Below are 61,999 nucleotides of genomic sequence, written 5' to 3' on the forward strand. Positions count from 1 at the left end.
GGGAAAGGCACTTCAGACAAATTGCTTCAGTAAATATTTAACTGTATAAATGGATAACATTTAAAATTGAAAGCCATGTAATTTTCTCTAGATTAGCTGTGCTAAGCAAATATAGTATTACTTTCATTATTGTGTAAACATCTGCACAAAGCCAATTGTGAATGCAAATGTCATTCATACATACATAGAAGTTTCATCGATTAAAAAGAGCTGCACCAGCAGTCTTGTGAGTTAAAAATTTCAGCTTCAAGAAAAACGAAAGAAAGAAGAATCTGTTTTTGGATGAAGTCAAACTAAATTGTCTTCAGCATGCAAGAAGACATTCACTCACTGGACCCCCTCAACAAGCAGTTTTTTAAGAAAATCAGACTGGGACTTGGATTCAGTACAATTCTTCACATCTGAGATAACTTCACTTATAAACCAACACTGGACTGCTGCTCTCACTGTTTGCCTTACAGTGCCTTTACAGTGTTGCAAAGAAAGACGGGAATCAACATTTGTAGCAGGCAGTTGAAGACGGGTGACCATTTGGTTTTATATTGGGTGCATTTGGTGGGGGGAGGAGGAGGGTGAGGAGGATGATGGTGGAGGCTGAGGAAGGCCTCTAGTCTGTGGCCCCCACGGTGAGCTCGGTGGCCTGTCGGAGGCAGTTGGCTGCCTCCAAGGGCACGCTGCTGCGGGTCAGGTTGTTCCCGTCCAGGCGAAGGTGCCTAAGCTTGGAGTAGTTGACGGGGCCGATGACCTTGCAGAAACTTCCAATGTCAAACTCTGGAAGAAACACGCAGAACAACAAAAAAAAGGTCTGATGGCTGCTCTGATCGCCTGATAAAATTCAACACTTCTCCAGAGCTCTGTTTGGCTGATCGCGTTTTCATACTCTTCCAGAGCTCTGATTGGTTGATCAAATTTTCACACTTTTCCAGAGCTCTGATTGGCTGATCACATTTTCTCACTGTTCCAGGGCTCTGATTGGTTGATCAAATTTTCACACTAATCGAAGGCTCTGAAATGGCTGATCATGTTTTCATTTTTTTAACAAAACACTTGAATATTTGAACAAAGGTTTGACTGAATATCAATATAGGAATCAATATAGAAAGCATTTACAAGCTGCTGATTTGTGTTTTGTTCATATACAGAGCATAGTAAATTTGAAGTAAATTTTATTTTTAATCAATAGAAATAAATTTATAAATTTTGATTTGCAGATGAAAGCTACTTTTCTCTGAGTTGAAATCCTCGAATGTGGTAAACAAACTGATATTTATTGAAGTCTGTGTTAAAGATCTGCAACCTCCTGAGAGGTTAATATGCACCTGATGGCAAATGGACTGTGTTAAAGAAATGTGAGAGCAATGGGCCAGAACAACTCACTGCTGATCTGGTTGACCTGCAGGTAGAGGTTCTCCAGGTTCTCGTGGACCTCTGGGATGGTCTGGAGGTTGTTGAAGGAGAGGTCCAGCTCGATGAGGGACGACACGTTGAAGACCCCCTCAGGAACGCCGGAGTCGGCCAGCTTGTTGTGGGAGATCCGCAGGTACTGCAGCGAGGGGAGCTGTTGCAGGTAGTCCTTGGGCACGCTGGAAATATCGTTGTGGTCAGCGTAGAGCATCTCCACGGAGCTGGGCACACCGGCGGGCAGCAACCCCAGCCTGTTCTGGCTGACGTCCAGGTAGACCAGGGAGCTGAGCCCCTTGAAGGCCCCGGAGATGCCCTCGGATGTCAGCTCGTTCTCCTGCAGGTGGACGGAGGTCAGGTTCGCCAGCCCAGAGAGCGAGCCCAGGGGCAGCTTGGACAGCTTGTTCCCGATCATCTTCAGCTCGTTCAGGGTCTTGGCCAGCGGGCTCACGGGCTCCGTCAGGTCGTTGTAGCTGAAGAAGAGCTTCTCCAGGGAGACCAGCTTCTCGAAGGCACCCTCCTCCACGGCACTGGTGGCGATGCGGTTGTGGTCAAGGATGAGCCAGCGGAGGTCGGTGGCATTGACGAAAGCGCCGGCCTTGATCTCATGGATCTGGTTGTTCTGCAGGTAGAGGTACTTGATGCCAGGGGGGATGGAGGGGATGGATTTGAGGCGGCGGCCATCGCAGTACATGGCGCTGGGGAAGTTGACGGGGCAGTCACACTCTGGGGCGCAGTTGGGCCCCGACGGGCCCAGCATGTGGGAGGGCCCATAATAGCTGTCATAGTCTTCATACTGACACAGGGCACAGCCAATCAGAATGGCCAGCAGAGCAGCGTGTGGGAGGAGCCGACTCATTTCTCTACCAGCAAAATAAGCTTATCTATGGTGAACAGAAAGCTAAAAAGGAAATAACAGAGAGCAAAAAATAGTAGATATGTCACATTTATAAAGGCAGATGTATCAGTCCAGTCATATGTTCTGTAAATTTTACTGATAAGGACATATGATTATATGACTTCTCAAAATAAATGACATGGATACATTCTGTTTTTTATTTTTACTCCAAGAATAAACATCAGCAGTATCATTGTTTTCTTTATACATCCCTGTCACAGTGAGTATCACAAAGTATGAATCAACGCAGACAGACATGAAGCACCGAGGTGGATGAAGATACAACATTTCTCCTGTTAACCAACAATGAGGCAAAAGGCAGCAGGAATTCTGCTTCTCTCCTGTGTGGAGCCATTAGCTGCTTTCCCCCTGACCCACCCTCACTGAAGGCTGTTGGTTAGCTATGCTTGAGCCAAAATGGAGGTATTTCTGCTGTAGATAGACCCAGGCTGATATTATGGTTGCCAGTCCTATATACTGCTGTATACTACTGCAGGTTTGCCTTGAGCCCAGGCAAGTCACGGCAAAGTAGGTGTGTTCAGCCTGTGTAAAACACCCTATCCAGGAACTGACTTCAACAATATTAACTCCAAACAAGGATGCACTGTCTTGATCATATATCATGGATACTTCAGTCAAGAGAAATATTAGAATCACATATAATCACCATAATTTGCTGCTTTCCTCTTTGATCTGCAAAATAGTCTTTCTTTATCATAAGCTGATGAGCAGATGCATGGATTTGTCCAGCTATCTTGTGTGCTCTGATTTTCAAACACAATACACCAACAGATGTTCTGGGGTCAGCAGCCATTGAGCAGCTGGGTGAGACCTCATCACTGGAACGCCAAGCAACCATATTGGGCCGCATCAGGTCGGCACACACACATGCCCAAAGAGGGTCAGCAGAAGCCAGGTAACAGTAACTGTCACACCTCTGCACAGAAAATGGAGAATTCTGCAGCCTCAAATGAATGGCACATCCTGTCTCCTCCCAAGCCAACAGAACCTTCAGACGCCCTGCACAGCATCTGCTCAGCTGTTCTCAGTTTCAATTAAGGAGGCCTGCACTGGACTGAACATCTGGCAGCCCCGTTCGAACAGTATCAGCACAAACCACTGTATTATCATTTGTCCTGATTACAAATAAATCAAACCACTTTTCTTTTTTTGTTGATGCAACAGGTTTTTTTTTCTTGATGGGGTTCGCCAAACAGTATGAGAAAAAAGTAGCACTTGTACTAATTTGTAAGTCAAAGTGAAGTACACATGACTGACTGATGATTGACTCCAGGAGAGAGCATGGTTTCCATTGATTGCAACCCAGTGTACTTTTAAGTGTACTGTGATGAATTAAGGACTTGGTGAGCCTTTTTCTGCAACTTATAAAAATTGAGCACACATGAATTGAACATATTTGCGGTCTTAATACACAAATTACAAAAAATAAGGACCATGGATGGCAATGTTCTAAATGCTGGTAAATAAAAAACAAACTCAAAAATCTTTCATCTGACAGCAACACAGGAAAAGACCAGTAATGAAATTCAGGAAAAAAAGAGTATTAATTTCCAGAAAACTGTGCCTGGCCAGGCAATAGGGATTTAGGGGCAGCTGTCTATCATTAGTAGCTCATCTGTAAGCACCATCAATATGAAGGAAAATATTTGGGTTATTGCAATGAAAATGTACATACATAACTTGAACTGATGTTTTAAAATGATCTCACACAACGTAGCCAGGGATAATTAACTAGCCAATTAAGTGCAAGGATCCAAAATCCAGGTTGTCACATCATACATGCAGTACAATTTGCACACATCTTACAATACCTTCCAAGACCAGGGCAACGCAGGTCCTTGCTATAGAGACATGCTGAATCCAAAGTAGTGCTGTATAACCGTGCCAAATACCACCATCTGCCACACAGCATTGGTAAATCTGCATTTCCACAGTCTAAGCCCTTTCTATAAAAAATGCTCCCAAAACCATTCACATCTGTGTTCTGTATTACATAGTCCAGGCTATAGCATTCATACTGAATACAAACTTCAGCTGGGAGAGAAGCGAAGAAGGGATGAGAATTCAAAGCAGCTCGCCCAGGAGAACTGCAGGCTCTCACACATGCGTGAACGCGCTTACCTTTCTCTCTCTCTCCGTCAGGACAGCGAGCGCTCTCTCCGCGACCTCGGCGACAGGTAACAAGGTGTGGAGAGGACAGGAGCAGGTCTGGAAAGCAAGAGGGAGGGAAATAGAGAGAGAGAGGGAGAGAGGGCGAGCGGGAGGTTTTGCCAGACCCTCTGCTGGTCCCGGAGTGACGGAGAGGCAGAAACCAGGCTGGACTCGAACTGCACTTGAGAGGGGCTATGTCATCAATGCGCACTCTGCCGCCCCGGCATCCGTGAAAATATGGTCCCCCCCTAACGAGGTGCAGGTGCGCCCGCGCAGCACGGAACATCTGTTGCCTGGATGCGACGGCGGGGTTTTCACACACAAGGGCGTCACACCATGCTGCACATTACCTGCCTGGCTTACCATTTCACCTGTGTTTTTTTTTTTCCCACAACCCCCTTCACCTCATGTCACCCTCACCATTATCACCCTTATTTTTTATCACCCCTCCAAAAAAGCAGCCTCCTGTGCAATCAATCAAATGCATCAAATCAGGAAAAAACTGCTCTATTGTTAAACAACAGTAGTCAAATGACAGATTGCTAAAAAAAAAAAAAAAAAAGAAATTTGGACAATAACGGTTTTTGAAAGTTTCATTTCACTGGGAACCAGATGCTTGTGACTAATAAGGATTATACTTTTGTAACAGCCTGTAGTTATAAGTGAATTTGCGGTGTAAAAAGGCAGAGATGATAGAATGTGGCAGATAGAACTGACATATAGTCATTTCCATCAGTCATTCTTCCCTCCCCTTCCTGTTTTGAAGATGTAGCGCCCTCCCAAGGGAGACATGGTACCATCCATGTCAAATTCCTAGCATATGTAGGGTATAAATCACCCAGTCAGACAGGGAACCCGTTTCATCTTCAGTCACATGAAAAGCCGCCCTGGCCCATATTAACAAGTGAGCAAATGCGGCATGCTAATGATCAGAGGGCAAGAATCCCTCATTTTATCTCTGAAGAGGGCTCAAGACATCATTGCCCACATCCTCCATCTTCCACATCTACTAGTTCCCCCTGCTAAAGTCTGGAATGGATTGAGCCTGCTCTTATGTCTGTCTTTGCCAACCAATAAAGCAAGTTTGCATGCTCATTCTCATACAAATGCTATCCTCTCTAGCGCTGGTTTGAGTGGCATATAGAAATCAAGCAAATTATGATATATTTTTAATATATACATATGATTCAAGTCTCCAAGAGTTAGGACAGACTGTCCCAAATTGCAGATTGTCACTTTACATTACTTTACGTTATTGTCATGTAGCAGACACTCTTACCCAGTGCAGATTACAATTTTATCCATTTCTACAGCTAGATACTTAATGAGGCAATTGTGCTGTTGTGCCCAAGGATACAACAGCAGTGCCCCTGCAGGGAATCGAACCAGAAACTTATTGGTCACATGCTCTGCTCCTTACCACTACAACACACTGCTGCCCCTCAGGCAATTTTGAATCTCTCTTTAACTGAACATTTTAGACCTTAGGGAAATGTTGCAGTTTTGAGGTACTTTGTGTATCACTTAATAAGTTGAATAATATGCTATATGAAATTTTACCTTAATGACTAAGAACAATGCTTTCAAATTGCAGCTAGCCTTGAGCAGAACCAGCTCTGGAGTACTGATTACGTGCCTAGAACTAAGGCAGCTCTTAAGACTACTCTGAGCTGCTGCTGTGAGTCAATGAAGGAAGTCGCTATAGTAGTATGGTGTCAGAATAGTAAAATACATACTCGACACACACCATAAACATTTACACAAAGAGTACATCTACGGCCTGTTTGTTATGTTTAAGCCTTTCAGGTTCATTTTTAGAAATTTCCAAAAATCGAGTCCCCAGCAGACAGAAGGGCAGTGTAGTGCTTACTTCTCAAACAGGACAGGGCCACCCGATTTTGGTTTGGCCTACTTTTTGTAAATTAGAATATTCAAGACTCAGCTTTGGGGTGTTGCTCATCCATGATTCACACTTCAATCACAACAGATACATTTCCTTTTTATTTGTTTTGCTCAGTTGACCACTTATTTTACTGAGACTGGGAGAGTTCAGTAAATGTTTCCTCTCATTTGCAGAAAACTCAAAACTAAGGCATGAATCCACAAACCTTTTCTGTCCTTCTCCGCCCTGGACTGGAGGTGTGTGCTGCTGAGAGGACAGGAGCCAATCAGACACCTTGTGTAAAACTTGAGCAGAAAGCGCAGGAACGCTAATAAACGTGACTCTCTCCAGATGATAGGTGTCCTGACAGGACTAGCTATCGGTGGAGGAGGAGCCTCTTGGCCCCATATTCTTTCAGGAACAGCATAAGGTTCCTCTCTCCATGGAGGAATGCAATTGACAGTTAAAATGCATTCCACTGTGTCAACGGCGCCTTCTACATTGCACTATTGTCCCCACACAACATATTTCATTCTGATTGGTGGCCCAGCTTGGTGGTCATTTTGATTTTGCTGCTAGGTGATTTTCTACCCAACAAGGTTAGAACACAAACAAACAAAAAAAAAACCTAACAAAAAAAAACTGCCACAAAACTGCCTCCAGAGCCATAACCCACAACACCCTGCCTTCCACCACAGTACTCACAACAAGCATCGCTGAATGTCTTTATTGCTCCTGAGTATTTTGAGGTGTTGCTTAAGAAGATGTTATAGAGCAGCACTGGTTCGGCTTCTCAAATCTCCCAGGGTGCAAAAATAAAAAGGAACAGAACTACTGCTGAAGTTATGCAAGGAACCAAAAGGAAGATTTCTGCTACTCTTGGAGATTAAATGAAAACCACTTTTATCCTTAAAAAACACCACAATGTTTCACCACAGCCCTCTTCAAATTGGATTCATTTCTTCTCCAAGGGCCACAGAATTCTGCTTCATTCATTCAGAATCTTTGGATGGAAAAGTGCACAGTGACAGCAATCTCATGATACAGCCATTTTGAAAGTCAGGTAAGTGAAAGTCTCATTATTTCAAGCCAAGCCAAAAACTATATGTTATTGTTTAAGACTTACACTTTTACCTCAGTCTGAAACAGTTAAATGCAAAACATGGGTTTCATCTGGAAAATAGTCTTTCATAGGACCAGCAGAAACACAGTGGGGTTTCTTAACATGGTTTCCATGTCCATTCTATTGGGGTCAACATCTTCAGCTACATCTATGGAGAGTTTATTTGGTTTAATGTTGTATGTTTTTCAGCCTCCCCATGCTGTTTTGGCTTCTCCTCTTTTAGTCCCTGTGTGTTTATCCTTAAAGGCTAAAAGTTGCGGAAACCTCTTTGTTTCCCTGTTTGCAATTTAAGAAATAAATCAGCAGCTATGATTAAATGGCACAATCTCACAGCATTTCTGTGATTATTTTTATGTTCCTGATGAATGTTTGCATTGCTTTCTGCTTCAGTTATTGCCAGTGCTGATCTGTTCCATAACATATTTTCATAATATAAAACAGTTTTTTGTGTGCTGCCTGCAGTGTCTATTTTTTCAGTTTTATTAATCTTTCTCTAAACATTCAAGTAAAAGGTTTAGCCTATTTTTGACAAAGAATCAGAAAAGGGATGTGATGTGATATCCCAGTACAGTATATCCCTTTTTTGTTATCAGTACATTAATTATAACTGTAGATGCTAGCAAATGCTACCTCCCCACCACTGAGACCTCCAGCCAATAAGGTATTTTTTTAAACAAATATTATCATACTGCTGTTGTAAGTAACATGAAAACATTGGCATATTTTAGTGTAAAAATTGTTTAATGTGTTTAAATGAACTTTAAAGTAGCCCTTCCTAAATTGTTTTGCCATTACTGCCAGTAATAAGCAGTGTGGAACTGAATTGGTCAAAGAATTGGTCAAATCATGCTTTATTCTGCCAACACAGCTTAAATGCAAGTATTAGGTTTTATTGCAAAGGGGTAGCTTACACATTTGTTCTGCTGTGTGGTCACTGGTAGACCAAATACACTGCATTTTTATGTGGGGTAATGGTGCAATTTGGGAAATGGAAAGTTTAAGAATGGACGGCTGCATTTTTCCACAGTGCTGTCAAAGCTTACAGTAAGAAATCTATGTTCATGCTACTGTACACAGTGTGCTAAAGCACAAGTGCTGAGACTCAAATCAGATGGCACTTCATTATTCTGTCTGATCTGAGTCTCAGCAGGAATATTTAGGCCTTCTCTTGCTGAGAAGTTGAATGTGACCAGAGTCAATAATGAAATGGAGTGAAAATGACCCAAAGATCCCCGCTCTAAACTCTGTCTAGACCCCTTCTCACTGTTGTAGATGTGGCAGCTCTCAAGACCGTGGCTAGTAATTTCCATGTTTTGCTTTTCCATCCTGGTAATCCGCTGCCTTGTGGTGAGACTCGCCCCCCCTTCCTCTCCACCACAACCACCAACCTTTCCACCCCCTCCCTACACTCCCCTCCTCTTCTCTCTCCTCTGGGTCATTTGCTCTTGTGCTATTAGTCAGGGCTGTGTGTCCCATTTGATGCCTGTGAGCCAACCAACAGTCCACTTCTGCGATCCAAACCAGCACCACATGAGAGGAAGAGAGAGAGGGAGAGGGTGGGAGAAAGGGAGATGGAGATACTGAAAGAAAGCAAGATGGAGTAGAAAGGGAGAAGGAGTGAGGGAGCAAGAGATCACAGAGACCATAGTTCAGAATGTCTTGTCCTCTACACTCTGAAATATGCAAAAGACTTGACTTCTCAGGTAAAATATTTGAGGAGGCCCACCAATACTTTGATAAAAGCACATCAGTCACCACTGTTAAATCATGCTATTCATCACAAATAATCCTTAGTCTGCCTATAACTTACTAGTTGACACTGTGAAATCTGCTAAAGGTGTTCTCTTTTCCTGTTGGTTAGGCTGAAAGCAGTTCCTTCCACATGGGAGGACTGAGTCACGCAGAACACCCATGACCAGACTTAGCCAATCACCACGAACAGCAAAGAGACCTGGCCTACCGTTTGATCCCTTATCCCCAGATGACCCATTCACAGCTCTGAGGACACCCACCACCCAGTCATTACTCTATGGCACACTGACTTTCACACCCTTATGACATAACAGTTTAAATATCTGTAAAATATTTTCTATATACTGTTATTCCAGGAGAATCTCTAGTTTGTCTCTGTCCCTTTTGCAAGAGGACAGGGAATAAATGTAAACATCTTAACATTTAGTCTCACTTTGGCTTCTATTGATGTTTTTTTACTATTATTGTTCCCTCTGGAAATAGAGCCCTGTAAAAAACCCCTGTGAAAACTTTATTGTAATAGGTCAAATAAAAAAGATGCGTGTAATTTTGTTATTTTGCTTCAAGTGACAGGACTGTTCCAGCTTTTGTCAAGAAAAGCCTGTCTTCGCGTAGACGTCCTCAGGACCACACCATTTTCTGTGGGAGCGACCTCATTCATATTCTCAGGTGTGCACATTGTAGTGGTCACTATAACAACCAGGGAAACCAAGTTTTTAGAAGGAGCCATTTGGATAGTCACTGAACAACAAGATAGACCGCACCTTGTTCATGAAGCTGTAGAGAAACTAGGCCCACTTTAGGTTCAAAGGAGCAATCTGAGTCATTCCCTCATAAAAACAGAAGTTAATGAGTTAGATGAAGCAACACACTATGTGTCATTGTTCTTGCCAGTAAACAGGGTGTGTTTACTCCCAGTTTATTCACTTCTTAAATTTTGGTAAAGTGTGGTGTAGTGGTTGAAGGAGCAGGGCACATAACCCAAAGTTTACCAATCTGAATCCCAGATGGGCAACAAGGAATCAAAACAGGACTTAATCAGAATTGTCTTCATAGATATCTAGCTATAAATAGCTATAAATAGATAACTGTAAAATCTAAACTGGATAGTGTGTAAAAGAATCTGCTAAGTGAAATGTCACCAAATGAAATCTTAGAACTAAATAAAGTACTCTTCAGAAGAAAAAGGTGGTCAACGGCATGAACAGACTAATCCTTGTGAGTGGTCATTCAGAGGTTTGACTAATTCCAATGTTCCTATATAGACATTAGAACGGACACATCATGTGAACATATGAATGGGGTTGCAGATTGTGAAATATTCAGGCAGACTGGCTTTGTTGTCCCTGATTCCTCAGTGAGAAGTTGCAGGACTGTAGGATAGGAGGAACACACTGGCCTGGTCCTGGAGGGTTGCAGCGTGGCAAAGGATTATGGGACTTTATGTATGGTGCATTGAGGAGGGAGGAGCGGTGGCATCATAATTAAATATGCTAGGCTTGTTCATAATGATAATCTGGATTCAAATGTGTGAGCTCTTTTGACAATGCTGTCAGCAGCATGCAATCCAGTTCCCTGCATTCACACCCAATCACTTACATTCACATCCTGCAGTCTCTCCCATTCACATCCATTCATGCCCTGCATTCTCACCCATTCACATCCATTTATACCCTGCATTCCTACCCATTTACACTTTATACTGAGAATATTTTCTCTGCCTGCAGCTGAACTATTTCATGAAAGATGATGTAAACTGAACATAATATCTCAGAATACAATATTTCACAGCCACAAATCTGTTCTGATGCAGGCTATAAAAAAAAACTATGTCATGTCTATGCACTGGCTCTTTATATTACCACCATCCCTAGTTAAATATTACCATCAATATTGTGAGATAGGCCATTGCAAGCAAATCTGTCCATGTAAGCATATTTGAAATTCTACCATTTAAATCACAAAGGAAAGCATTAATACCTCTTGTGGTCAATACAAAAAATAAAAACAATACTTCCTCCAATGTCGTATGTTGTTGAAAGCTCGAGTTTAGTAGAGGGGGGCACAGAGGAAGGCAGTGCCCCTCGGAACGGGCGCCGTTTCTGCAGTCTCATCCTCCGGAGGAAATGAGTCCGAGATTAAGCGCAGACCCTCTCCTCCTCTGCGGGACATATGGATGACATGTGCCGGATGACGGACAGCAAGGATATGGCATCTGTTTGCCCAAGGCGGCATTTCACAGACGGGTTTTTTCGCCAACTATACGTGCGTGTCTCCGTCTGCTCCCTCTCCCCTGCCTGACAGGAGCAGAGTGGTGGACAGCCGATGTGCGGTTGCGGTCACGTGCGGTTGCGGTCACGTGCATTCACGGCACTGCCACAGACAGACCGCGGGGCCAGAGGAGACAGCTTTTATGACGCGGCTTAAGTTTGTCTTTGACAGCCACCGCAGTTTAGTGTTCTTCCAGAACTTGAAAGAAACATTTTTTTTTCCTCCCCTCTCAAGAAAATATGTGTGACATTATTGTCTAGGTCTTGTGTAAGTGAATATGTGAGTCATTACTTTTGATGAGCACTGAGTCATCATTAAGAAGAGAATTGGTCTGATCAGATTCATAATTTTTGAGAGAGAAGCTGTCTGGCATCAGAGATGGCATCTCAGTCTGGACTGACCCATGTGCTATTGTGCTTCTATCGTTTTTTTCTTGTGCTTCTTTCCATTTTTTCCTGTATCATAGTTACCCAAGGTCGCCTCATGCCTCATTTTGCAACGCAGTTTTAGTTTGGCTTCTTTCAAATGAGAGAATCAGTTAGCAATGTTTCTAGCTTCATGTATTGAAGGCTGCTGTTTAAAATTGTTCTTATATTATGTATGCGCATTTGTCATATAATACAATGTGAGAAGCAAATATTTCATTTCCCTCTGTGTGCTCTCTGAACACCCAGCTGTCAATCAGAGCTGACTGTGATATTACAGGGAGTGATGGAATGTTGCTATAGCTGGATTTTAAACAGCTCTTATGTGATGCTCTTAACACTGATCTGACATTTCTAATTCAATCGGAGTTAAAAATGCATAATCTCATATTTCAATAAAACAATATTCACTAACAACAAAGAGCACCACTGTTCGGCTCTCTTACACCAATCTGGGCTCACTCGCTTTTGGACGCTGAGACAGAGGCTTGGGCCAGAAGGAGCGTGCTCGAATCACACCAGTTACATAAGCTGTAGAGGACTGCAGCACACACATGCAATCGCACCTGTACACGTGCACATTACAGCAGCATCAGACCACGAAGGGAAGCAGTCCACATCGAACGTACTAATACTGGGGTGGGAGAAGGGGTTGGGAGTGGAGGCGTGGGAGGAGCAGGAGAGCGGAGCACAGGCAATGGAGCAGCTGCCACAAGGGGGAGCCAGAGAGAGCAAGAAACTGCAGCACCTTCGGCGGTATGGTAACTGATAGGACGGGTGCCAGCCGAATGTCTTTTTTCTCTTTTTCAGTCAGTGAAAAGGATACTACCCTCTCCTGCTGGCTACATGTTTGCAGACATTGCAGACAAGGCTGGTCACTGATCCCATGAAAGCACACACACACACACTCACACATGCACACGCACACGCACGTCTGCCACTAAAATAGTTATACCCCTTTAATTTATTCCAATTTTGTTCTAATTTATTCTAATTTTTATTCTGACATTATTTAAACCCTCCTCAACAGCGCTATCTTGCACGCTTGTATACCAGCTTGAATGAAGCCTTGGTTGAGAATGCCACACTTTAATTATTATTTTCCAATAAGAGGCGTTTGACACTACTGATGCTGGGAAAGCCATCACTGGGCCTAAGAATCACACATCGACTGCCTAATTGCAAACAGAGGGCCATCATCTATTGACCCTGATATTTCACAGGAGGTGTGTGGACCGAAAGTGGCAGAGAGATGATGGTGTACAAAGTGAAAAACAACACACCCATTCTCTCTGGTGTTATCTGCACATAACGTAGCACAAGAAGCCCGGGAGGTGGACAGGTTTACTGCCGGCTGCTCTCTGTTTTGCTGAGCGTTCCCCTCGTAACCTCCCCTGGAAGGAGAACAGTCATTCCTGCCTCACCTGCACCTCGGATTCCCCCCTGTGCTTCTGTTAGTCCCGTGACTCCAGATCCTCTGTCTCATTAAAAACAGCAGCAAGAATCTTACTGCAACATATGGGCTTCATCCACTGTGCATCCACTCATATAAGGGAGCCATTTCAGTAGTGCATGTGCCCACTGCTGCATAGGAAGAAACAGCAGTCCTTCAGGGAGGTTTAGAGCTTGACTTTTGAATGGTGAATTATACACACCTGTGATGCCAGGTAAGACAAGTTTACATCCCACAGAGATTTTAATTTTAATTGACCTGAGGTAGCTTCGACACAAAAATCATATCAAAATCAAAATGAATCTTGATGTTGCCGTTCTGGCCGAATATACAATTGAAAAAGATTGACAGTGAATGCCGAATCTGTTTTTCTCTCTCTCTGTAAGGTGAATTTGATCAACAAATGGACATCCAATAAAGTTTTGAGTTTGAAAAAAATGTCAGACTTATGAAAGTACCTACCTGAATCCATTTTCCATTTCCATCATTCCATCTCTCTGTCTCTACACATAAAAATGTATATATATGTGAACGTATGTCTTATGTACAGTAGATGCCATTGCTGTATTTATATATATATATATGCTGTGCTCCCACGAATGATACACTTTAAATTCTCAGAGGGAAATTGATCACTTCATCCACTACACCAAACTGGTAGAAGATATTTAAAAAAAAAAAAAAACAAAACAAAATATGTCAGTCCTAAAAAATTAAATATGACTTGCAAGCAAGTAACCTTTTTGAAATGTGTATTATAAATATTTAGTCTCCTGAGAGGCGTTCCAGAGTTGAGAAAAGCACAGTTGTGTACCACCATCTGTGACATGTACCACTGGAAGACTCCACAGAGCCCTGACGTCTGTGACTGTGTCTGTGAGGGTGGAGTGAAAACATCAACAGTGTGGAAATACTGTTGCCCTGACGACACCAGAACACTTCTTACACCAGCCTGGGCATATCATCGCTATATACTTTAATATACGTCAATATAGAAAGGATGAAGGACCATTACTGACGGAGAGTACAATCCCGATTGACATGATCACTCTTGTACAAAAGTGAACTGTATCTGTACTGTATATATAGCTCTAATACAATCCTTGTACACGCACAAAACTAAAAGCAGGGACTACTGCTAACAGTTAATGTTGTATGTGCCCATTGAATACTCCCAGATTTCTGTTTCCTCCTGACCAAGGTACAGCTGGATCCAGATCCGGGGTGACTTCTGGGTCCCCATCTGGAAGTCGGCTGGAATTTTTGTTCCACAAACATTTACGGGATGCACATTGCCTGCTTCCGTAAAGAGCTGCAGATCAAACTAAACCTGGTGCATGCTTGAGGGAATTTTTTTTATTTTTAGGGGGATTGGGGGGTGGGTTCAACTGGACAGGCTGGGCCAGTCTTGATCCCAAAATCAGACTGCAGTAAGTAGGAGCGAGCCCACAGTTGAAATGGTAAGGGCTGAAGGAGTAATGCACTTAACAGCCTCCCACTGTTGGTTAATCAGCGCCCGCTAACAAGGAAGACATCCCCTCTATTTATAAACCCTGCCTCTATGTTACATCCAGCCATCTCGTTCCCCCTTCACCGCCAAGAAATCGCCTGGCACGAAACTCAGGTGGACCTAGAAATTACGGAGAATGGAGAGCCCGTGATGCCTTGTTCCCCCCGTTGTTGGAGACATTTATCATTGACTAATGCAACAGATGCCACTGCCCTGTCATTAAAAAAATAATCAAAAACTATCTAGAGGAGCAACTCTCTGTCCACATCTGCCTTCTTCTGCTGTAGCACCCTCTAGTGGCAGGGCAACAAATCTCAGTCACGTACAGTATATTCTTTTTTTTTTACTTGTGGAAAATCAACCAATTTTTAGAACTCAAAAGTAAAATTTTTTATTATTATTTATTTTTATTTGACTTTTATTAATTTCAGGACACCTTGGTTGGGGTCCTTTGATTGAGAGGTTCATCTTAATCACTGATTTATTCAGTCTGAACTATTGTAAGTGCTTGTGCTTATAAGCAATGAGAGAGTTTTTTTTTTCTTTTATACAGCCTGTACATACAGCTTCTATACACAGAACATTCAAACTAACATGAATGTGGTGGGCAGGGCAACCCACCTGTCCTCTTCTCCCACCCTCAAATGTAAAGCAATCAAATGAGTGACAAAAACACGTAAAAACACTGCAAATCCCAAAAAAACGACAATATTGCTGCAAAGAAAACAATGAATCAAACATGTGGTTCTGTGAAAGGCCTCTGTGGAAATGTATACAGTCCATTCTAGCTGTGTTTGCCCTTGGTTTTATTTTTCTACCGATCGTTACAACGAAGTGATGGTTTGGAGGTGTGCAGTGTCTTTAAAAAATGTTCAAAATTTAAAAACAGGGAGGTACAAAAACATTTTTAGAGAAACACATAAGCAAGCAGAAGATATTGAAATGTGACAGAATAAGAACTATTTTTGTCTACTTTACCTAACTAAAATATCAGAAGAAAACGGTACCTGATAGGGTGTACCTCCTATCCCGATGGTACACGTTGAATGCTACCTCTACACAGTTAATAATATTCTAGTACATTCTGGTATGCCAGTTCTTATTGGTGGTATTTTTGAAACACAGGTTAACCCTTAGCTGCCCGCTCCGCAGGTCAGCCGGTCTAATCACCAGAGGGATGGCTTGAATTCTGAACTTGAACAAAGATATTAGCTTGAACTCAGCATGGCTACGTTTTTGTCTTGTTTATTTATTCATTTGAATTTTTCCCACTGACGTGAAACTTAAATGCTAAAAATTCTTGTTCGTTACCTTTAAATGGTGTTTTTTGCATATGTTTTCAGCATTTTGTCATGAAATCTACCGCAACCGTCTTTTTTCTTACAATCCACTCTCATACCAGCCTAGACTCTGCTAACGTGCAAAACTGACAAGTACAAACATGAACCACAATAGCTGTTGATTCACTTTCCCTGCTGGGCCGCTGCTGTGGGGACTGAACAAGACTGGCACATCGATGTCACTTCTCTGTTTGGTGTGTCGCTGTGGCTGTAAGGTGTGTTTCAGGATATGGACTTGGTTCTGTTTATTTATGAGCTACTGCTGTAAGGAAAGTGTAATACACTGATTTTTTTTTGGGGGGGGGGGGGGGCAAGGGGCGAGGGGCGTGGGGGGGGGGTGCAGCACAGTGGTACGAAGCGGTTGTTCAGTCCGGGGGACGGTCTACTTCTTCCTGTAGTTTCCGAGCTGGATGGCAGAGCGGTCGAAGACGCAGCGGAAGGTGATTGGCTGGACCTCCCAGTAGGGAACAGGGTTGCTGAACAGGCTGATCCCTGAGTACATGGCCTTCTTGGTGTTGAAGCCAGGGGGGCAGAAGTCCTCTGTGCCCACTGCCGAGATCTTGTTGCTATGGAGATAGATCACCTGCAACAAACATGACAGATTGGGCAATAACTGGACAGGTTTAATGAATGGGAAAAAAGCAAGAATATTAATAATATTATTTTGGGACAGGACATATAATTCAGAGCTTTAAAGAAAATCTCCTAAATGTGGACAAAAGGAAATGGTTGAAATGAAATGAGGACTGCCTGTGATTATAAATAATGCTCTACCCTGGAGAAACAGACTGGGCAGGCCCTGGCATGGTGTAGAATTTAACCCTTTGAATGAAGGTCCAGCCCAATTCAACCAAACATCTGTGCCTTCAAGGTGGTTGATGAATTTCATAATACACATCTGCAGCCTCACCACCCCACAGATACAAGACCTCACACTCCTGGCCCGGTAACACTCAGGAGCGAGGCAGGTAACCTCACCTGGATGTACTTGTGCTCAGGCAGGCCTGCGGGCACGCTGGTCAGTATGTTGTTGTCCAGGTGCAGTTCTCGCAGGTGAGGCACCATGGCCATGGTTCCGTTCTCCACAACACTGATCTCGTTGTGGCTCAGGCCCAGCCTAAGAGGAGGGAACAGCAAGTCAGGATCCAATTGGAGGGTTAAACATAGTGATGCATTAGTCAACGGGAGGGTTAGGCAATGACATTTGAGCCGATGAGAAGAACAGGTATTGCATCTGGTGGTCTGGTTACATCTGTCAGGTGCCAGTGGCACTGTGACACAAGTATTTCTGGAACACATTGGGTCAAGCATCCATCGTTTGTTAGTGCATAATTTTCTGTTTAGATACACAGTTTTCCTCTTATCAAATGGATATGCATTTTGCACTTCAAGGCATTTTTTTCCATTTTCCAAATTACCCCAAATTATTCTGAGTGACATCACTGTTCTCATTTGTTCCATGACTTTGACAAGCCTCTCTCTGAAGCATTTTTATGTTATCCATAAGGGGGGGGGGGGTGTACACAACACTGACAGATTGTCAGATTTTGACAGCTGTGTTCTGCGCCTGGACCACAATCACGTTTCCCTGCTCACTCCAGCTCTGCCTAAAATACCGCCGATAAATCAGAACACGCTGATTTCCGCCCCCCTCGGAATCGCATTCAAGGAGCAGACACCTCATTTGTTTGTTCTGCAGCGGAGCCAATCGCTGGCTCAGACTCTGCTGCTCAGACAGACGGCTGAAAAGGAAAAGGCTTCATTACTTGAGCAGGTTTTTCAGGCCCTTGAGGCTGTCTGCATGGACCTTGGTGATCTTGTTTCCGTCCAGATGGAGCTCTGACAGGGAGGCTGGGAGGCCTGGTGACCAAAACAAAAAAAAAAAAAAACACATGAAAATAACCGTGACAACAAAGACCCGGTCTATACTTTCACCTTTTGCCACGTAAGAACATAAGAAGATTAATGAGGAGAACGGGATGCCAGTCAAGCAGGGTGCATCACTTTGCCTGTAGCTCTGTAGTGTATCTGGCACTGTGACCCTTGAACACTCTTAAGGGTCTCTGCTTACTCTACGAAGCCAGGTAAGCTATTCAATGATTTATAACTCACTGAGTAAAGAAAATAAAAAACAAATTTCCTACTCTCAGTGTGAATTATACCTTTGACTACTTACCTATTAAGTTACACAGTAAGGAATGTTGATACATTATGCTATTATGGTATGTTATGTTTCTGCTTAGCAGATTAAAGTAATTTACACATCTTAAAACGTACATGTTTAGCCTTACATTTACATAGTACATTTAGCCTTAGACAATTTGATAGACAATTTAGTCATGCCCCAGGGTACAACAGCAGCTACCCGTCTGGGAACTGAATCTGCACCCTTTGGGTTATGAGCCCTGTTCCTTACCCCTAAACCACACAGCTGCCCATAGCAAACTGTCATTCTCGTCAGCAATATTCCTGTCTTCCTGTAAGGAGAGAGCTGGTTCTATAATCCATTTTAGTGCAGGCTCTACATGCCTACACCTGGTCTCCTTCTTGCTTTCCAAATCCTCCCTCTTAAGAGTTCCTCTACAGAACATCAAAACTCGTTTTACAAAGAACACTGTCTCTTTGTCTGAAACTGCAAGACATTTAATCCAGCCTTAGCCTTCAGCAAAAAAAAAATAAATAAATAAATAAAAGTAATTTAAAATGAAAGAAAGGACAGCTGTGTACCTTTGGGGATCTCAGTGATGTTGGTGTCGGAGATCCGGATGTAGGAGACCCGTTTGAGGTCACCGAAGGCTCCGGCATCAATCCCAGAGCTCTTGAGTGGGTTTGAGCCCAGCTCTGTGTCAAGGAAGGAGAAAGGGGAGAGACAGGCAGGAGAAAACAATGATTTAACATGATAAATCTGCTATCCCTGACATTTGTATACGTGCAAATTTGATACAGATTGCTGGACATTCACAGACAAAACTCTGTTTCTTTGTTTAAGTAGTAAGAAGGACAGCAGCTTAATTAAGTGCTATGTGCCGTTGTGGCTCTTCAGTGATGGTTAACACTAATGCTATTCTAATGCTGTTAGAAATCAGATGGAAACTGTTTTGTTTTGGGAGTAAGAGGCATAGAGGTGGATCACCTCCATCTGGAGACACACTGTAATACAGACCTACATTCTTAGAAACTGCTAGGAATATTGCTATCAAGTCAATCTGTTGGCAAGATATGGAATGGGATTTTATAACATATGGAAACCGGTGGAGATTACAGTTGGAGCTCTTTTGAGCCATCATGGCTCTTGGAATTGGGGGTTATCCTTGTTTCTCTGGTGCAAAGCAGGAGAATGCCAATCCCGCCACTCATTGCCATCTCAATCCAGCTTTTCAGTGTTAAGTGCCAAGCAAAGTGGTGATGGGTTTTAAGGGGCAGTCCAGGCCTTGGTGTGTCTCAGCTGTGTACTTGATCCACAAACCTCTGGGGTGAGGAGAGGCACTCAACCACCACAGATCTGATCAGGTTAGGGGATCCAGTGAACAGAGAAGAAACACTAGACATGGATACTGCAGTTAGGCATAATTAGTGCTATGGGTGGGGGTGGGGATGCCAGGGGGCCAAAACCCCTGCCCTTTTGGTCCTCAAGTCAAAAATGCCCTTTCTTGCCATATCACTAAGCAATGCTTTTTTTTATTTGAGCCCCTGGCCTCCAGAAAGTCTGTGCATGGCCCTGGTGTTCCCCTAGATCTTAGACCATGCCCTCAAAGATGGATCTCCAGATCTTGGTGATTCATCAGAGACAGCACAGGCTGTTAATGCATGCGTACCCATGACGATGACGTTGGCCAGGCCCTCGAAGGCGGTCTTCTTGATCTTGACAATCTCGTTCTCGTGGATGCGCAGCTCCTGCAAGCTCTTGGGCATGTTGGTGGGCATGTCCTTCAGGAGGTTCTTGGACAGGTAGAGCCTTTGCAGCTTGCCAAGGGGCATGAAGGCCTTGGGGTGGATGGTGGTGATTTTGTTGTTCACCAGAATGAGCGCCTTTGAAAAAGAAAAGCAGAAATTAGGAAAAGAAAAAGAATCCAGGGAAATTTAATGACAAGCACAGATCAGCCTAATTAAATCAGCCAGGCTGATCATTCCACTTCATCTCGTTTTGCCTTAGCAGTATTCAATGTGTCTAGCACAAGTCTGGTCTCAGATTATATAATGGTGTCTGCTTCCACTTCCACCATACTAAACAATTCAATTCATAACTCTCTGCATCAATGACATCAACTAATTTATTTCATACCAGCACCATTCATCCATTGACATGTGACAGTGATAGACAATGGGGGGGGGGGGGGGGGGGGGCATGGTAGAGGAGGAGCTAATCAGCTCATCCTGCCCTTCCCACCCATACCTCACAGCAGCCACTTAGCAGGGGACCACTCCCCACACATTAGTCACACAATGGAGGCGGGGATTCACTTAGCCACTTACAAAGGAGATAATAAGGGAGTAATACACTGGTAATGCAGAGTAATAAAAAAAGGCAGATGAGCTGGGAGGCGATCAGATGAACACACCGATAGAAGCAGATTGGAAATGTAACCCCCTCTTTAATGATGTTTTAACTCTGACGCTTACATCCAAGGAGCAGTGTAATTATTCTGCTCTTAAGTCATTTTATGGTAAGTGCTGGGATTTTATTGGATGTTGCACAATTTTAAAAAAATGTAATTGGTAGTTAGTCCCTGGGTGAAAAATCTAAGAGCTGTGTAGTGTTGAAAGTTTATTACCTGAATTACCTCAATAAAAATCCGACTTAATGAATCCTGTTCACCACTTCCCTCCTGCCCAGGGGCACCTAGCAGCTCAAATCTAATTATAGCGTTCCAGTTTTAGCACCTCTTAGCATACCAACATGTCCCCGATCGTTTGAAATTTACAATCCGAGGCTGGAATGATATGAATTACTTCTGCTTATCTTGAGCAGCCTACAACAAATTAAAACAAAACAAGCCCTGGCAAAGGCTAGAGAAGGGTATGGAGCAAGAAGAGGAGCCAAAATGCAGGACTGCTATGCGTGATAAGAGAACTGGCTCCAGGAAACCTGGCTGAAATGATACATCAATAAGCAGAATACATTAGAAGGATCTGGAGAGGTTGTAGGGCTGTTTATTTTTGAACAAGAGAAACTTTTCTCTGGGACCTATAATAAGTTTAGCCATATGAATAGTATTTGTACAGTGATGATGTGTATGGTGTTTTGTCAAACAGTCAGGGCATGGACAGTTACATTAAGCTGACTTCTTAACAGAGTGTTGGTTGGTTCAGGTTGATCAACTTGAGGCCTACTGTGAAAGGTCTGGGATGTTACCATGTGTGGTGGCTAAATGATACTGCTGTTGTGTGGACTCAGAAAAACGTTTGACTTCTGTTTGCAACTCACTGATGTACTGAGAATGAAAGTTTGTGGGGGAAAAAAACAGATTTTTTTTTCTTGTGTGTAATCCACAATAACATGAAGTAATGTAGGTCAAACTTGAACAGATCCACTAGTTTGATGCCAGAAGCATGCATTTACACAGACTTTTAAACCCATGCACTGTTGCTTGAAGAAGGAAAAAAATAGTGCAAGTTTCAAGTTCCCAAAACAGCACTTCCTCAAAAAAAATCTGTACCACAAAGTGCGAAAAGACTGTTTTGTTGAATTGTTAATTTAACCTCCTCAGGTGTAGAGTCTGAAGGTCCGTGCACTTTGGGGTTTTGACTCCAGCTCATTCCGTAAAATCTCACATGTTCCACATTGCACATTACTCATAGGCCTAAACTCATCCAGACATGGCGCAATTCGAGGAATGCACTGCCCTTGAGAGTACTGTACAGTAACGCAGACAGTACTGTACCTTGGAAATCGCATTGGCTGTATTTATCATGGCTCTCTTGCCTCTGTGGTGAGAGATGTAACGTGTTATCCAAACAAAAGTCATTTTAATGCGTCTGGGACCGCCAGTACCTGATCATGGATTATTAAACACTGAACACCGCAGTATAAATATACTTTCAGAGACATATTTGGCATCTCTGCTTTCCGTTTTATAGCGTTTAAATGTTTGGAGCGCTATCAAGAGGTCCGTTTTCTAAAACAGGACACGCAACACTCAGAGTTTTTCCAGGCCTTTCAGGAATAAATCTTTATTTGGACCGGAGCGCTCCAGCCAAACACGCTTGGGTTCAATTTAGCCTGAACACTTGGGCGTATACAATATGCCTGCTGGGCTATTGTCCAAGGCTAAAGTTCAGGTTGATTTTAAACCCAGAGTGCTGAAAATCAAACCTTTAACGCTTTATTCCAAAGTACTGCGTATAGAAACAGAGACTGTTCCTTTGACTGGATGATTGATTAAATAAATTCTGCCACAGACACACACTTGAAAGAGCACTAGTCAGGACTGTTTCCAAAATCTAATTTGGAAGTGTTCCACAACTGGAGATCTTGGAGAATATGTTAATGATTTTTAGATTAAACCATGCTGGGGTTCACTCTGGATTAGTTTTTAGGGGATTAAATTACATAAAATGAATGATTTTTGTTTTTTCATTAATTTCACCAGTTTTGGCTATGGCTCTGAAATTTGGAAGTTAGATAAACTGCCGGCCTATCTGTGGAATTTCAATAAATTAAGCCTTTATTTTACTTGTTTGGGTCAGGCCTAGGGTGGCATTTCTTGAAAGGAGATTTATCTTAATTTTTTTCCGTTCAATAAACAATTAAAGATCATTGTTCTTACATGCAGGCCCTTCAGGTTCTTGAAATCGTTCTCCCGGATCTCTGTGATTTTGTTGTTCTGCAGGTCAAGAAGGGTGGTGTCCGAGGGGATTTTATCCGGAATGGTCGTCAGACCTGGTGGATGTGCAAACAGTGTTACCAGTCAGATATCCACTGCCCACTGACCAGCATACATGTATTACACATGCACACAAACACAATGACATACATTCTCTCATACACACAGGTACTCACAAACATACAATAAGCACAATCATTCACACACAAACACACACACACACGTGCGCACACACACGCGCACACACACACATACACACGTGTATGCAATAGACAATTTTTCATCTTCAGCATGACAAAAGGTATCTCTGTGCAAGGAAAAATCACTCTGGTCAGCTGCGATCACGGACTAATATGAAACAATACCGCTGGGGGTGTGGTGATGTGGATTGAAACTGACCAATGAATGTCTGTCCATAGGTGACTGTCTGCCTTTAGTCTGCCTCTTTCACAGAGAGAGCTGCTATTACCATCAACCCAACGCTGTGATTTGAAGGAGGAGTGAAAAAAACTGGAGCAAAGGGCAATTTACGATGAAATGGAAAATTCTACGGGATTCCGTGTGGGGTGTGATTTGTCATCCTAATCACGACGTGAGCTGTCACCACTCATGACAGAAAACCGTAACTCAGGGACGAGTTTAACGATCTGCGGGCTAGATTCAATGGGAAGTGCATCTTTCAGATAAATTACTCAGATAAGATTCGCGCGTGTGCCAGCGTAAATGTTGTGTCATGCGACCTCCAAAGCCCCCCGGAGACACGTGAGTTTAAAAACCTTTTTTTTCCAGAGTGCTTTGGATGCAAACGCGCTGCTCCGTGCTCTTTGGGTCGTTTTGGTTTTTTTTTTTTATCTCTGCTGGAACGCCGCAACTCCCTACACATGACTGCTTGTGGTCGGACGGTTTTTTTTCCACTATATCGCGGGGGGGAAGACGCAGAGTCTGCACAGACAGAGACATGCAGCTGACGTGGAGCGTTTGGCGAGAGAATAAGCGAAGTGATCGCTCCACCTCTGCCTCTGTGCAGAAAGGTAGCTGAGAGCAGAGGAATGGGGAGGCGTGGATTCAACACTCCACCACACCCTCTCTTAGCTCTACAGAGCCTCACGCATCTTAATACCGTTTTTCCTGTTTAGTTTTGAACCTTTTAGGTGCTATCTGCTTTGGCTTGTTGCAGACCAAAGAGGTGTATGGCATTTAATAGAGAACAACAGTAAGGCAAGTGCTATAACTCAACTAAAAATACTGTAAATATTAGTATTTAAAAAGTAAATATTAGTCCATATGTCCATCACATTCTAAAGAGACTCATGTCATAAGGTACACAGATGAATCACTCTGACTCAGTGGGCATGTTATAGCCGTGAAAGGGACGGTGGGTGCCAAAGATGCTGCTGTCAGTGCTACCCACAATGCACCTCAGCAAGCTAGAGGAACTGGTGAATTCCTCATTCTGAGCTTCCAAAGACTGTCTATATGAAGCAACATAGTATGATATTTCTGCTGCAACTGCTTACATTTAGTCAGAAATATGACTTTGAGAGTAAGTCTGTTTCGGGTACCTTTTTGATATTTAAGTTCACTGTCCTTTGTTCCTGTTAACATCCCTGTTTTCCAGTACTTGTAGACTTAACAAAGAGAAGTGTGTTCTGCACTGGTTTCACCATCACATATCACTAGTTGTGACCGTGCTGTCTCTCACTGCTCGTGTAAAGTGATCACTTTTAATAATTCCAGACAAAAAACCACACAAGATAATGCGCCATTTCCACTTATTCCTGTGTGTTTCCACATGCAGGCATCAAAGATGCCACTTTCTCCACTGTGGTGCAATCATTAACCCTACGAGCGTGGATTTGCCATTGGGTTAATGCGTCTTTTGTTCCCGAGCGGAGCACGATGTTCCGCCATGCCGGCCCCTGCGTTTCCAGCTCGCTGGTGGGCGGAGATGCCGCAGGCGTTTGGCGTCCTGTGGAAACGCCGCGGTAATGGCCCGGTGCAGGTCAGCGAGGATGAGGTCATTTTAAAAACACTCTCGCTGTGTCTGCACCTGTCTGCACTCGCTCAGAAAGGAAACAAAATGTCAGCTGTCCTTTTACCGCCAGACAAAGCGCAGAGAAAGTAAGAGGAAGCGTGTCGGGACACACACACACGCGTATCCACACACGCGCACACACACACACACACACACACACACACACACACACACCCACGCAAGCATCTCTGAAGCATTTTGCCAAATTTATGACTGTATAACAAGATTAGACAGCATCCAGGGTCATCTCCAGCTATTTGTCTTTGTTTGTTAATGTTGCCAGAAGACTTTGGGAGTTTGGCGGCAGTTGCAGCAGACACGGTAGAGCCTCCAGAACAGTAAGAAGTGCACTCAGACAAAGCTAACGTGTGAAGCAGCACTGCTCTCTGCTGTGGAGGGTTTGAGTGGTGTCATCCTCCACTGGCCCCGTGTGGCTCATGCTATTGAGCTTATGGAGATGTGACCATAGCTTTCTCTATTTGTAAGAGCATGAACCCCTTATCTGATGGACCACATCCGAACTTGTGCTTGTCAGAGAGTCTGTGGAACAGATACAGGCCCAAGATTCTCTCTCTCTCTTTTTCTCTCCCTCTCTCTAAGGGACAAAGATTACAAGTATTGCCAAAGCAGTTATAAGACCGTAAATGCCCTTCTGTCTCTGTGTCTCTTTTCTCTCTTCCTCTCTTTGTGTTCTCCCTCTCTCCCTCTCTCTCTCATCAGCCAGCTCATCCGAGGCCTTGAAACAGGTCTTTGCTTAAGGCCACTGGATGTCTGCCTGCCTATTTTTGTCTCACTGTCCACCTGTCTTGTTTCTGTCCATCATCCATTTGTCTGTCTGTCTCTCCATCTGCCTCTGTCTTCCTTGATGTTTGTCCTGATGCCAGGTGACTTGTCACTGCAATGCTTCGTCCTGTTCATGGCCAAAAGACACCAACCTTCCTGGCTACTCCAGGGAAAATTCTGTGTCTGTTGGCTGTGGTGGATTGGGCCGGGGGAAGGGGGGTGGGCGGTGGGGGGGATTGAGTACTGCAGAAAGTGGAAAAAAAAAGTTTAACAATAACCTTATTGTGCCTGGAGCTGGGCCTCGCCCCTTTCTGCTCCATTTATCGTCCTATCAGAATCTGAACCATGCGAGTCCACGCCGAAGTCCAGTTTTGGACACCAGTCAGCGGAACCAACGGAGACAATGCTGCTATATCCTTAAGGCAACAGTGAAGGCACGACACACAGTGCCTCAACAAAAAGAGAGGTCTTTCCTGTGTGATGGACACCGTGCAAGGACAGGGGTGAAACACTGGGCAAACTAAACATGGTAATTACTGGAGCACTTTTAAATCTCCTCCTCAATGAGAAAGTCACCAGGGGTACGTTTCAGCCCCGGCCAAAAACGCCAGGGTAATCCCTGAGTGGCTAAGTGGATAAAGCAATTTCGTAATTGTTTGGAAACAGGATCATGGGAATTTTGTTGAAGAAAGAAAGAAGAGGGGGGAGTTTGCTCACCTCAGGCGAAAAAGCAAAGTTTATGGGAAACAGGAAAACTTTAGAATGCCAGGAAATGAAATGATAAAAAGCTGAGTCAATTTTCCCATTCTCCCTGTTATCATTAACACGTATTAATGACTCATGTGTTTTACTCGAAGGGTGAAAAAGACACAGGAAAACACAGGAAGATGGAAACGGACAACTGTCCCATGGTCACTTAAGTAAAGAATGCGGTATGGGACAGCATTTCAAGCGATGTGAAAAGGGAATGCTTTTGCCAAGACTGTCAGTTGGCGACTGGCACCTTTGTGTGATATTGATGCTAATGATGGGAGACCTCTGTGTTGACAGCACAGACTAGCAATGATGGGCACTGCAATGTCTAGCACGCTCAGCCCAACTCTGCAAACTGCCAGTCACATGATACACAGCATCACTGAGATTGTGCAGGCCCTCAGGACTCATCTGAATTATTACACAAATATGGACATCAGTATACAGCATATTATGATAAGTGATCCCAGCTCCTCCCTCTCCATCTAAACTCACTCTTTGCATCTTTATATGACATTTCTGTGTGGCGTGGGGGCACTGTGTGGTGTGTGTGTGTATGGTGGGAGGTGGGGGTATAGATGCTCCTTACCCAAGTCAGAGCACTGCACGACCCGCAGGTGACATTGGCACCTGAAGGGGCACTGGGGACTTTCCGGGACGGGGGGCACGCTGAGTTCGGGGTCCACGGGTACCTCGGGCAGTCCGGACCCCGCCTCGTCCTCCATCATGAAGTCCAGAAAGCCAGTCTGGCGGAAGGGCAGGGCCCAGCAGGCCGTGCCCAGGAGCAGGAAGAGACAGGCCGATTTCATGCTGCTGTCGTTGGCTTGAGATGCCTGCGGGGGAGGGGGGGGGCAAAGGTCAAAGGTCAGCACACAGAATATGATGTCCTAGGTATCCAAATTCATTCTGACAGACAGATCTTGGACCACCAAACATTTGATGTGCATTTTATTTTAACATGGATTTTTTCCAGTTTGATATGCCATTTACTAATTAGCCTCGTTAGGGCGTCAACCTGGCATTCGGTTTGCGTGTCCAACCAGAGTTTGTGCTATGAATGTTTGTCACAAAAACTTGGTAACCGAAGCAGTATCACGTGTTTTTTTAAGGGTAATCTTAGGGATATATAATTGCAGGAATGTGTTTTGGAAAAATATTTTAAAAAACAAAGTGGGATGTGGTGTCCCAGATTTGGAGGTATTCATGCCCAACCAATTGGAACCTTAACAATACTGGAACTTAAGAGCGACTTTATTGGAAAAAATACCCATAAAGAGACTGTTAGAAATGTCATTTTCCACTTTACAGTCCCCAAACTGTAAGGCAGAGGAGAATCGTCTTAAATTCAGATTCAAGTCCCACTCATGCATGTATGTAAACTAGTAAAGGAGTGAGTTTTTTTACCTGTCATGGACTACCTGTCTTTAAGATAAATGCATTGTTACAATCTTATTCATATTCCTACAATGATTATCTTCAGAAGCAATAAAGTGAAAACAGTATATATTTTTACTCACATGTGCCTGTATGAGTACTGTAACAATCTGAATACTTCACTGGCAGTTAACCACATGAACTTGCAATGGATGGGGTGTCATATGATACAACATAAATACCCCTGTACAATCATTTAACATATCTTCATCCATTTAGACAGTGAATGCAACTAGGACTTTCCTGGCAAGACAAAGCATTTGAAAATTAAAACCAGTTCAGTCTCTTGGCAGAATGGAACAAGCATGAATGACGAGCTGATGAGCTGCCTCATTGGTCTGAGATTTTAATCACTTGTAGACTTTCTCGCTGCAGCAATTGAGAACAGTTAAGAATCGCAGCCTGAACAAGCTGCTTAACAATGTTCTGTACAAAGATGTTTGGGTCCATGGGAATGAAGAGTCCTCCAGTGTGCAGAACCAGAGGCCCTGAGCAGAACCACAGCCAACCGTCATGAGTGTGGTCACTCTCAGTGTATAAGTGGGTCTCAGATGCGCACAGCAAGACTGTCAGATTTGGGTTCAGTGGTTAATGAGCTATATTTGGAAATCTAAGGGGCACAGGTATGATTCCCGAGTGAGACACTTAACTTGAATTTCCCCTGAAACTATGAATTTTCCAACTGTGTAAATGGATAGTATGCTAAAATGTTCAGTAAAACACAGAAAAATAACTAATATATTTTTAAATACACACACACACACACACACACACACACACATATATATATATATATATATATATATATAAATATATATACATATATATATATAAACATAAAATTGATTTCCTGCTGTATAATTTTCCTAGTTGGGATTGTCAGAATGAGATAATAATTGACTAGCTGTTATACATGAGCCCCATACGCAGATGTCCTTTCAGGCCCCAGTGACACAGTTCCGCACTGGGCTCCATCAGGGAGGACTGACCATCCAGTCACTCCATGTCACTCTGACCTCCGCTGACCCCCCCAGGGCCACAGAAGTGAACGTCTTCAGCAGAGCCAGCAGGCTCTGTCCCTGTGAGGCTCCGCCGTAGCCCGTAAGGAACCGCAGCCTTCAATCGGCCGGCTCGCCACAGAGGCAGAGGCGCGCTTCCCCCGCAGATGCGGAGCGAGGGCGTGGCCCGCGGCCGCTGGCTCCCATGTCGGAGGCGAGATTGCTGGGTAGGTGACGCCGGCGCGCTGCTCCCCCCCCAAGGTCATTTCAGGTTGAAGGGTTCACGGCGGAGCGGTTTCTTTTCTACGCGCCGCCAAATTACAGCCCGACGGTAAAACCCGACGGCTACAAAAACATGCAGAGAATTCCAGCTCGGCCGGAAGGCCCGGACCGAGTGCCACACGACCTTGCCGTGTATTCTCTGCGTCTCATGGTGTCTCTGCCCATTTAATGTTCCATAAACCTATTACCCAGTTCATACAGAGGACAATCTCCTAACAAACTGATAATGCTGATACTTTCTATTGTATTATTATATAATACTTCATATTGCTATTTAATTATTCTATATCAACAGATCAGGTGATCTTCATTTCATCTTTGTTTTCTATGTGCATATCTTTTTTTGGTGCTTTGTCCAATTTTGTTGGTCATTTAGCTGTTTTATATTTATGTATAAAAAACAGTAATAATTATTTGTCAAAAAACATGATAATGCTTCTGTAATAATACCGTGGTCCAGTTGGGGAAAAGGCAAACAATTCTAGTCACATGTTTCCAACTTATTTGCCGTGTGACTTATTTGCTCATGATAATTCATTCCATTAACATAAACAGGAAAATGGCCTCTGTGTGTAAATGGCTGACTTGCATGTTGAATACTACCCCCAGGCTCATGAGTGTTAAGCTGCCAGTACCTCCTGTGAAAGGTTAAAGGTCAAAATGTCCCACTGATTCCAGGTACTGATATCAGTACTGGCATCAATTGCTTTGTGGCCAATGGAGATGCATCCCATGATGCTTTGCTGGTCATGTCAACCTTTAACCCCTGATCCCTGTGTTCTGATGCCCATCACTCTTCCATACCTTGCAGTGCATCTTGACTTCAGGTAAGAAATTCACAAAAAAAATGGCTTCACAAACAGTGCAGTCTAACAAGGCATGTTAACTGTTAACTGCCTAATTTCCTTGTGGATACATCAGTAGGCAGTGTGTGAGTGCTGACAGTAACTGTTCAGTACGTCCACATTACTCATTGCAAGGTGAAGTTTAATTTATTGTTATACTCACAGACAGGTAAAACTTGCACATGGGTAATGTGTATCTGTTTATATTGTTATAACATTATACAATGCAACACAAGTTTGGAGTTGCAGTAAAGTTTAGTGTAAAAACGAGATGGTCAACCTAAGGTGTGCAGCAGCACACTCATGTTCCAGTTAAATGGATAACAACACATACCTCCATAACAAAAAACTATGTAACAGCAATGCAACTAACATGCAATTACATAACTGTAGTTGCTAATTACTACAGAATGGGATCTGTTACGCTCTCACCTAAAAGCAAGCGACCCTCCATAGCTATTTCTGAGGGAACAGAACAGACATGCGTAAAACGGAAAATGGCAGGCTCTTCGTCAGGAGATCAAGTACCTATTTCAGTAAAAGCAATACCTGTGCTTTTACACATGGCAAATGAGGACTAATTGTGGTTCATATGAAGCAGGACCTTACATGAACACCTGGAGGGCAATCAGACAGAGACTCTGACACCTCCAACATGCTATAGCATGACAGGGCATCCACCAAACAGAGCAGTCAGCATTTTTGGATACAATTAAGACCACTCACACAACTGCATGGCAAGGTGTGTGTGCTCCTTTTTGTTTGCTGTAGCTTCGGAGGAATGCTGGAACTAGTTTCACAGTCACTTTAATGATTCCCCTGTTTGTTATCACAAATGCGATGAAAGCTTTTATAACTAATATTGTCAGAGCTCCCACAACGCATTGCTTTTTCTTTATGGGCAGTGTGGTTGTTCTTGTTATTCTTTTTTTTTTGCCATTTGCGCAAAATGGAAGCAATTTAAAGTAATTTCAGTTGAGAGCAGCGAAGGTTGCTGATTATGAGAGATGGCTTTTGAATACAATTAATTTATTAAATAATTCCCATGGGCACAGACGTGTGGGTAACTGGAGGATTTCATGTTGAGATCCTTCTGGGTGTTGATTGGTGCTCCATTAGGACATTACAGGCATGGAATTGGTCAGCTGTAGGTTAGCAGGCCAGAATGCCCTCTCTATCCTGTGTGTGTCCCTGAATTTGATGGGGCATGCCATTGAGGCTCACGTTTGGACGTACATGGAGCTGATTCTCTGAATCTGTGGGGTGATAGGAAACTGAAGCTCCTATGTCTCATTACATTACACTGGCGCTGCTTAGCAGAGTCTCACACTCTGAGAGTGGGCGAAGTGAAAGAAAATACTGTTTTAAAGCATTCTACTGGACATAATTCATCCCAATAATAGCGAACAAGGGAAAAAATAAATAAATAAGCACACTGCCAAAACTCTGACTGCCGTCATCAAAGGACTGACAACAACATGGCATCCACAGCCTCTCAATTCAAAAAGTAACTGCCATAGAAATACCAACTGCCAGACAGTCATCTTCATCTCCAGGAAGTCTTCCTCTTCGGCTGCCAGGACATCGTCCCGGCTCCACTATCCGGTACAGTATGTGAATCATTCATACTAATCCAGCAAAGTCCACACATTCCCAGACAATTGGGCCCATGTGGTTTAAAGCTCTTAAATCACCTTTTCCAGTCAGTGTACACCCTGCAGGGGCCAACAGAGAGTGTTGGGAGATAAGTCAGTCTCTTCAGATCCGAAATAGTGGACAGGGAAAGGTTAGCTGGAGGAGTCCCCCCCCCCCCCCCCCCCCAAGACATAGCTGATACATTGTAATGGGCATCACTATAAGGAAACACTGTACATGGAAAAATGAAACCAGTCTCCTCTCTTTGGTACGCGCATCTTTCTTTCAATCTTAGTCCTCTTCAACCATTCCCTTCTCTCCGTCTCCCCACGGCCCCCCCTGCTCTTACTTTCTTTTCTTTAAAAATCCAGTATTTCTCTCTTCGCTTTCGCTCCTGCGCTCTTCTCTCAACAGTTCTCACATCATCGAGGTGGTTCTGACTCGGGTTCCCCTCTGATTTATTGCTTCCCCTCTATAGGAATACTCCAACTGGCTACAGCGCTGCGTCCCCGCTCCTCTCCCTCATTCACACCATCATGTCTCTGGAGGAATCTGCGTTTCTCCTTAACCGTGCTGCTCTCACGGTGCGCATTCCACCGGGCTGCAGTGGGAGATGCTGCCAGACTGCTTGAATTGGACACTGTGGAAAACAGCGTGTGCAGGTGTCTGCACAGAATGCGTTTAACCAATCAGCATTAATGCAATATTTATCCATGATTTGGAGAGAAAGCCACAGGCCCATATTTTCATGTTGCCACCTCCCCAGCATTGAAGCTGTGAATGTTAAACATTGAAAGCTTGGTTTAGGTTTCAATGCTGATTTTCTTCAGTGTCATGTGAGTGTTGCGTTTGATTCGGTGGAGTCTAGGGTCCACAGGGCACCCTGTAACGTCACTGAAACGTTGTTGCAACGTTGCTGAGACATCCCACAGCAGTGCTATGAGGTGTATGTGAGCGTTGTGTATGCATGCTGTCACAGCGGAGACGGCCCCACCGTGCCCCACCCCCATCCACACGTGATTCGCCGGAGGGGCTGTCAGTAATGAATCGGCCAAAGTATGCGCAGGCTGCAGGACTTCCAAAACATGTGAGATCTGCGCAACATATGCACCAACTGTACTGTTTTACACGCAAACCAATAGGACATTTATACCATATGTTAGTGCTCTGAACCAATCAAGAAGCAACTGTTTCACGCTCAGACCAATAGGACATTTACACCGCATGTTATGGCTCTGAATCAATCAAAAAGCTACGCTTTTACATTCCAACCAAAGAGACACTGGTTTTAATAATCTTTGATCTTTTCAATGAGGAATTGCTTTGTCATTTTGTATCCTATTTGATATTTATGTTGAATCCTGTCCTGGAATCTCCAAGTGTAATACCCTTCACAGCTGGAGGGTCAGGAACCCCTTCATAAAGATCATAAATGTTCTATAATAAATAATGTTTTCCATCTCTTGTAGGCCTAAAGGACTATATATAGTCTACAGGAGAATAGTCATATGCTTGGGAAACAGAGAGGCACAGATTTGGCCAGAATGTTGTTTATTTTTGTAGCAATTACAGTGATCAAGTGCTTGCCTGCACTATGATATTGTTTATACAGTGTATAGAACAGCCTTTTACAGCAATTCCACAACGGATTCACTTTAGTCTTAAATGTACCATTTGCTGCTGAGGTTGGACAAACTTCAACTCCTGCTCTTTTCTCTCTCTCCCTTTCTGTCTCTCTTATTCCCTTTCCCTCCTTCTGTCCTTCCTTCCCTCCACCCCCCTTTTCTCTCTTTCTCCAAGGAGAATTTCAGGTATGTCTCTTTTCAACCATATGAGCTTTGAGACAGACCTACGTGGTCTGGAATTTTCTATTATTTTAGCGCGGAGGAAGAAAAAAAAAAATCCCTCATGTCCACACCAGCGACCGTTCAGAGCCGCACAGCTCCACCCCAGGAATCCTTGGTCCAGATGTCAGAATCCTAAGTGGCGCCTGGCCTCGCTGTCCCGCGGTAAGGGAGAGGGAGCTGACGCACAACGTTCTCCCGGCGTCGCGGTGAAGTTGCGTGAACGTTGCACAGGGGCCCCGGCGGAGCCGATGCTGCGTCTAGCATTGAGACCAGCCGGGCCGGGGCTCGCCGAGATGTAAAGGAAGCAGTATTATTAAAGGATTAATGGGACACAGGAGCCAGGATTTTCTTTCTTTCTTTTTTTTTCATTTACTTCAAAGGCCGGGCCCCTCCCTTTATTTTGGGTTGCCAGAGGCAGAACGCTTCCACGTTGCTGCCATTGAACAGAAAGAGAGATAGAGGCGCACGGAACAGGGCTGGAACAGGCACAGACACAAACGCCTCGGTACCAAACAGAACAGGCCATTACCGGCGTGGACACCCTGGTTTGCGTCTGCGTTCTGTCTTGAATCTTAATTCCTCTCATTTAATTCTCAGATGCATGCCTGTTACCACACAGCCCCAGAAAAAAAAATCTATGGGGATAAGCATAAGCAACAGCAATTATTGAAGATGACACAGAACAATGAAATCGTTGTGCTTCTCATTGTCCAAGTGCCAACACGCGAGCGGAGAAAAAAACAACCAAACAAAAAAGCCGCTCGTAAACGTAATGGCTTTGCCACTCAGCAACGGGAGAGGAGAAAGGGAGAAAACCCCAAATATTTTACGACATTAACCCCCCCCCACCACCACCACCACCACCCCCTTTCTCCTGCGTTCCCCTTTCCACTGCTCACACACAGGAGACAGTGACACCATCTTCCGCGCACACCGACTTAGAATAATACACTAACGCGCTGAGACACAAAGCACAGAGAAATCACTGAGGAATGCGTGTGTGGGACGGCATATAAACACACCAGGGGGAGAAGCCACAGTAACACAGCCCGGCTGCCTCACATCCTCTTTATTAGCGCACATGGGTCTGGAAGTCGGGTCTGGAAGTGCTCAGCACAGGTCTTTCGGCCAGTCAGACAGCTCAGACTGTTGGACACACACCCACGCACACACATACTCAAACACACATACAGTACAAGCGTGCGCACACACACAGAAACACAGACATAATTACAAGCTCGACAGATACACTTTCACACCAGTGTATGCGCACACATACATATGCAAACACAACACACCCACATGCATGCATACACTCATGCATACAAACACAACACACACACATACATACAATCAAGCACAAAAGACAAGCACGCACACACGCAATTACAGCAAACACACATGCATGCACACACATACATGAAAACACACAGACACACATTCTCACATATACATACACGCATATATGAACTCACACAGGCAACAGACATATAGACATACATGCATGTACTCACATAAACACATAAAATAAACATGCGCCCACACACACACTGACACACACTCATACATACCATGTGGTAGTGTACCTGAACACTGTCTGCCAGGTAGGTACTGTTAGGAGAAGAAACTCCAGTCCATTGAAGCAAATTGTTCAGACAAACTTTACAAGGTCTTAGTGATAGGCTCTTACAACTGCACAGAGCAGGATCAAATTGTAACAAGAACCACACTTTCTCATAAAAAGACAGTCAAAGTTTCTGTCTTTTATCTCATAAGCAGCACCACACCCTCTGATAAATAAGACAGTCAGTGCTTCTGTTCTTTATCACCAAAAACATCACATATTGTCATAAAAAGGTCAGTCAGTGCTGTTTTTCATTAATCATGACAACCATCACACATTGTCATGAAAAGACAGGAGCATTACAAGACAGATAAGCATCACATCCTCTAATAAAAAAGAGACAGCGCTTCTGTCCAACTTGACAGACGAACCTTGCAGCCCAACTAAAACAACTTACACAGCAGTTCACCCATCTGAAACAACAGTCACAGTGGTCAAAAGTCCCTTTTTAAAGCAGAACAGAGATGCCTGGTTCTGTCTCTTTCTATCTCTCTCTCTCTCTCTCTCTCTCTCTCTCTGCCCTTCACCTCTCCTTCTTTGTTAAAAGTTACATGTTTCCCAGCACTTCTCAGAGTATCTCCCGTTTTCTCAGCCTCTGGAAGAGTAGCGGAGAGGACCTACCTGTGTACTTTAGAGCACGCTGTGCTTTTGTGTTCGTCTCCCACAATCCAGAAGGGGGAATGTTCGCAGTGCCACTCCGGAGGCCGAGGGGTAATTGCACTCAAAAGTGTGCAGCCAAGACGAGGCAGGTGTGAGCCAACACAAGGAGGAGGAGGCAGGGTACAGGAGGGAGGGAGGGGGAGGGAGGGGGAGGGAGGGGGAGGGAGGCAGAGGGGAAGAGAGAGAAAGGGAGGGAGGGAGAGCGAGAGAGAGGGAGAAGGAAAGAGTTAGGGAGGCAGGAGACAAGCTAGAGAGAGGGAGGGAGGGAGAGGGAGAGAGGTAGGGAGGCAGGGAGGGAGAGGGGTGGAGAAACGGAGGGGAGAGAGAGAGAGGGAGGGAGAGAGAGAGAGAGAGAGAGAGAGAGAGAGAGAGAGAGAGAGAGAGAGAGAGATGGAAAGAACTGGACAGAGGGTCCCGTTACTCGGTCCGCTTTGATCGGGCTAGGCAATCCGCGCAGAAAATCCCCTCTGCTCTGTTTTCAAAAATGAGCTGGAGCTGAAACACTAAAAAACAAGAGAAAAGGGAGAGAGAGAGCGAGAGAGAGAGAGGGGGGCTAATCACAGTCAGTAACACAGTGTAAGCAGACTGACAGTGGTATTGCATCCTGTGGTAACGATCCTCAGTGCTATGGCCAGCAGCACTGTATCACACCACAGTTTCCCTCTCTGAGTGGAGGGAGCTCAGCCTTTGTCTCCAGCCGTTTTGGCCTCTTTTCTTCACTGTGTTTTTTTTTATTAATCCCAGAGCAACGCCTCAGAGGCTGGGGGTTTGTTTGTTTACACAAAGTGGTGGGACAGAGAGCGTCTTGGTGTGTGGGGGGCAGAAAGGTTGATGTTGGGGGAAGTTCTGAGGGGGGAGGGGGTTAGGGTCCTGGCGCGCTCTCAACTTGTAACCAAGACCATCTTAGTGCCACATTTGGGATGAATTTATGCGGCAGTTTGTCCCCCGTGCTCTGTTATTTTAACCAGGTCAGAAGGTTAAGATGAAGGATTTAATACTCTTAAAATTGTGCAGATTACGCCCAGCCTCTCAATTAAAGTTTAATTTGAAATGCAATCTGTTTCTTAAAAGCAGCCGTACTCTGGAACTGCAAGTGGAAGCCTTCCCAGAAAGAGACACGACCTAAACATCACAGATGTTGAAAATAAAACTGTCATCTAAACATTACTGATAATAACAGTAATACTAACAATAATCATAATAATAGTGAAACATATAAACACATAAACAGCATAACTATTTATAATAGTGAAACACAACAATTTATTAATAAAATATAGTCTGAGTTACTGAGTAGAGCTGTAATGATTAGTTGATTAATAAATTAAAAGCTTGATTTTGCAATTGTTTTTTTAATAAACTAATCAGGTTTCAGTGCATACATTTTGACAAGAAGCTTGTGGGAGACAGGCTTTCTCAATATGTGGTTACTGTGAAAGAGTTCCATCCTGTAGCTGAATCATTTTTTTTCCTTCAGCCAGCCCAACTTTAGTCTCAGACCACAAGTGAAGCTTCATATCTTTGTTTTCTGTCAAAGGAGTCACTAGCTATGTAAATTAGCCTGTTAGCCTTCAACTTTTTCCCCATGCTAATTTCGATAATCAAGGCGATGTCTGGAAAAGGCTGACCAAGCATTCATTTTCTTTTCATTTTCCCCACCATACAGCATACACTGATTAGAGTGTGCACAGATAAGACATCAGTCTGCATTCCTTTGGTTAAAACACTTTTCTTTAATTTGGGCAATTTCACCCCAAACAAAAGCCATTTAAACCAGGGTGCATAGTTTATGGTAGCAGGCTAACCAGTCATGAAACCTCTTGGGTCAATAAAGGATGTTTTGAAATTGATTTGCTTTGCAATCACCGTTGCAATTAAAATTATTATTACTTACTATTGTATCTTTATGAGAAGCAGATTATAGCAGCTACAGTTGACTAGCCAGCCAAATGGTTGACTGTTGCTGTTGTTACTTGCTTATTGCTTGCTATTAGCTGGTCTAATGTAACAAGCTAGGTAATGTCTGTTATAATCTCTCTAGTAGTTTGCCAAGTAGGCATTCAGGTTGTAAACTAATTTAATATATAATAAACACTACATAACAACACTATACATAATCAACACAACATATCTAAGATTATTCATCATGAAACATCCAGCTTATAAACTACCTGACTGGCTTTAATAAATTCAAGGTGCTTTTTGTTGTTATAGCCAGGAAATTAAATAGTCTCTCTCTCTCTCTCTCTCTCTCTGTCACACAAACACAGACACACACACACACACACAAATCCTCCATGATCTCTCTTACCTTTGGATAGGATGCTACTCAAAGTGTAGGCCTTTATTTCAAATAGAGTACTACTAGGGCTTTCACCAGGGCTAGCAGCATGCTGCAGGAAAATGAAGGATTGGCTTCCAGAACAGGTGACATCTGTTTTGGTACTTAAAGCAAACAACTTTCACACCCCTGCGCTCACGCCTCATATTGGCAGCCTCCGGCATACGAATACAAAAAGCCTTTACTACCTCGGCTGCTATGTGGTCTGCATCCAGCGGTTAACCAATGGCCATTATTGAAGACAGTGAGTTAGAAACAGGCAAACAGATAGCATTCTTGTCTCAGTGTAGTTTAGAAGGTCCAAATACACCCCGAGAGAGAACAGAAGAAGGCAATCCCTGGGAAAGGGGAGGTCTGATCACTTTGTGGATCGCAGATGTTTTACCATCTCTAGCACAATGGTGCTTCCTTCTGGCACCTTGGCGGCTTTTAGCTGAAAGTCATGTGGGACTGTGGCAAAATAAACTGGAGGGGAGTGTTTGGTTGAACGGACAGTACCATGTACTCAGCAGTCAGCCGTTGGGACTCGCAGTGTTGATAGATAGCACCCCTAAGCACTGACGCTAAAACTGTTTCAGCTGTCCACACAAAGTAAGTGGAGTTAGGATTAGGGGTTGTGGTAACCGATTCCAAATCAGAGTATGGGGGGTTAGCGTAGTCTATGGCGTTAATGCTACAATGTAAAAATCCATATGACTAGCGGTCTGTAAGGATCAGCCAGAGTGCATGGCTGTCAGAAATCCATCCCTGGAAACAGAGATTGCTCCCCAAATGGAAATGAATCCATTTGCCGGGGAGGAAAACATCAGCCCAATCCAAGGGGTCACAGATGGATGTCGCGCGGCACGGCTCGTCCAGGAATGACCTCAGCGCTTGTCAGCTGCGCCCAGAATCGCAGGGCCCCGTCCAGGAATACAGGTGAACAAAGCCATCGCCACCTCACACTGCCTCATCTACTGGCCTTCACAGCACTGCAAATGGAAAAAAAGGCTGCTAGCATTCCCCTACACAGGAACAAAAGAGATAGTTGATCCAAGGTTAGGGTGCCCATGCACTCACGGCAAAAGCCAAATAACCATACATTAAACACTGAAACTGTCCTCATTATGACTCTCAATTAAGCCATTAAACGTGTTCTGCATAGATTTATGAATGCTTGGAGCAGGTTTAAAATCGCTGGACTTGTGCCAAGTTCGCCTCCCTTGGCTTTACCTGTAAGGCAGGGTTTGCATCCCAAGCTGGCAACACAGGCACATCTGGGAGGATTTCAGGGGAAAAAAATAGTTTCCATTGTGTCAGAGGAGCGGAGAAGGAAGGGAACGGATGTGATTACAGAGCACACACTATAAAGGCCGAATGGAGAAACCATACTCCAGCTGGCAGCAGATGTTACTCCTTCATCATTATCATTGATATTCTCCATGCTGAATGAAATATTGTTACCATAGAGTCATCTTACAAAAGGGATCAAACCTCTCCTTTCTCTGAAATGCCATCAGTGACAAAGGGAATGCACACATTTTGTTATGCAATACAGAGTCCAGTTAATTCAAATTACCAATGTCTTGACCATGTCTGAGACGTGCTCACTATTGGTAAAATAAAGCAAAGCTGAAATTAAAGTAAATAATTAATTGCTCACACGCATATCAGTACCAGTGAAACAGCCATTTCACTTTAGGATACAACCAATAAAGCCCTTTTAAAAAAAGTCTCATTTTTAAAGTTGACAGGTAAACCTTGCAATGCTAATTTCAAGGACATGATGAAGCCAAATATTACTATGAGAAAGAAGTGTGAAAGAGGGAACATGTGGTAGTTGGATATGAGAGGGAGATAGATAGACAGAGAGAAACAGTAAAAGAAGAAGAGAGGAGTTGGCTAAGATGGATAAGCGTGAAAGAAAGCATTCTGCATGTGAGAATAATTACACAATAACTCAGTTTACACTTCTCTGTTTATTTTTATGCATCCTTTCTTTTTAGGGCTTACATACTGTGTGTCAGAGTGTTTGCTATGCTTTGGCAGTTCAAATGCATATTTGTCACGCCAGTAAAGCGTATTGAATTGAACTGAATTGAGAGGCGGAGAAACGGTTTGAAAGGGTAAGTGTGACAGACAGAGAAAGACAGACTCAGGGAGGATGAGGGTGAGAGGGAAAGAGTGAAAAGGCTTAGTCTGGATGGATATGTGTGAGAGAGAGACAGAAGAGAAGGCTGAGAGAGGGACGTCTTGCTCCCTTAGAAGTAAGGCATGGTTCCTTCTAGCCCCAATGAAAGAGGATGTCGCACAGTGAGGTGGAGGCAGTGGGCAGGTCTTAGAGTTCTTCTCACAGCTCAAGTGTTGATTAAGAGTGAGGATTTGAAGTGAGGATTATCCTGTGTGTGCATGTGTGTGTGTGTGTGTGTGTGTGGGTATGTGTGTGTGTTTATACGTGTGTGTGTATGTGAGTACGTGTGTGCTTCAGTGTGTGAGTATGTGTGTGCATGCTTGTGTGTGTGTGTGTGGGGGGGGGGGGGGGGGGGTGTGCTTGTTTATGTGTGTGAGTGAGTGTATGTGTACCTATACCTGTAAAATCCACATGTATTTTGTGTAAGAATGTTTATTCTTCTTTATCAACATACACATAAGTGTGTTTGTCAAGCCGTCAAGCCAATGAAGTTAATTGAATTGAAAACTGAAATTTAGAGAGAGACAAAGAAAGAGAGAGAGAGAGAAACAGAGAGGTAGGGAAAGAGCAGGCAGGTAGGATCTTGCCTCTCTCCAGGACAACTGAAACCAGAAGCCGGCATTTTTGCTCCAAAGCACACAGGTCTTAAATATTTTGGAAAAGGGCTGGAGGGTAAAATGAGAGTGGTCTGCGAGCTCTTTCCATTACTCAGCAGAGTTCCGGGACTTTCTCTAATAAAAGCCGTTACGCGAGCCAGCCGGCCACAGCCTGTCCGCTGTCAGCGTGGGGCTGACATGTGCCTCCCTCCCAATGCCTGCCTCACTCCATGGCTAGAGTACACATCCAGTGGAAACAGCCTCGTGTCTGCCGAAATCCCTCTCACCCGCGTCCCCCCTCTTATTTTGAAAGCTATTTTAGCAGCAGAACAACACAACAGCATCTCACCATTTTTCCCCCGATGCCATGTTTTGGGTTTGATTTTAATTTAAATGAACACAACAGGAAATGTCTGGACAGGAAGCACGTCACAGTTTTAGACAATAGTTTCTGTAATGAATTGCAGCAATGGTTTGGCTTCTAATACTCCTCTTTGAACTGACAGACAGTTCAATTGGTTGGTTGCTTGTTTGTGCCTCTTTTTCACCCTGTTGTACACGAGGCTCGTCTCACCGCGGCAACCTCCACACTCACATGGGAGCTCTGAGGAAGGCCAAAAAGCTAGTTTTCACATTTTAACTTCATCAGTGCACTACAGTGGAGTGGCCATTCATTGGAGTATAGGCATCGATTTGTTCGGCTGCCGTGTGACGGAGTGCCGTCACTACGGTTGAGTATGTGCTCTGACTGCTACACCAACGAGCCTGGCTCTTTGGCGTCGCGGTCAAAGTGGCATGGTTGGCACCCCGCAAACCTGGGTTTGAGGCCGGGTGGGGTGACTGCTCTCGCCCTTCGCTACATGCCGTCCTGGTCATTGTAGGAAAATGACATGAAATTGACAAACATAACAACCGATGCTTCAACTTACAACATGCCAACATTTGCTTGTATTTCACTTTGCAGGCATCTCATTTCCTATCTAATTGTGCAAGCGCATAAGCACTAACTGCCCTGGAACATTTCAGCAGTGTGTGGGCACCCCTTATTCTAATTTATGTTATGATTTGATGATTTGGCATGCACCCACCAAAGAGTGGATGTCCCCGTTGACTCACTGATTTGTTTCTTTGACACCTGACCACAGAGGATCATGGGACTGAACTCAAGGAGAGACAGCAGCTGTCGGTCCTCTTATCTCTCTCAGCACGTTACCTGAGAGGCCCCAGCTCCGACCCCGCCCCATGTTTCTCTCAGGGGCACAAGGCGTCTGCTCAGCCAGTGCCTCAGTAATGAAATCCACACCTCGCAGCTACAGCGCACAATGTCCCACAGCTGGTGTATTAATAAATGCATTACCAAATGTACTGAACTGAATGTTAAGTGCTAAAAAAGCAGAATATGTCCCATTTCAGCAGGTGTTGACTCTGGAGTTGTAGGGAGGTGCTGAACACAAATGCCCCCCACCCAGATAGAAATGGTTTATGGAGTACATGGATGGAATATGAGACAATAACAGAGCACCAGATCCCAAACTGAAATTGTACTCCATAGCACAGGAAGTACTGAAGCTTGTTAAATCCAGACAGACAGAGTTACTCCTCTGTGCGAATGGCACTGTGATGTTTGTGTGTTTGTTTTTTGTTTTTGTTTTGTTTTTTTTTTTTCGTGAGCGGGGAGGGTGAAATTTCATATTACATCGGAGTTACTTGCATAATGATGTTTTGAAAAAGCAAATCATCTCTGATGCGGTTGATCGCTGCTGGCAGAAAGCTCCGTGATGTCTAAACAGCACCATCTGGATGACTCAGGAAAAAAAAATCCAATGGGAAAGTAACTCCTGCTCTGGACGTAAATGGGCTTATATTGCAGGGTTAGATCCATCTCAGATCTCAGTGACTGTGTACAGCAAGTGAAACTCATCTGAGTTCTGTTTGGCCGGGTCTGGTGGCTGATACTCATTTCAGTCCTCTGAAACTGGGTGGCAACAGGAAACTCATCGTGTCATTTCAGTTTTTCTGTTTGAATTTCGGCTCTGTGTGATTGCAGGCCATGACTAAAACTCCTTTTGCTACCAGCTGAAACTCCCTTTAGCTCTTTCCTTTCTTCTGCCTCCCTGCATTGTGATGCAACGCTTTCTGCAGAAGGTCTGTGATTTACATCCAGGCTTTAAAAACCGAGCCTCACGAGGCCTGAAGCATTTAAACAGCAGATTCATCCAGACGGTAGAGTCATCGCAGGCTGGGGGGAGGCAGGGCATGATGGGTAGAACAGATTTTCTGAGGAACAGGGGTGAAAAGATTGACTCCGAAACGGGAAGCAGCAGCCTGATGCCACAGCTAGAAGAAAACTTGATCCTGCCAGAGCCAAACAGAACTGTGGGAAGTGATTCCGTCCCGACCAATTGGTGGAACACGCCGCATTCATATGGTAATATGTCCGTTTGTGCACACTGAAGAATCCCTCTTAATTAGGTTTCATGGTCAAGAAAACTGCGTGCGGAAAAAAAGGCGCCGTGCCACACGGCGTGGCTTTCACCCCAAACGGCAGTAAAAAGCACCAGCTGAATCATTAGCGGCCTTGTGAAAATGACCCACTGGAAAGTCCTAGCCATAGGGTCAGTGCTGTTCTCAGTGCAGCCATGACATTCGCAAGAAACAAATCCAGTGACTTTCCACTGTAGGGTCAGTGCTGTTCCTAGTACAGCCATGGCATTCACACATAGTAAATTCAACAGGTTTCTGCTGCAGGGTTGGTGCTGTTCTCAGTACAGCCATGGCGCTCACACTTAACACACACAACACATTTTTCTTGATTTAATCTCACCATAGCTTCTCAAGTCTGGATTTAGACAGTTGAGTTGAATATTTGCTCCCTGCAATTTCAGACAAGGATTAGATACTCAGAAATCATTTCAGAGAAGTACACTGTATTGAAAAAAATCCTGTAAAAAGCCAAAAAATGATACAGTAGAGTACTTTATCATAGTAGAGTATGGGAGGAGACACGCTCTTGACTCCACTCATTGTTACATAAGGCCCAGGGGAGAGAAGGTTTTGAATTAACAGATTTTATTGAGAGGGTCAGTTATTGCATAATTTCTCCATGGAAACAAATCATTGGAAGCTGTCGCACAAAAACGTGTTTCGGGCAGTGCAAAGGTGGAGTGAGAGGGACGGCCTGCTCCATTCGCACTCTTTGAAAAACAATATCGGGACAGGCAAGGGCTCGTGCCAAAGGTTACCGGAGCAATGGAAAGTGACCAACGGAATAAAAATGGAAAACAATTATGAGACATAAACAAAAGGTCTCATTTTGACTGACATATGAAGTACATATATGTGCTATGCTTATGTCAAATGAATACCATGGACAGGTGGCCCCTGTTGTCACATGGGTTACTCACTATACAGGACTATGTCTGCTGTCTTTTTCAGTCTGAAAATGCAGCTTTACTGGCTGGGAACAACTCCCAGCCTATACATGAGTAGCTCTGCAGGGACTCAGACACAAGGACAGCTGGCACCTCCTGTACAGCGGGATGTGTTGCCTCTAGTAGAGCGTCTTCCGATTTAATTTCCATTAAGGCTTTGTGGTCGTAGCCATGGTCACTAGTTTTGAAAGACAAACTTTGTTATGTAACACTCTCTCTCACTCTCCCTCTCACAGGTTATTTCTTAATCAATACCTAATGGAATATTCTCTAATTTAATACAGAGGGGTCGCATATACCTCACCCTGTGTTCTGTTGAAATGGACAGCACAAGCTTATATAAGAGATGTTTAAATAACTTCAGCATGTCATTATGGCAACAAAAACAGGGCATGATTGGAGCTGAAAGGTATTGCACAACCTTGGCTGGATGTCAAAATCATTATTGAAGAAAAACATGAAAAATATACATTTTTGTACTTGCAAGATTTGTCAGAGGCATGAGGGGTTTTTTGGCAGCATCTCAAAGCTAGGTCTTGAGATAGGCAAGCAGGTACATGCCACTAGAGAAGTGCACCAGCCGCTTAAACATGATGCTGCCGATGCTCAAGTGTGAAGTGACATCATGCAGACAATTCGTATGTACTCTGGAACTCTGGTTCTGGTGAACCGACCGTCAATTCATTTCCACATTCAGTCAAAAAATTGTAACCAGCCAGGCAATGATGTAGAAAGGCAAAAGTAGGTCTCAAATGCGTAAGCTTTCTCAGAAGGACAATCAATACTGTGCAGGCCACCGATCGCCTTTCTCTCAGAAAGGCGTGAAACTGCCTCGTGTGCTGGCCTATTAAACATAAGTGTGGACAGACCGTTTGAAGAGGTTACTGCTTCACTGCAGCCAGGCAAAATAATACATTTGGTATTCTAAAATGCTGTCGCAGTTTACCCTCCATTTGACATAATGTCTTTTTCACTCCGTACTGACATAGACTTTTTCAGATTTATGTTTTTTTTTGTGTTGCTTTTAGAAGGAAATTTAAAAAAAAAACCCTCAAACTTAGCTGGCAAGCCAACATCTGTTATGTAAATGTTTCTGCCCGCTGTTCATGACAAGGGCAAGAAATAAGTTCAGGAATCTTAGCTAATCTCCCAAGCATCCTAAATGTATCTAATGTAGTCTCTGAGATATATGACAAAACAGTGTGACCAGTGTTTAATATCCCCTGGTTCTTTATTGCAAGTTTTTGAAGTTTTTGAAGTTTACTAGTCAATAAAATGTACAATACTATTACATGGGTATGAAAAGAATCCTCCTCTGAATTTATTATGACCATATATATGCCTCACCAAAGTTTGTGCATCAAGAAACATGAGTAAAATCATGCAAGAAACATGATATAAAATAAAAATAATAATATATAATAATATATTTTAAATCATTTATCACATACATTGTGAAGTCAAAAACATTAATGCCATGCATTGTACCAAACTTAGCCACAGACTTTTTTTACATATGTCAAATTCATATATTTCATTGCACCAGAATGATTAATCTGGAACTAGCAGTGCAATTTGTGTGATATATTGTTAGATTAATTACCAAATCCACATTAGTTAGAATTCACTGGCAGTTTCACCCAGCAATGACCTTCTGTTATGGACAATTTAGGATATTTTAAGTGCACTTGATCAGTTTAATGTCGGATATTGTCAGTTTTAACCAATGAGTGATGTGTCCCCATTCTTCTTCTTAAAGGTTAAGGATCAGACATTTGCCACTTATATCTTTCCCAGGAGAATAGTTTCCCTCTCAGAGTTTGAGGACTGCTGGTCTTATTTTCCTTTACTTCCTATTTTCCTTACTTTTACTTTTTTCTTCCTGCTTACTATATGCCATATTACTATATTGTGCTTTATCAGACTAGAAAAGTTAAGTATCTCACTACTGCTCATGTCCATGCATAGAAGTCCACAACAGGAAAGTTCTCTGGCAGGACTTGGCACTGTTCTGTTATCCAAAAATAATTCCTTTGGCTAACGTAGTGGAAACTGCCAGTCAATTCTGTCTGTCAATTCCTTTGACAAATGAATCTTAATATTTGAGAAATTATTGCGCAGTAAAAAGAAACAGGGCAAAAAAATGTAATCTTTAAGGCTCTGGCCATTCAGTTTATATTCTGAGAGATCTATTAAAGCGGGAAATCGCATCTGATTTGGAATATTACCATCACAAACCGCCGCAGGTGTGCACATCCTGAGACGGCCAAGCTATGGATGTGGGCAAAGCAGACTTAGAAGAATGAAACATCACACCACCTTAATATTAAGTGACTAGAGGTTAAAATAAGGCCATTGCAGTCTCACCATGAAAAATGGAGCTGTTGGAGTAATCCTACTACAATTTGTGGCTCTCAAGGCGCATCTGTGTTTAATTTAGTGCTGTGATAGCAACTTTCAAACAACATTTTATTACCAAATTGGCTCAAAACATAGAACCATTTGGGCTAATAAAAATGGCTGTAAAATGAGTGTGTTACAAATGCAGAACCGAGTCCATTTAGCAAAATAGTACACTGTCCTTGTTCATATTTTCTGTGAATTTAAATATATATGAGATAAAGAATGCATTTTGTATACCTGAATTAGACAGAATTTAAAGAAGACCACCCAGCTCTTGCATACATTAAATTGTTGCTTTTCAATGACCACAGCTATTCTACCAAGTCTATTTCAATGATTTGTCCTATCACCCTGAGTAGCTCAAAGAAGCACAGTGGGGTGCATTTCCCAGACAGTGTGGTTAAAGTAACTGTCAGTCATCCAAGCCACACAGGACATATACACTGGGCATGTGAGGAGGGCTCTGTTATAAGCCTGCTATGGAGTCACAGCAGGGGGTCGGGGCGGGGAGGTCAAGCAGAATTTTGACATTGTAGTGGGACATATGGAAGCTCCGGTGTGTGTGCGTGTGTGTGTGCGTGTGTGTGTGCGTGTTTGTGTGTGTGTGTGTGTGTGTGTGTGTGTGTGCGTGTGTGTGTGTGTGCGCATTGTTTGTGTTTACTGCCGCAAACACCAGCTGGCCTCCGTGTCTCTCAGACAGTATCTATCCTGCCATTGTCAGGTTGGAGTAGAGCACATTTTAGCCCTGCAACTCTGAATTGCAAAACTTAAGGTGCATACAGGTAATAAGATACTAAAATATTTCCAGAAAATAACTGGCCAGTTTTTGGATTTGTTTTCATGTACAGATGAGGCACAGAGTTTAAAACTCAATGCATTCAACTTAAATCCAAGTGAACTCTCAGATAATGTCACAAAAATTAGTTAAAACTCGAAACATGATCGTTTCCCTTCCGGTTCATAGACCTGTTCAACCTTTTTTCACAGGATCACCTTTGTTCCACACTCAGTGTGTTAACATTTGCATCGCTTTTTTTTCAGATCCCCCCTTTTATTCTCGAGATGCAGATGAAAGGCTGGTTTGTATTCATGATTTGCCAGGCCACAATTTTGTGCGTGTGAAATTCAGCTGCTGCCCTCTGATCGTAAAGGCTTTTGATGGGTTTACCGCAGGCAGCCGATGGGAAAAAACCTCATAACTCAAAGATGTCATTCAGACGCTGATCAAACGGGACGAAGAAAACAAGCTCTTTACGCAGGGGTATCATTACCTGGCTCTTTAGTGGGGCTTAATGATTTGCCTCTTAATTTGCGGCCCTCAGAGGTCGTGGCGAAACGGCAGAGGAAGGTAACCAGAGCGCCACTCCCTTCCCGAGGCGAACACGTGTCATCTGATCCACCAGGCCTCGGCTGGATTTTGAAGCTCTGGCTCTGAGGCGCAGTCGAGGTTTTATTTCGAGACACCTGACCCGCGAGGAGTTTCACTCGAAACCGTACGCCTCCAAGGCCAACTGAACCTGCCAGCTTCCCGACACAGGTGTGTTTTCAAGACGCCAGGCTACTGTACGTGACCCGCTGATGGTGTGTATGTATGCGTTTGTGAGCATGAGTGTGAGCATGTGTGCGTATTTCGAGCTGGTCACTGGCCAAGCTGCTGGAAAACCCTCTCATTCCGTCCCCTCTCTCTCTCTCTCTCTCTCTCTCTCTTTCTCTTTTCCTCCCGCTGTGACTCTCTGGAGGCTGCGGGGGCTGGGACAGAGAGCGGATGCAAACCGGGGCTTCTGTAAATCACCCCCCACCCCCCGCCAGAGCGCGGCGGATCTGCAGAAAGGCCCGGCTAGGTAGCCGTGGTAACATCCGAGCCATACGCATCCGCAATAGAACTGCGGAATCTGCCGAGATCCTCAGAGAACTTAAATAAATAAACCATCAAAATAAGTAATGAGCACATAAAAAACAGGGTTTAAAACAATCTCAGTTAAATGATAAACTTAGAATTGAGAAATCAATCTGCGTTTGGCCACAGATCTACACTTAATGTTCATACAGGAGACTCGTATACACGTTTACTGAATATAACAGTAATAGAAGAATCAATCACATACTGTGACAAAAAGTTCACTTATTAAAAGCATGAAAATCACAACAAAAAAATCAATTGGGGCTGACTCACAGCATATAACAAGGTATTCAACTGAGTAGAACAGATGTAATGAAAAAATCTGTTTGAATATGAATACAGTGTGCCCCTTACCTCTCACTAATGAGTGATGTGCTTACTCAGAAGTTTTTGAGAAAAAGGTTGTACGTTTTATTAAAATGACATGGTGCCAGTTGACACAGAATAAAAAAGCCTTTCTACAGATGGAAAAGTGCTTCCTTCTTGAGTTTTGCAATAGTGTTAAGACCAGTGAAAGAAAAACAGCTGAATGGACATTCCACAGTCTAGTCATACAATTAATGAGTCATACTATTTTCATTTTATTTGATAAATGATTGTGTAAAATACTGAACAGTACAAATACGTTTTGTTCCATGTTTGCATGATTTGGCTGTGTGCATTTCTCAGTTGATTAAGAGGAAAACGCTATTCAAAGCATATGCTTCATTTGGAATTTTGCTCGAAAGAATCAGCCATCATTCCTCTCAGTCCTGGATGGGTGTGATTCTCATAAGCGGGGTACTGTACTTGCATACTTTTTCGATTTTCCAGGGAGCAGCACCGTAAATTGTATCGTGTTGTATTTTCTCAAGCGAACGCCAGCAACCTGAGCGGGACTGCGTGAATTACGCTACCCGCGAGTTAACACAGGTGTTTTGCTGTGTCCCAGCTCCCCGTGGGACAGAATTAGCCCCGCAGTTGCAATTAAATCCCCGGTCCCCCATCGCTCCGTAACGAACCTCAGCTGTTTCAGCTGCGAGTAATTAATTTTGTCTGTAACACGCGTTATGTTCGTTCAGCCACAACGTGATGCATGTCCATTACTCTTCAATGGAAGTTTCCCTCTATGGGCGAGACGAAAGGCCTCGGGGATCATACAGGGTGCGAGCTGAAAAATAACGCGCACCAGCTCATCGACACAGTGCTTCCGTTATAATTCACACATGAAAAAAAATATCTGTTGTCCATATGGTCTCACAGACGGAAAGGATTTATCAATACCCATTGGATCGCCCAAGCCTCCTTTTCCAACATCAACATGTCACTCGGTGACATATGTTCTTATAATAAGGGTTAGAACGCAAACTGTTGCCCCAAGAAACCACTAAGGGGTTAACAAACACTGGATGAAAAGAATGTTTAGAACACTGAAGAACGTGCTTCCAGTCAGTGGCATTTCTTTACTAAAGATAAATAATAATGAACACTGGTCTTTCACTAACATTTTTTACGATGATGATCAAACTAAATAGCCAACCAAAGACAAGTGTATATTGTACATTCATTTCTGTTATGATATTACTGCCAGTGCTTTAGATAATTCTGCCTGCAGGGGGTGACCATTTGCGTCTGTTTTCCTTAGATTTCCTTAGGTTTCATATAGTAATGCAAAACCATGATGTGCTGCCAGCCACTAAAAGGAAGAGATAACATTTGCACTAGGGCTGGTCTTTTTTTAAAGTAGGTTCAAAAACAGAATCACATCATTCCGTATATCTACGTGTAGACGTGTCTTTTATGGTGTTATTGCGTTCTGTGAGTGGGAACTCTTCTCCAATTCAGAAAACTCTCGCTGGCCGTAAAACGCACGCTGTTTTTCTCATCAATCCCCGGGTCTCGGGCGAGGTTCGGGACGTCTGCGATGGGGCGTGTGTGAAACCCATTAATTGTCAGGTTCTGCCCACGCCTCTAGTGTCCATCCTCTCGAGATGGTCACCTAGGGTATAGATGTTTGACGGCTACTGTCTACCCAAAAAAAAAAAAAAAAAAACTGCCAAAAGTCCTGTTTTCAGAAAGCATTCTCCCATTAATGACAGTCTGTGACGGGGCTTGGGTGTTGCTGAATGTTTGAATATTTTTCTGCACTCTGTGACATCCTGTGCATTAATAGGTGTAAATGTTCTGTGAAGCCAAATGAAGTAGCAGGATTTCCCTGGTGGAATGCAGTGCTTAGGGTCTCCCACCTTCACTGGAGAGAATACTTCTCCTGGCACTTAACAGTATTAGCAGATGGCTCCCATACTACATTTCTGAAGTTGTAATATCACTCACTCACTCACCCACTGACAAACACACAGACACACACACACATGTGCAGACTTCTTGGTCATATGAGGGTCAGTCAAGAGGAATGTGGCCATTGACAAGAGAATTCTGGGAGTTTCACATCCCTGAAGCACAGCTTTTACTGTTTAAATACACATTTCTCATAACTTGTCATGATTGTAATGAAAAGCATAAATAAAACAGGCAAAACAAGCTTTTATGGCTTCTACAAAAATGTACATGGGGAATATTTTTTGTAATTATTGAGACTTGGGAGGAAGTGATCCCAGCCTGATAATTAAATTATAGGCTGGGAAAGAGTGCTGTGTCAGAGACTCTGTTTCCGGGACTGAGTGCTATGATTTATAGAATAAGAGAAAAATTCCCTCTTAAAAAATAAACACACATTTAAAAAAAAGAAAAAAGCCTTATGCAATGTAAAACACAATTCACAATCACAGTTTTCAGATACAAATTATTCGGATTGCTTTAAATAGTTAATAGTTTTAGCCTTGCCGTTTCCCTTTCTTACAGGGCCAGGCCTGTGTTGGTCTTTCCAGCTGAATCCCATGCCCAAACGTTCCAACTCTCTTAATGCCACCAGACCTCAGCGATTCTTATCCAGCCAGTTCCTCCTGGATGGGCACTCAGGGCCATAACAAAACTCTTGGTCTAAAACCGAGCACTTTAACAAACAGGTTGAAACACAATGGTATACAAGTACAAAACTCAGATATGTACTGTGTCACTTTCTCCTCTGGTCTCCTTCAAATCTACCCACCACACTAAGGTTTTTTTTTTTTTTTTTTTTTTTTACTTTTCACCTGGTTTTCACCTGGTTTTAAGTGTGAGGTCATTTACACTACTGCAAATTATCCACCTCTCATACAAGGCATACATTGCTTTTAGTCTATTTTAACTCAGATGGCTAAAACATATACATGTTTATAGGTTGGAAATATTGATATACGGACCTCAGTATTGTTTTATGAGCGTACTCAGGTTTTTTGGACTTCTATGCCCGGATGTGCATGCATACGGCGCCAGAGGGGGGGGAGGAAGAGAAATGATCTTGCCCCTGACAAAACAGTGCCAGTTTCCTTTTAACAACCAGCGATGGTGTTGTCAAAGAGTTTAGTGAACAGAAGGTCAGCCATTTTTCTTGGTCCCGCGCTGAATGGGGCTGTTTGTCCCAGTCGCGGCCGGCACGACTGAGCAGAATGCCTAGTAACAGAAAGAGCCAGACCAAACATCTCTCTCTGTTTCTCAGGGCCCCGCGCCAAGCAGACACTGATAGTCTAAGCCTCACAAGATGTTGAACGGGCTTCTCAAACTCAGCTCATTAATCATTTTGTTCTGTCAGTGACTATGGTCCTATTAACATTTTAATTATAGTTTGCTTTATTTCCATTATTATTATTATTATTATTATTATTATTATTATTATTGTTATTTACACAGTAACTTATTTTTTTACAGCCTTATCCAGGGCTACTTACAAAGCATACAAACAACACAAATAGCAAAGGGGCAATGTAACCGTTAGCATACAACAACAGTTTGTACAGTTAAAAACACCTAAAGTGTAAGATAAATGATAAAAATCACATTTTTTGCTTCTATCAGTTCAGGTAAAGCAACAGTCAGGTGTGCTTCAGGTATCGTACCAAGCTAGACTTGAAACAGTTCAAAATCAAAATCATAGTATGTGCAGTATACATAGCATGTTCTCCAAGGGGGGTCCTTACTGGACCAGTAGGTAAAGCACATCTGACTCTGGGAGGTTCATCTCCAGTTGATGGGTGGTCATCCCAAAGCAGAGGCCTGAAAGATGAACAAAGCTTGTTGAAGGGATCTGTGTATTAGAAAGAAAGAGGGATTTGACTGTGGTCTGCATAACAGTGTTACACTGCAGGAGAAAAGTCATGGGCCAAGGACAGAGCCTTGAGGAACCCCTGTTGTGAAAGAAAATGGGCACATGGTTGGAGCCTCTCCAGGAAGCCTGATATTGTAGGTGGTAGGAGTTATGCCAGGATGGAGGAGAACAAGGACTGCAAGGGTAGACCACACAACTCTGCAGACAGAACAAGGGGGGGGGGGGTGATCACCGAGGGAAGTGAGAGTTAGCATTCAACTTTGGGGGTAGACAGGAAGGAGGGTTGTCTCCATACAGTTACGAGGTCAGGCTGCTGGGAGTCCAAGAGGCCATTCTGCAAGTTGATTGTTTATGAGCAATTTATTCAAGGCAATAGAAGGGAGAATTTCACCAACTAGTGGATGAGGATTGTTTTTATTTCACATTTGTAGTTAGAAATTAAGCAGACCTTCTTAAGCATTGCAACGTACAAAGCAAAGTACGTATAACAAGGCCACATCTGAACATGTGTCTGTCTGTCACACAGTGATGTTATATTAATCAGTGGTATGCTGGTCATAATACTGGCCGTTATAGACTTTGCCATAGCAGAAGGGCAATTGTTTGAAATTTGAGCTGAAGCTGGTGGGCCTTTTGATCATACCATCTGAAGCAGCCAAGATTATTGCAGCTTACATCAAAAACACACTGGTGCCTTGTAACTGAACCATCTTCATAACATTTTATGGATGTATATGCTTATTTGCAAACCAAATCAGTTTTTCAAAGATCAAAATACAATGTGAAAACTGATTTTACACTTTTGCCGACAGGGAAATAACTCTAAAGCACCTGCAATATCATACCTGCAAACAGGACAAAGTAATAAGTGTGTTTTGTTTACTTATGTGTCTAGAAACTCTTACTTTGCTTGGAATTGCTTACCAGATGACCCACTGGAAGCAGTTTGCAAAGAGATCCATGCATCCACAGACCCTTGTATGCTCAGAGGGACAGTTCAAGCTGCTGTGGTTTATGACTTCACCACAAAGACTCAACAGGCTGGGAAAAAGCAAAGGGGACTATGTTTTACTGGAGCATCAAACACAGGAAGCAAACAGCTTGGTGACACACACAGTAAAATGGAAAAAAACAAAGCAAAAAAATTGGTGTAATTGAAGGAAGGGCTCTGAACCACGTCGGACACTGACGCAGTGGAACTAACACATACAAAATCACTGTGACGTGACTAACAACAACAGTCACGAACAGATTCAAATAGGGTGTGTGTGTGTGTGTGTGTGTGGTGGTTGAGGAGATGCTGGTGTCGTGGTGGTGGTAGTGGTAGTGGCGGGCGGGGCAGTCTCATAATTAAAGTCAGACCTTGGAATCTCAGGGAAGACAATCAAACCAGAATTGTGGTATGGCTGGACCTCTGGCCGAGGCAATGGGGAGAGTTTTAGGGGGAAAGAGGATGTTATGATCCCATTGGCTATATTTGTTGGTCACAGCCATGCTGGATCTTCATGCCCCTGGAGCTGAGGAACGACCATGTTTGGATTCTCACACTTAATGGTACCAGAAAGATATGCAGACTTGATTGAAATCATTTATTTGAAAGGGTTATTATTAGTAGTAGTAGTAGCAGTAATAGGAGTTATTTGCTCTTCCCAAGTCAGTCCAGTACTCTGTCCAGTAGTCTTTGATGCATTTGATTCATATTCACACTGACATTGGACATTAATTAAGTTAATCTATTTCACAGTTTCAGACTGGTTTCCCTTTCCCTACATCTGGCTGCAAGGTGAGTTGGTAGGGAGAGTATTTATTTACACACACTGTGTTCTTCACTCTGAAAGCCAGCTGCTGCTTATCTCAGCAGGTTCTTTTTCAGCATGAGTCTCTCAGTCTTTGAGTGTGTTTTCTTCTCCGATATGCCATTTGTTGGGCGAATCTGTTCTCACTCACTTCCGGGGGTGAATGTAGGGGCTCTGCAAATAAACAAGCAGTACATTTAAAAATCACTGCCATGGGGGTGGGGGGGGGAGCGATATGGATAGGGGGCACAGACATTGCCATGGTCCTGTTTTATGGGAGCACTCAGCGTGAAACAGTGGCCCAGATGAGGTCACCCTTTTGGTCCGTGCCGCCGGTGGCTGGCAGATTTATGAAGCAGCAGTGGATTTAGGGCAGCACGAGCAGAACAGGCCCGCCTGTATCAGAACTCCGAAACGTTGCGTAAGAAACGGAGTGGCACCGCTGCCAGGATCCAGCGGTACTGTGCTACGCACGGATATCGTGGTCCACCTCGTCAGAGGGATTCACCTCTGTCCAGACTTGCCGTTCTCTCCTTCCAAAGCAGCCAGCTGAGCCTCACTATAACCAGAAGCTTTTTTTTTTCCCTTTGTGAAGCGCTCGCAAGCTTACAGACCTGTAATCCAGTTCAAAATCAATAGCTAAACCCCACAGCTGTAATTTGTCAGATGCTTCTCCAACAGCTTATTAACAATCAGCTGCCAATCATTCAAAGATCACTAATTTGACCTGTTAGGGCTTCATCATTTCGTTGTTCAGTGCCTCCCCAACTACTATTTAGTGTCTTAATTATATGAAGTGCAAAGTGAAGAGAGCAGACAGGAGATTTATGGAGCCATTAGCTCTGGCAGGTTCATTGTTTTTGTTTTTGTTTTTTGTTTTTTTGTGGTGCCACAGGAAGCTGGCAGATGCTTGATGCCGAGAGGAGATTGCAGTTCGCCTAGCCCTGACGAACTTTCCCTCAACGTGAGCACAGCGGCACAGGATCGCCGTCACATGGCCCATGAACGTGTGATGTGTTATAAAGGAACAGCCCCTCCCACATCTGCTTCTCTTTACATACAGAGCCGGTTTAAAAGAAAAAAGAAATAATAAAATGGGGTCAGGACAATGTCTTAGGTAACGTCTGTTCCTACCGAAACATAGTGTTCTAGGACCAGCTTTTCTTTTCCATTAGGGAAGCGCTCGGCCTGGGAGAACTCATCGGGAAGAGGGGAGAGAGTCAACCAGGCCGTAATTACACTGGCCGTTTAAAGTTAAATATTTTCCGTTTTATTCCAAGGCACCCCGGCCGTTTAAAGCCGGCTCGTCTAGACCTTGATGAGGGCCGTCACTATGGTAACGGGTAGGCTTAATTGAAGCGCTTCCTGAGGTGAAAAAAAAAAGTTGCTTTAAAAGTTGTTTTACAGTATACTCTCAGGAGACAACACAGCCAGACCAGTAGGTAACTTTCAGACTCGTCTCCAGCAACGCCAGGTGCTCTTCGCCGCCTAAGCCTGAGAGGCTAAGGTATTATGTTACATTATTTGCTTAGCAGACGTCCTCATTCGGAGCGACTTTAAATAGCTTAGGTATCATCCGTTTACACAGCTGGATATTTACTAAGGCAGCCCGGGTTAAGCATCCCGCTCCAGGGAGCAACAGCAGCAGCGCTTCTGCTGGGAATTGAACCAGCAACCCGCTGTGCACTGAGTCCGTCTCCTGACCGCACCAAGCCACACTGGTGCCCTGTCCCCGCAGCTAGCCCAAACAGTAAACACAGGAGTGTGAACAGCACGGAACGCCCTTCCACTTCCCTCGCACGGACATTCAGCTTTTCCCGCGGCGAATACTGTGTCCTTTTTTCCATCTGCTCATCTTTTTTTTCCCTCCTTCTCTCCTTTGGTATTGCAGAAGAAAGAGAAGTGGCGATGGAGGCTCGCAGAGGGCCTAGCTGGATCCCGGCGGGGAGGAATGGGTTAACACGAAGCCGTATCTCATGGCCTCGATGAACCCTGCAAAGGCGCTGAAAAACAGAGAGGGGAAAAACGCTTGTAAAAAAGTCTGAATTTCTTTTTTTCTTTTTCGACACCTGAGGGTCGATGGAGCGAGCAACTGAGCAAGTGAGCGAGTGAGCGAGGGAGGGAAGGAGGGAGGGAGGGAACTCCCATTTGCGGGTCATCAGTGCTCTGAGACCGGAGCCTCCAGGAAGGCCAATAGAGAGGATTTAACCTCTGACCTTGTGGTAGGCATGCTTCATTACAGAGTTTATAGAGTTTACCCCCCTCTCTACACCTCTCAGCACCTAAATCAATGCCCACATCCATTGATTTAAATCCCCCTTTTCGCTTCAACCTGAATGCACATCTGCCAGACTGACTGGCACGTGTCAGTCATTCCAGTGGGCCTTGTTAAGCCACAGCATACACCTGGATACCCAGAAATTTGGACTGACAGGTATGCTCGCAAAGACGAAACAATCCCACAATGCGCAGGTTTTCTGCCTTTTTACGAGCTCAGCCCCCCCACGCTAAAAGACAGCAGGAGCAGGACCTCCCACTACACCTCCTCCCCCAGGCAGAGCACAACATCTGTGCCTGACATTTAGCTGCAGCTGACATACGTAAACAAGCAGTCAGTCAAATACAGGCTGCAACTTGTAACTTGTCAATATTGTGGGCAGGTTTAGAAGTTGTAGTGTAATTAAATTTTCATTTATTTATCTTACTGTTTTTTCCTTATTTATACCACCTCCGCGCAATTCAAGAACCCCTGAACGCTGCACCATTGCAGACACACAGATGATCTCAAGCACATGCACAAGCCCTCTTACACACACACACACACACACACACACACACACACACAGTTGCACACACACACTGTCTCTCTCTCTCTCTCTCTCTCTCTTTCACACACACACACACACACATATATACACACTGCTGTGAGTTCTTTGCCACACACACAAACTCCTGTCTTGTTTGGGCGATCACTCGAGCAGTGGAGCTGACTGCTGTGCGGGGTGGGGGAGTCCTATTATTAATGACACACCACTACTCCCTGCTGTGTCTGTATGTGCATGTGTGTACATGTATACAAGTGTTGTGTATGTGTCAGTGTGTGTGTGTGCGTGTGTGCATAGATATATGTGTGCGTGCACATGTGTGTAAATGTAGACGTGTGCGTGTATGTGTGTGTGTAGATGTAGATGTGTGTGTACATGTGTGTAGGTGTGTGCACATACTTGTGTGTGTGTGTGTGTGTGTATGTGTGCAAGTGTGTATGTAGATGCGTGTGTGTATGTATGTGTATAAGTGGGTGTGTATGTGTGTAAATGTGTGTGTGTGTGAAGGTCCGCCTGGCTCCCATGGCTCTCTCTGCCTGCCTATGTTTCTTTCTTTTTCTCTCTCTGTCTCCCTCTTTCTCCCCCCTCTTCTGTCTCTCTCCACTCTCTCTCCCTCTCTCTCTCTCCCAGCTCTGCTGTCTCTAGCACCCCCTCTCTCTCTCACACATACTCTACAGCAGTTTCCTGTGTGTCTCTCCTGCCCATGTGCGTCCACTCATTTTACCGTAATTACAAGGGAGGTGGGTGTGAATCAGCTTACAAACATACACAAACCACCAACACCACTACCATGGTCTAATTACTGTTTGGCCAGAAGGAAGAGAGAGGCTCGTTCATTGTTCCTGTGCACTCAGTGGTTTGAAAACACTTTAATCATATCAACAGTTGTTGTGTACATTAAATTATCATGGTGTTATGAGGTATTAAAGGCTTGTCTCAAATAGGTCTAAGAGACAAAGATTTAAGTGTTCCGGTTTACCATCTTACCATATACTGTAGAGGGTGCTTCTCTCTTGACATTAGAAGAGCACAAGCAGCTTTGAAGGCAGCCTGACACAGCTGTAAACCTGCAGGACTGGATGGCAAAAGACATGGCAGCTGCAGCCGCAACTGCAACTGCGGACACAAAGGAGACGCAGCTATAACTGCAGACATGGTTCCTTGTACCTCCAAAAGCAAGGTGGGTAAAAACACATTGAGAGCTGTATTGATAATATTGAGAGAGGCACCCGAAGAGATTCTGCTGGGCAGAAACAGCCACGATTTAAAAAGTAATATTAATAATTAATAGTAGCAGGAGTAGTTGTCTACATAATGAGAAAATGGCCACATTGCTCATGAGAGAAAAAGGCCCCCTGACTGCCATCACCTCTCATCTGTCTGAGCCCTGCCCCTCAGGAAAAGGCAGGCTTCCACATTGCATTTCCCAAATGTGTGAAGGCGCATTCCAATGATCCCGTCAGCTTGTCCTGTCCCTGGACCACGCCCGCCCCATGCTCTCCTCCGTCCGGGTACCCTTTCATTTCCTGTTTCGCCCTCCCTCCTCCCTTCCACCCCCCTCAGCTCAATTCCCTTAACCCGATTCCCTCCGTGCCTGTTTGGCGTGTGGTATGCCTGCGGTCAGGGTAAACTCAAATGATTTCGAGCTTCTTGTGAAGTGTAACAGCGCTGGCCGATTCAGGCATGTTTGAAGGGCAGCTGTCTTGGGTCCTGAGCCTCTGGACATTCAAACGAAAACATTTAAAGTGGTGTCAAATGAATGTAGAAATGAATCTCTCTCAGTGTTGACAGTTTGGGACTCGATGTCATCGTTTACAGTTGATCTTTCTGAAGGCCTTTTGGTGATGCACAGGTGAGCTGTTGGTTTTGTCTTGCTCAGGGTAGATCCATTGCAAAAGGTTATGTCTGTCAGTAACTATGTATGTTGAGTTGAGATTAATTTGAGCTATAATGACTGATGCTGGAGCCATTAAAATGAGCCATGAAGAAATGGTTGCAAATGCTTGCAGGCAGTATAAACGCATGACAGGAAAGAAAGCTTTCTCTGTTTGATTAATGCTGTTGGTTTGGCTGGTCTCCATGCGTCAGCATTGTTAACAGCCTGGCTTAGCTTCGTGCTTACAAAGCTCATATCACTTGATCCTTTCAAGGATCATGAAGTGATTCACAGCAGAGGGTGGGGTGACTCACCTCGACCACTACCAATTAGCAGCATCCACCTGGCCGATGCACGGAAGCCATTTTGTGCCACAACGCTCACCCTACATCAGCTGCGGTAGAGATCGAGGGAATTATGTAGCCAATTAAACTGGGGGATTATCATATCTCCAGACTGAAAGAGCCAAGTTGGGAATTTAGCCAGGAAGACAGGGAATCCCCTAACTCTTAGTGATAAGTGCCACTGACAATCCGCCACAGTCAGTCAGAATTTTGGTTTAATTTCTCATCCAAAAGACCACATCTCAAACAGCATAGTAGCCCACATTGGGGCTTTGGTTTTCTGTTGAGTCTGGAGAGAGGACTGCCCTCTATTAGTCTATAAACACCACTTCCAGCATCATCCTGGTTTTCTCCAGGCTGCTCCCATTCAAGCAGAAACAGCCCAACCCTACTCAGCTTCAGACATCAAGCAGGAGAAAGTCACCCATATGTCAATGAATCCAGGACACTAATCCTACAGTGCACATTGCTGTAAAAGATGAACAGATATATGTTTTACTATTGGGGGCTAGGACTATAATGACCGTGGAGGACTGCTCATCTATGGTTTGGTCATCAGTCAAATCATACAAGAGTGCATTTAAAGCCAGACTCTTCTACACCATTTGCCAAATGCTGGTTCTAAAACAAAACTGAAATGACTTTATTGTATACACCTAGGAAAATAAGTTTATATGCTAATTTGTTTGCTAACCTAAATGAAGGTGCAGTCACCCCTCATGGGGAAATGGTAATGTTGCATTTTAGAAGTGCAAATCTGGAAGTTCTGGCTCTTTTGATTTGTGTCCAGCTCAAACTGTTATGCAAAAATGAACAGGTTTCCAAAAAAACACACAGACATTTCTAGTGCTCCTTTCTTAATCAATCCCAAGAAAACTGCTCATCAGTTAAGGTTACAGTTACCATGCTGCATAGTTCTGTGGTCAGTGTAGATGTAGGTGCAGTTAAAATTTTCCATATTTTCTCCATAAACATACACATACTTAACACTGGCTAACAGGGGCCAACACAAATGAAGTGAGAATATTACACCAGTACATACATATAACGTAAGTTGGCATGCATGCAGTAAATTAACAAAAAAAAGTGCTGGATCATTGTTTTTACCAAATCAAATCAAGTCAAATCAAATCAATTTCTCCTTTCAGGTTCAGCCTTCATAGAAGTGCCTCTGGCTCACCTCTCAAAATGTCATCGTCCGAGGTGCAGGCTTTTCGCACAGGCCAATATCAAAAGGGTGTCTCGCCCAGCCTCTCCCTTTTGACGCCGTTTGATCTGCGTTATCTTCAAAGGTGGAGGGCCTGACAGCTTTCGCTCTGTCATCGGACTGCCTTAATCCTCTGCCTCCGCTGTCTGACTCCCTCTAATATCCAGGAGCGGGGCGCGGAGCCGTTAGCTTTCTACTCACTGTGGGTGGAGGAGTTTCGCAGCAAGGCACTAAAAGAGAGGAGAGCATCGCACATTATATTGCATTTGCTTAGCGGACGCTACAGAGAGACCTACGCAGCTCGCCATTTTGTCAAATTTTGTCCATTTATGCAGCTGGGTATGTAACAGGCTGTTTGGGTGGGGCACCTAGCCCTTGAGTACACTTGCAGTAGACCCAGAAACCTTTGGGGTCACAGGGCAGCTTTCAGGTGTCAATGCTGCTGATGGTGCTGTGTCAAACAGTGGCATAATAAAATGCCCTCGTGAATAATAAAATACTTCTTCACACGAGCAAATTCTGCATAGAGCATTTTGAAATAGGGCTGGAGTGGTCACTCAAGTGAGTCGATGAGCTAGCAGGAGTGTGTCAACGCCCAACAGGAGTTACAGAGGGATTCTGCTGTGGGACAGGGCAAGAGCATGCCCTAGGGGCCAGGCATTGCTGTGCAGCATTCCGACAGCAGGACTCACCCCGTTTGCCACACCCCTCAGCCCTCGGGACTCCTCCTCTCAGCCTGTGTCTGATGTGGCACACCTGCAAGGGGGGGTGTGGTGGGGGGGGGGGAGGGGGGGCGGTGACCCCAGCACTCATCAGGGGCTGAAGCAAAAGGTACTATATTAGAAATCTTCCAGGGAGCTGGGGAGAGTGAGAAAGAGAGAAAAAGAAAGTGAGAGGGTGACAGAAAGAGAGAGTGAGAGGGTAAGAGAAAGAGAGAGAGAGGGAGAGTGTGTGTGTGTGTGTGTGTGTGTGTGTGTGTG

General features: G+C 43.9%; 2 protein-coding genes across 2 annotated transcripts; both read right to left on the reverse strand.

Moving 5' to 3' along the window:
- Positions 1-564: 564 nt before the first annotated feature.
- On the reverse strand, positions 565-2,260 carry lum (lumican). The gene is made up of 2 exons (XM_036518404.1): positions 1,378-2,260; positions 565-771 (listed from the first exon to the last, which is right to left on the reverse strand). Exons 1-2 carry the CDS (start codon positions 2,258-2,260, stop codon positions 608-610), a joined length of 1,047 nt encoding a protein of 348 aa, XP_036374297.1. The 3' UTR covers positions 565-607.
- Positions 2,261-16,536: 14,276 nt separating this feature from the next.
- dcn (decorin) lies at positions 16,537-36,058 on the reverse strand. The gene is made up of 8 exons (XM_036518247.1): positions 35,909-36,058; positions 27,212-27,455; positions 22,995-23,107; positions 20,043-20,256; positions 18,955-19,068; positions 17,994-18,087; positions 17,206-17,344; positions 16,537-16,810 (listed from the first exon to the last, which is right to left on the reverse strand). The coding sequence occupies exons 2-8, from the start codon at positions 27,429-27,431 to the stop codon at positions 16,610-16,612; spliced, it is 1,095 nt and encodes a 364-aa protein (XP_036374140.1). The 5' UTR covers positions 27,432-27,455; positions 35,909-36,058; the 3' UTR covers positions 16,537-16,609.
- Between the last annotated feature and the right edge of the window lie 25,941 nt (positions 36,059-61,999).

The sequence above is a fragment of the Megalops cyprinoides genome, chromosome 23, assembly GCF_013368585.1.
Source record: "Megalops cyprinoides isolate fMegCyp1 chromosome 23, fMegCyp1.pri, whole genome shotgun sequence".
Lineage (NCBI taxonomy): Eukaryota > Metazoa > Chordata > Actinopteri > Elopiformes > Megalopidae > Megalops > Megalops cyprinoides.

Bases quoted from the DNA above. Each gene is read 5' to 3' on its own strand.
- lum (XM_036518404.1), bottom strand. From the start codon at position 2,260: ATGAGTCGGCTCCTCCCACACGCTGCTCTGCTGGCCATTCTGATTGGC. The intron at 772-1,377 runs GTGAGTTGTTCT...TGTTTCTTCCAG, and splicing joins GCAGGTCAACCAGATCAGCA to AGTTTGACATTGGAAGTTTC.
- dcn (XM_036518247.1), bottom strand. From the start codon at position 27,431: ATGAAATCGGCCTGTCTCTTCCTGCTCCTGGGCACGGCCTGCTGGGCC. The intron at 20,257-22,994 runs GTAAGAACAATG...TCTTTTTCAAAG, and splicing joins AGAACCTGAAGGGCCTGCAT to GCGCTCATTCTGGTGAACAA. The intron at 19,069-20,042 runs GTACGCATGCAT...TCCTTGACACAG, and splicing joins GGCCAACGTCATCGTCATGG to AGCTGGGCTCAAACCCACTC.